This window comes from Rhipicephalus sanguineus, chromosome 9 (genome assembly GCF_013339695.2).
Source record: "Rhipicephalus sanguineus isolate Rsan-2018 chromosome 9, BIME_Rsan_1.4, whole genome shotgun sequence".
NCBI lineage: Eukaryota > Metazoa > Arthropoda > Arachnida > Ixodida > Ixodidae > Rhipicephalus > Rhipicephalus sanguineus.
Window position 1 is genome coordinate 57,588,424 of NC_051184.2, and position 72,089 is coordinate 57,660,512.

General features: G+C 47.9%; 1 long non-coding RNA gene across 1 annotated transcript; it reads left to right on the forward strand.

Moving 5' to 3' along the window:
* Window positions 1-24,735: 24,735 nt before the first annotated feature.
* Window positions 24,736-52,941, forward strand: LOC119405208 (uncharacterized). Its single transcript, XR_005186440.2, has 3 exons — window positions 24,736-24,841; window positions 45,237-45,312; window positions 52,771-52,941. It is a non-coding gene; the product is annotated as an uncharacterized LOC119405208 (long non-coding RNA).
* The last annotated feature ends 19,148 nt before the right edge of the window (window positions 52,942-72,089 follow it).

A 72,089-nucleotide genomic window follows, 5' to 3' on the forward strand; every position in this document is an offset into this window, starting at 1 on the left:
TTGAAGTGTGGAGGGGGCCGGGGAGGTTCTCCATCAGCCCGGCGATGAGATCTTCCTTTACTCCTCGCATGAGTAAACAGGCCGTCCTCTCCTGGGTTATGACAGGATCATCGTGGCGGAATGGTCGGGTCATTTGCTCCGCGAACATGGTTATAATTTTTTCTGGAGTTGCATCCTTGTCTCCAGCAAGGCTTCGGCCCTTTCCTTTCGGACGACGCTCGTGAACGTTCCTAAGAAACTGCTGCGAAAGATGTCCCATGTTCGAATAGTGGACTCCCGATTCGCGAACCAAGTCCTTGCCGTGTCCTCCAGGTAAAAGTAGACGTGGCGCACATTGTCCTCGGAGTTGCAGTTGTTAAATGCGGAGACCTTTTCGATTGTTACCAGCCAGGTTTCGAGGTCATCGTTAGGCGATCCATGGAAGGTTGGTGGCTCTCTAGGCGGCTGCATCATGAGAGCTGCCGGCGAAACTGCGGCTGTAATCGTGACCATTATCTTGTCGGCGTTGTTCTTGGCTTATCCGGTAGGAGTCCAAATTGAGGGGCTAGTCCTTTCAGTCTACGGCTTGGTCGACTGTCCCTGATTGTGTCGGTGTCTTCTTCACGCACGGAGCTGAAATCACGGGTTCACGGATGCGTCCGGAACATGAACGTTCCCAGCACCTCCACGAGATGTCACGGGGTCGTGACGTCAACGAAGGCAGCAGTCGGCGTGTCGAAGACTAAACTCCTTATTTGGCTGAACTTGTGGCCAGGAAACGGAAAGTCAAACTACTGCAATACACGCTGTATACTGATAGCGGCGAACAATACGTCGGCCGTCGATGAACTGAACCGTGAAAAGGCGCGTTGCCATTTATACATACGGCTTCGAACATTCCAGCCTTATCGCTGGTGGCCGCGTTAATTCGAGAATAAACTCAGCTGTTCACGTTAGCGCGCTCAAGCCTAACAGCTGGCCCTTAAATAATATCGAATGTTCCTAGACATTCTTGCGCGATTTGCGCTAGGCAGCAGTTGCGCGTGCAATGGACAGGTAACAAAATCCAAGAAAAAAGAAGCGCGTGCGGCAATACTTTTTGTTTTCTTCAGTGCATGCTTCAGTGTCAGTAATCAGGCGACTAGACTGGAAATAAATAGCGACGAAAATTAACGGAGCATATCTCGACGACATACAGTTTGGAGATGGCACTGTGCTCTTCAGGAATTATTGCGACGAAGTGAAAAAAAAAGCTGGAGCGCAGATGTAAGGCAAAGCAGATTTTTCCAAGACTATGGTAGCCTAAATATTGTGCACGCTCTGAGCGTACGTTTCGTGACCGCCGCAAGCAGAAACACGTCCAGCCTAGCCGCCTGATAATTCAGTGGTATCTGAATAACTCTCGCTCTCTTCCTCATTCACAGATATGGCTGCCAAGAGGGTCACTCACTGAAAGTGTCGCGGACTACTTAAGAACCCGGATGATATATAAATACTTGAAGAACACTAATTCAGCATACAAACGGGCAGCAAAACCGGGTAAAGTATGCGGCGAATCCCTCTAACTCCAGTCATGCTTTAAGGGTGCCAAACAGTTTTGCGACAATCTATTCGTGAGCCAATAAACACGGATAGTGAGTCAATGATTACTTGATAAAATGTTGCGCAGGGCCCGTGGAAGGCTGGAAAGCGATACTGTCATCGGATCCTGTTGCATCGCCTTGTCGTTCGCTTTAGCATGCCGCATTTCTTGGTTCAGACCTCAACCGTTTTATGAAGAAATGAACGTCCGTTCGAGTGACATTGGTCGTTCTGACATTTTCTACGACGCCCGCTGTAAGTTCTCGCGAAGTGCTCGCTGTGTTTCTGTAGGGCAATACTCTCACCTACGTAGCTGGGCAATTTCTAGACGCTGCGGCTGATGATGAGGTTCACGACGAATTACGGCTGCAGCCCTGGTAGTGAATCGAGAGTTTTAACCCATTCACTCCCTAGGCAATTCACATGGTGGGACGCATATGGCGCGATTCCAGGCTTCTGCCGCGTAATTTACATGCCAATCATTTTGAAGCACTCTTGTAGATAAATCTGTCTGTCAAGGTGCTTCAGTGCAGCATTCAGTGGCGCCAGTCTTCATTCGCTTGGTGAGAAAATAAATATTGAAATCAATGTCGCATTTTCAGCGTGACTGCTTGCCCGACATGACGCCTGTATTGGCGCCTTTCCTTTTCCAAAATATTTTAAACACTGCTCTGGCTCTGCCGTAGAATACTCGACTGCCAAACTGAAGTGCGGGATTTGATTCCGGCTCTCTCAATAATGAGATGCTGTCTTAGCCGTTGACGTTGTTGGTGTAACGCTGGTCACGTAACCTGAGGGTTCAGAGAGGCTAAGCCGAGAGGTCTACGCTGCACATATATGCATAAGGCGAAAACATTACACCATATCCCGCTAAAGGGAACCATGTGTGGATGCGAAGCAGCGGAGAGATGGTTAGCTTGAGTGAGAGATGGCGTTATTTGTTCCTTGCGTTCTCGAGCTGTGCCTTCCTCTGGCGTAGAATCGGCACTTTCTTCCAGGCTCCGTGGGACTGCCGTGGGACTGCCGGCGTCCGAGGAATTCGATTCCCGCAAAGTCGCAAGACTATGTGTGTCTGCCTCTCTGCAATCCATGTCATTGGTGTCGTCGGGGGATTCTTTAGCAAGACAAGGATTGCACGAGCGCTCCGTTTCTAGAGCCACAGAAGCAGAGGCGGCCATCGGCCGCTCGTGCCACGTCAAGACGCCGGAGGCGCCGCTGGTGCCTACTCATCGCAGGAGAGAATGAGGCGCGCTAGAGGGGGAGTGGAGAGGAGGAGGGGGAGTAGTGAGGAGGTCTGTGGAGAGGGTATGCGCATGCGTAGTAAGGGTGGTCAGGCCGCACACCACCACCACCACCGGATTGAACTCCGCCATAAGATGCTTCGCACCTAAAAAAGGGAAAGGCTGCGCCTCGCCGAGAGGAGTAGGCCAGTGAAGGGCTCAGTGAAGTATATAAAAAGGGTTCGTGGAACCGGCCGTACCGTTGGCATTACTGTGACATTTACGTCATTGCTGCAGGGACATTATGAAATAAAGTACTGCCAGTTCGACGCCGTGAAAACCGGCGACCCGTAATAACATGTCTGACAAATCACAAAGAAGAAACTTACAAAAAAATTGGCAGTAAAGGCGCAACTGCGACAGTCCGAGTGAAAGAGGCAACGGCTTCTCTTTTCGACGGTTTCCACAGCGTGCAACTGGCAGTACCTTTCTATTCCCTTCATCCATCGGGATTTTCGTCTGAGGGACCAAGCCACCGACATCAGATTTTCAACGACACGAGCTCCCTAACGTTCTCTCACTAAGATGTAATGCTGTGGGTATATATTAATTTCCATCAGTGGTTGGAATCTGATCCTAAATGTGACACATTGCATAAAAACTACGTTCGTGTTTGTTCATTAGAAACGCTCGGCGTTTCGATGGAATGCGACGAGACAGGTGGCAGATACAGAGGTTTCATTTAAGGGGGATGTAAGATCACAAGAACAGCCTATTTTGGTGGAGTAGTTGTCTGCCACCGCCGCCTCTGGTGCTCGTAAGAGCTATCGCACAGAACGAAAATAAAATCCGGCAGATCCCACGCAATGTGGGTATCGCTTTCATGCGAACCACAGCCTATCCATTTTTTTCTCTAGTTGAGCCAAGCAGCACGAAGTGGTGCGACGTTTTTGCGCAAATCGTAGTTGTGCGCATACCGTGGGCTTGCGACGCCCGGTACCTACACTGGCGTGCAAACAGTAGCTCATAGTCGGACATAATATCGGAGCTGTATATCGCGCCGCACAAGGGCATATAACGCCTTACAGACGCGTAGTGGGTACCTTACTTCTGTGGAAAGTGAAGGATAATGGCAAAGTGAGTACTTTTCTACCTCGCAAAATTGTGTGTTTATGGCGCGGTAGGAAACATTGCAACCGTACTTGCAGTATCCGTCTGAAGAGAGTTTACAGCGGGCTCTAGAAAGGCCGCTCGTCCATATTTAGCTATTTCTGCGCTGCGTGTTGCGCACAGGCAAGGTACTTTTTTTTAGAGGGCAGCTTTTAGGCGCCCGTTCCAGCGTTGAGCGGCATCGAGCGGCCCTCTGTGGGAGCTCGTGCGCATATAGGGCTGGCACGTGCAACGCAGCTGGCTTAGGTTGCCGTAACGGGGCTGCCGGCGTTTCGTTTGGTTCGCGACGCCCGCAATCCAAAGAGTGGTGAGCGTAGCTCTCGGGCACTGGCAGTTTATGTGGCAATATGTAACGAATGTTACATTGCTACAACTCTCGATAGCCGAAACTTCAAACACAGTTGGCATTGCCCCAACACGAAGCTGCGCTCAGAACTACCATTAGGCAGTATCGTAACAGTCGTGAAATGTTTTTCGCTTCGACATACAACTATGACGCGTGAGTCTCTTGGAAGCGCAACACCCTGGCCTGATTGCAGTGCACTGCTGTTCGAAAGAATGATTCAAAGCAAACGAACATCGGTTCTGTAGAACCTTGCTTGTGTCTAAGATGCGAATAGTTCCAACTGCCATGGATCACACGAAGCCTTATCAAGGGACTGTCCATTAGTGAAAAAAGAATGGAGCGTCCTGAGACAGATGGTACGGGACAACTCAATGCACAAAGAGGCTGCTGATATAGTGAGAAATAGACAACGACGCTCGCGTCGGCAGCAAAGGACTAGGACTACTGCGGCCAAATCTGGGCACACACCGCGATCTCTTATTCCGACAGACCATCAGACATTTCATAAGCGACAGCTACCTCTACTGCCGCCACCACCGCCGCCCAATGCATCACAGTCGGAAAGCCGAAAAGACGCAGAGGCTTCGAAAGCGGCGGTTGATGTCGCGTGGCCCTCACTACCACCCCAGCGCACTCGCAAACATCCACTGTAGAATAGGGATGGTAAAATTGATGAACGATTAATCGATTAATGAAATAAAAAAGCACCGTTAATCGATTATTCATCATCGATTTCCGCCTTTCAGTTAATCGAAATAATCGATTAAAACTCTTCAATTAATTGATTACGGCAACCACCACGCCCCCAACTCTTGGCCGGTGCGCATGAGTGAGAGGCGAGCGATGCCGAGACGCAGAAGTCGAGCGCAGCTACTATTTTTAACTACAGCGCATATTTTTACGCTAGCGCATATTTGTACACCGGGCCCGTGCCCCCTCCGAATTTTTTCGCCATGGCATACAGAGATTAAAATGACATTCGATCACATCTGCCTGCCCGAGCCCCACTTCAGATCAAGGAGGTGAACCTTCCCCCCTCCCTCGAAAAAAATTTTCTGGCTACGCCCCTGGTAGAAGCCCGCTACTGTGCCATGTAGAGCACGTTAGAAAACGCCAGATTGTCAGCATTTCCGGAGACCTCCACTTCAGCGTCCGTCATAAACATATCGTGGTTCTGGGACGTAAAAGCGCAGATATTATGACTATGTAGATCTCATATTTTATTTCTTGCTTTTTTTGTTTAACTGTACTACACAGCGGTCGAAGAGGTGCCACATTGTAATATGCGTTGTTCATTTCTTGACTGGTCCTTATTGCCGTGGTATTTTACTCCTGAGCAAATAAAAGATTATTGTTCACCAATAAATGAAACAGGAAAATAGAAGGCAGGGAGAGTGGCCTGAGCTAGTACGCCCGGGCCTCCTACACTGTGCTGGGGAAAAGGCAACGGGGAAAAAATAGTGATGAAGTATGATGATGGGGACAGAAAGAAGCGATCCATATATATATATATATATATATATATATATATATATATATATATATATATATATATATATATATATATATATATATGTGTGTGTGTGTGGAACAAGACAAAGGGGCCAAGGAAGCTAATATATTTTTATTATAATATATACCCACTAGCTCAAATGTCCGCCCTATAGCGTATATACAGTAAAACCTCGGTGATACCATCACGGCTCGTACGAATTTCGGGGTGATACGAATTTTTCAGTGGTCCCGAGCAAGGCCCATTAGCCTGTAATGTATTGGAGTACGGTTGTTGCGAACCGATTTGCACCGCGCGACATTTGATACGAACGTACGCTAGCTCACGGGCACGAACAGGTGCTGTCCGTTCTGTCGCGGAAGACGCGGCAGTCACGCACGGGCGCGTTGTTGCCTCCGAGATGGTGCGCGCGAATCTTGGAGGCCTTTAGGCGCCTTCGCGTTCAGATTACAGATGACGTTGACGTAGCGCCTTTTTTTCCCCGACGCGTTGACGCGTGCTCCTGTGCTCGAGGAAGCAGCGTCTTTGTACTGTGTTAACACGTGCCTGCCACGTCGATGCAAGCCATGTCCTCGCGATCAGACGTTCTACGAAACAAGGCTGAAACTTGGGCTGCGGGTCCGTCATGAAGACCCATTAAAGGTGGACGAAGACCCCAAGAGACGAAGCGGACGGTCTTGGCGAAGGAGCTTGGCGTCTATCGTGTACAAAGCGCTTCTTAAGTCACTTTCGCAGCACTACTTTGGTGTCATGCAGAAAAGCGTAGCACAAGTAGGAAGGGGCTACTGGCGGTCACGGGGCACAACACAGCTGGTTCATTAATTACACACACGCGCATGCACCTTATATTTACGAGTACAAGTATGATCGTTGATGTCTAAAAAAATTACTGGCAATCATTCAGAGCTGTTCATGACGTCGCTGCGGCCCTGAGAAACACTAAATCAAAACGTATGCCAACTTTTTTTTATCGCGTACTAATTTTCCATGCTTTCTGGCGATACGAATTTCGGATGATACGAATATTTTTGGTAGCCCCGCGAGATTCGTATCACCGAGGTTTTACTGTATGCACTTTTCAGGAATGTAAGCTAGCTTTCCTGGGATGCAGTTAGCCCAGTTCATAGCAGTTAGTCTAGTCACTTGCGCAAACAGCGTGTTCACGTGCAGTTTGCTTGCGCTATGACGCGGAAATTGTAGACTCAGCAGCTCTCTTGACATAAACAGGCATAATAGACAAACCCCAGCACGTGTAACTACTACCTCGTCACCACTTGAAGCAAAACAGGTGCCGCCGTTAGTTGCGCGAATAGGCAGATCAAGGAAGCGCACCCGCTGGTTACGAAAAGGGTCTAACAGGCCCTGGAGAAATGCAGCTTTCAACTGATGCTTGCACTGGCACGTCAGCAAACCTTTAGAGGCCCCCGTCTTCTGCTGTTGCGCGAAAGGGGGACAGTCGCGAAACACAATGTGTTCTAATGAGAACTAACAGACAAAAAGCCAAGAAAAGTATAGGGAATGTTATTTGTAGTAATTATGATGTAAATGTGAAGAAGGTAAAGTGGACGATAACTTGCCTTAAAAGATAACTTGCCGCTGGGAGGGACCGAACCTGCGACCTTCGAATAACACGTCCGATGCTCTACCAACCGAGCTACACCGGCGGTCATCCCCCGGTCCACTTTATGGAGTACATATGTTTTTCTTTGTGCTTAACAAAGAAAAACGAGCCCTTGAAGTTCACCTTTTTTCGTTTTTGTGTTCTATATCTGATACATTAGGCACGCCCACAGTTCGGACTTCACCGTAGTCTTGTATTTACGGTGCTCGACTGCGGCGGCAGCTTTTTCGGTGAAAGCGAAAATGCTTCAGGGACGTCTACGTAGATTTAAAGGGCCCCTCACCAGGCCACATCGCAAATTGCAGTTAGACGCTGGACGTTGTTGTGTGCCGAATGAAGAGCAGTATGCCGCAAGAATTTTTGAAATCGGTTCTTTGCGAGCTGAGAAAAACAATAATTTGTAGCGGCGCGAAACCACGATGCGAGGAGGCGAGTTTCAAACCCTTGCCACTCGCCCCGTGTAGCCTTCGCAAGCCAAATCCCTTCCTTGCCCTCTTCACTTGACACACACGCATGAACACGTCATGCGCATGCATGGTCACGTGCGCATGACGTGCCTGAGCCAGCCCGAGAACGCGAGTGGCGTTGCACGGCCGCTACCTTTTTAAATGCGATGCATTTCTTAGCGAACTTCTGCGACTTTGAGCGTATCTATCTATCTATCTATCTATCTATCTATCTATCTATCTATCTATCTATCTATCTATCTATCTATCTATCTATCTATCTATCTATCTATCTATCTATCTATCTATCTATCTATCTATCAATCTATCAATCTATCTATCTATCTATCTATCTATCTATCTATCTATCTATCTAGCCGCCTACGACTTTGTGCTCTCCTGGTCGCTTGGTTAATCGAATCTACACCAAAATTGGTATGGCGTAACATGACTGTATGACGAACATAAATGACAAGTCATAACATGAAAATCAGGACACGCATGTCATGTACAGCATGATTTACATGCCACGCTCATGGTGCGCTGGCGGCCGTTTCGCTAGCTTGATATACACCAAAATTGGTATCTTGCGACGTGACTGTGTGAAGAACATAAATGACACGAGTTAACATGAAAATCATGACACGCATGTCATGTACAGCATAACTTACGTGCCACGCTCATGGTGCACTGGCTGCCGTTTCGCTAGCTTGATCTACCCTGAAATTGGTATTGAGTGACGTGACTGTGTGACGAACATAAATAACACATGAGTTAACATGAAAATCATGACACGCATGTCATGTACAGCATGACTTACGTGCCACGCTCATAGCGCGCTGGCGGTCGTTTCGCTAGCTTTATATACACCAAAATTGGTATCTTGCGACGCGACTGTGTAGCGAACATAAATAACACGAGTTAACATGAAAATCATCACATGCATGTCATATACAGCATGATTACGTGCCACGCTCATGGGGCGCTGGCGGCCGTTTCGCTGGCTTGATATACACCAAAATTGGTATTGCGCGACGTGACTGTGTGACGAACATAAATACCACACGAGTTAACATGAAAATCATGACACGCATGTGATGTACAGCATGACTTACGTGCCACGCTCATGGCGCGCTGGCGGCCGTTTCGCTAGCTTGATATACACCAAAATCGGTATCTTGTGACGTGACCTTGTAAAGAACATAAATAACACGAGTTAACATGAAAATCATGACACGCATGTCATGTACAGCATGACTTACGTGCCACGCTCATAGCGCGCTGGCGGTCGTTTCGCTAGCTTTATATACACCAAAATTGGTATCTTGCGACGCGACTGTGTAGCGAACATAAATAACACGAGTTAACATGAAAATCATCACATGCATGTCATATACAGCATGATTACGTGCCACGCTCATGGGGCGCTGGCGGCCGTTTCGCTGGCTTGATATACACCAAAATTGGTATTGCGCGACGTGACTGTGTGACGAACATAAATACCACACGAGTTAACATGAAAATCATGACACGCATGTCATGTACAGCATGACTTACGTGCCACGCTCATGGTGCGCTGGCGGCCGTTTTGCTAGCTTGATCCCCGAAGTTGGTATTGCGCGACGTTACTGTGTGACGAACATAAATATTAGGAGTTAACATGAAAACCATGCCCCGCCACGGTGGTCTAGTGGTTATGGCGCTCGACTGCGGACCCGAAGGTCGCGGGATCGAATCCCGGCCGCGGCGGTTGCATTTTCGATGGAGGAGAAAATGTTTGAGGCCCGTGTACTTAGATTTAGGTGCACGTTAAAGAACCCCAAGTGGTCGAAATTTCCGGAGCCCTCCACTACGGCGTCTCTCGTAATCATATCGTGGTTTTGGGACGTTAAACCCCGGATATTATTATTATAACATGAAAACCATGACACGAATTTTCCTCAATGACATACAAGACGATGTATGCAGCTCCTTGCTGGCTGCTTCGCATTACATCGATTCCCACAAAGCGTGGGATCTGCCGTCTTTTTTTTTTATGTAGCGGCCGTGGGCGTTTTGTCGGCGTTCTCTGTGGTGTACTGCCTGTTTATGCGGCACGGGCATAAAAGATGACACATTTGTACGGGCACGAGAGTGGCGGTACATTGAGCCAGTGCCGCATTAACGTTTACTTGGACGCGGTAGAATAAACGAGCATAATGAATGCTCGAACACGCCAGAACATTACTTTCATTTCCAGGGCTGGCGTCTGCTCGATGCGCTAACCGCGGGGACATGAAAGCATGGGAAAGGGAGGCACATTAGCCCCGCATCTCGCTGCAATTCACGAAAACAAAATGAAAAAGACGCACACATTCTCTTTGTGTGTCTCATTATTTCTCTCAAGTTTTATTAATATATTCAAGCAACAAATTACACAAACTACAGATGTGTCAAATATTTATCGCAGCGTCACGTCTTACTGTTGGCAACGTCAGAGCACAGTCTACGTAGAGGAGCGACGCGGGATTTTGCCATTGCAAGTTTCCGGTGCGTGTTTTAGACCACTGTGGTAGCCGACAACGCCTCCAATTTTGGTGCGCTCGAGGAGGCAGGCTTCGAGGAAATACGACCTGCGGCCGAATCGTCCATGGATGATGGTCACAGATCCTTCAATCCGTGACATCGCCCAATGACGATGGGCCCCCTGTAACCATTGGGCGAAAGTGCGAATTCTCACGAAGGTGCAAATGTGCACATAAGATCTCTAGCGCGTCTGATAGAAAGACTTCGGTCGAGATCAAACACAAGCAATGCCTCTGAAACAACGAGATATCTTTTTAAAGCACCCATCAGAAATGTCGATTAAGCGATTAATCGGTTAAAGCATCACATAGAAAGCAATTATTCGATGAAAGGCTAAATCGACGAATGATTAACCATTAATGAATTAAAAATTTTAGTTGACCATCCCTAATGCAGAATTCCCCTCAAAGTGCTTCATCGTCCACAGACGATTGCCTCGACGGAAATGTACAAGTACTCGCTGTGTTGAGGTCTCTCATGACCACGATGCGCACTCTCCTCTACAGAATGAAAACTCCGTCAGCTCAATGCGCACTGGAAGTTATGGATTCCTTGGTGCGAGTCCTTGCAAGCCTTTCTTAACATCGCTTTTTTATTATCTCTCGGTTCTGACTTTCTGTGTGTGCGCGGTGAATACTGATGTGTGTTCGCGTATTGCTTGTTCCCTCTTTCTTCCTTGCTTTCACTATTATTTTTTTACTATTAACCGTTACCCCACGTAGGGTAGCTAACCTGGCACAGCCTGGTTAAACTCTCTGCCTTTCCTTTGCCTTTATTTCGCTCTCTCCCTGGTGTTCCGCATGTACAGCTCGAATGAAATACAGTATCAGAAAATGGAGAACTCTGGCAATGTATCAGGAGCTAGGATAGATACAGAGAGATAGGTGAAAAAGAAGGTCGTGTAGGTTAACCAGATATTAGCATCTGGTTTCCAATCCTGCAACGATAAACATAAAAAAAGCTTTGGGTTATGGCTAGAATATTGCAGTTACCGACCATGGAATTCGGAAGGTTTAAGTGAATTCGTATTTCGACACAATTGACTGGCATACCTCTAGACACGCTGAGGTGAAGTGGCCACTAATCTTGTCGGCGACAAGGTAAGAAAAATCTCATAGCTTCCAGCGATCGCTGACGCTCCCACCGAGAATATACGTAGATGGTCCATCAATCAGGCTTAGGGTACTTATTTTCTTGAAGTCGATTGACCTCACGCCTTTTTTAGGTAGTAGACTTTTCCATATAGATGGTTTCAAGATTGCGATAGCAGGAGCACGTGGTGTGCCCCAAGGAACTTCCGGTCACCTCATTTATTATTCTGCAACACCGAAGCGTAAAGCGTTTTTTTAAGATTTGTCAGAGTAAGGGAATGCTCTTTCTCTAGTTTCACAAAAGAAAGGTGCTTATAGTTAAATACTAACTCTTTTAGTGTTGTGTGTAGCTTAAAAGAATATTTAATTCAAATATTTTGCTCGACACAGGGAGAAAACTGTTGAAACTCCACGGGCTACTCGCCGAGGCTTTTGTTCCTCGCCAATTCTGCTAGCCTACGCCAGCGCAGGAAACCGGAAGCGGTCCAGGGCCTGTTAGTAAACAGTGAAACCCTCTATTGTTAAGCGTTTGTACATTGATGCTCCATCAAATCACGCTTAGAAGACTTATTTTAATGACGTCAATCAGCTCGCGTTTTCCAGGTAGTTGACTTCTTCATATTTTGAAACTATTGTGTCGCTGGTTTTAGGTCGGAAACTTAAACATCTTCATACTTACTTCTGCGAATCTGATATCTCTACTCAGCTAAACCTAATGTTTTAGGTAGTAACGATGAACCTTTAACTCTTATGCGTAGTGCATATATTAGCGAGAAAAAAACAACAACTACGGTTCGAGCAAAAACGAGCAAGCACGACTGTATTTCTGAGGCTAATGGCAGGTGCGCTTGGAGCAGACATGATTTAAAGACGATAGTCTTTCTTGGGGAACTTAAACGCAGAAATTTTGGTCTGTCTGTCTTTCTGTTTGTCGGCACGTCCCTCGATTCAGCCACTGGGCCAAAGTTGAACCACTTGCCCAAGGGCCAGCCGTCTTGAACTGGTACGGCTGTTCATACTTGTGGACGTTGTCGATCAAAAAGTAAATATCATGCATATCTGAGGTGCAACATCACTAGGTAAGTATTAGGTGGCGTGTTCCTTTAATAGAAAATGCATACATACGTAATTTTAAGGACCCTAGTTTCTTAAGCTGCGCTGAAAATGCATAAGAATGGAAGCTTGAGCGAGTTGGTATGCGTTCATCTTTGTTGAAACAGCGCTCACTAGACGACGACGAAGTAAAAGAAGGCACAGGACAGGCAGCGCCTGTCCTGTGCCTTCTTTTACTTCGTCGTCGTCTAGTGAGCGCTGTTTTAACAAAGCTGAAAATGCGACTGCGCTGAAATTTGCCTTCCTCCGTGCCCTTCGCACGAGCTCATTGTTGTGTTTCGGTTTCGGTTCTGTTGCACTGTACGAATGCCATGGGTTGGTGTTGAAAAACTTTAGTTTTGAGAAGGCCAAGAAGGTGAAAAAAATATTTAAAAAATGAAAAAGCAGCGTTGTGGGCGGCCTTCAGGCTGCCGGTTGTGGGCGCCGCTCTGGCGTTCCTGTTTTACCCAGGCGACGTGTAAATAAAAGAGTGTGTGGAGAGTACTCGTTGAGTGCGGACGTTTCTCTGCTTCAGCGCTTCGCGCCAAACCGCGTTTTCGGGCTGGCTGGCGTCCCCACCGGTCGCGTTGGTCACCGCCGGTCTTCGCCTGCTGCTGCGCCGGGACTACCAGCACGCAACACAGCACTCATGTTTCCCGATGTATTTCCAGATGGCGCCCATATCTCACACAGTGCCTCTTCTATCGTCTTTACACGACATTTGCAGCGAAGCACGCAGATACGCGGCCAATTTTTTTCTTAGGATGCAACCGAGTGCAGTAAAGCCTACTTTCAACCACTCAAAAGGTGTTGTGAGAGCATTGTTCAACGTAACATTAAATGTTTTGGAAGAGCTGAAGCATGCAATAGGTAGAGCACGCGATGAACCTTCCGCGGGCGTACTCTGTGGAAATGACGAGTCAGTTGAAACAGTGACGACACATACCGGTGCTTCTTCGGTAATGCTGGCAACAGTAGTCCCCTCTGGCAGCAGTAGGGCTTCTGGCGTCGTGTTGTAAGCGGTGATGCTTGCATAACCACATGTGAACCGCACTAGACAAGATGCGATGGCGATGCCTCGAGAAATACAGCGCTGGCAAGGTGTAACCACCGCGTCGCCATCTATAACGTCTCGTGACGTGATCGTAAGTACACGTTCTTGCCCTGAAGGCAGGAGAAAATCCGCAGCTGTGACAAGGTTGGGCGGTGAAAAATCGGCAGCAGAAGAAAGCTCAGTGTCCGTAATACGAATGAGAGGTTGACCGCACGAAATGACAGCCGATGAAGCCGATAGGAAGTCCCAGCCTACGATTATCTGATGAGCGCATGAAGAAAACACAGCCAGCTGTACATGATGGCGGACTGCGTCGATGAGAACGCGCGCAGCACACTGTCCGGTCGGGCAAATCGGATTGTCATTAGCGCCGCATAACATGGGACCGACATAAGGAGTTTGCACTTTCCGTAGACGAAAACACAATTCGCGGTTAATGACTGAAATTGCGGCTCCAGTGTCTACAAGGGCGTCAACACAAACACCTTCCACACAAACAGGCAGTAAATTTGCTGGACGAGACGGAGGAGTTGAGACGTTTCGATAACGAGCAGTTTCCCCTCCAAAAACGGCAGCTTCTAGTTTTCCGAGTGGCTGTCCAGAGAAATCGGAGCAGGACGCAAGGGTGATGTCGTACGCCGAAATGGTGACGGAGAACGGCGGCGAGGTGAACGAGAAGGACGAGGCATGGCTTGGGACAGTGGAGGTGAGGGCGACCGACGTGAGGAGGATGGATACGGTGCTAGAGCGCAGGCATCAGATCTTGGGACAAAGTCTCTTTCACAAGCAGAATAGCCACGTCGTTTATCCTACTGACGGCGGCGGCAGAAACGGGATATATGGCCCCGTATGCCACAGTAGAAACAGACGGGGCGCGAAGAACGCCAGGTAGGGTAGTGTGGTTGCACTGGTGCCTGTGCTGCCATCGACGCCAAATGGTCGCACCCAACGTCCGCAGGCGCAGATGAGATTGGTGCAGGGGTCCGTGATACAACTTCTGCGTATGAAGGCATGCGAAAGGGCACAAAAGACGGGGCATGTGCGACGCTTGTCATCGATGCCAGTTCGTCCTTGATAATTTCACGCAGGTTGGGAGGAGGAGAGCGGACAGGCGAAGTGGTTGTGTTGCCCGGAACAAGAGCGTGAAGTCCTTCTCTGACAATGGTGCGGATCAGGGCTTGCAATTCATGTTCCCCAGCAAAACGAGCGTCAGAGGAGGCGTGTGGAAGGCGCTGGAATAGAGCACGTCCTGGCGTTGGCATGTGGTGATTATGTCCTGAACTGCATTTGGGCTCTGAATGACCAGAACATTGAAGCCCACAGAGTTCACGGCTTTTAGTATGTGACGGATGCGATCGGCCTCCGTCATGTCACTTTGGACACGGCGACAGAGAGCCAGAACGTCTTCAATATACGACGTATATGATTCGTCGGGCCCTTGGATGCGGGTTGCGAGCTTTTGTTTCGCTACCTCAGAGCGTCCTGCAGATGTACCAAATATCTGACGGAGTTGCGCCGTGAAGGCTGCCCAATCAGGGAAATCACTTTCATGGTTGTAGAACCAGGTTTTAGCCACTTTCCTGAGGTAAAGAGGAACGTAGCGTAGTTTGTGGGCCTCGTCCCAATAATTACAAACACTGGTTCTGTCATAATTGTCGAGCCACTCCCGCACGTCTTCACCGCGAAGGGCGGTATATACCGGATGGTGTCGTTGCGACGTACTCACTGCGTAGTTAGGCCCAAATGGCTGAGCAGAAGCGGTTGCGGCAGCGGAGGCGTTGTTTTATGCCATCACTGTCGTTTGCGAGCACAACCGTCGACCAGAACGGAGCTCCAGGGGTGGCCGGTAGAGCAAGAGGACGTGGGAACCACAGCACCTCCACCACTTACGAGACGACGCCCAGTTCGGTAATCCAGTTCGGTAATCGAAAGGTTATATTTCAATGTTCAAAGTGGCGCAGCCCACCTGACAAACGAAGATGGTGATTACTAGGGTTTCTGTGCAGATGAAGATGAACTATATATATTCCAGCACGTTTTTTTAGCCAAGTTGACAACCTACTACATTTTACCATCGTAATAATTCTTCCCAGTCAGCATCACATTATTGAGATGCCGGTTGTGTGTGCGCTTTAAGTGTATAGAATATGCACTTACGAGACTCAGCAGCAGAGCCGAAGAGCGTCGCTCTCCAAACGCGATGAACGCCTTTGAAACAATACGAGCACCTCGCAGCTGTTGCAAAGATGGGGCTAATGCTGGCAGTTGCTTAGTTAATGAGGCACCGCCTCGAGCAATAAAAATCATCAGGCAAATTGAGCTACAAAGCACATAGCAGAGAGCTCCGATAGTCACATTCGCAGTCCCCCCCGAGGTGATTCTGTAAGGGCCGCTGCTCATCGGGAGATTTGTTGCGAGTTTCGTGCGCGTGAAATAGAAATTTGAAAAAAAATTTAAACACCTCCAATGGCCTTGAAAAAAATCACCGTTGAGTTTTGGACATGTGGGATAACATGACATAGCCAACAGTTCATGATATTTCAAACGTGGCCAGACAGTCCCTTCAAGATTAACTAGTGCACTCTTACCAGCCTATATCATGGCGCGAGTGAGCGAGCCGCTGCATCCGAAGATGAACATAACGGGTACCAGTATCAAAATGATTTCAAATAAGTTATTTCTTGATACGGCTGAAACTCAACATAAGGAAACTTCATTTTACAATTTCTCAGTCTAACGGAGAAGTATCATTTCCCCGGAAACTGCGCGCAGTGCATCAGATCATTGTTATTTGTCGCTTCCTTCAAGTCCGATACACTCTTAATTATATGATGAATACGCATAGAATATTAATATGGATGCCTTGTTTTGCAAAGACTCAAACGTGCTTTTAAGGTCGACAGTCTCCATTCTAGATTATCGAGGCGTATGTCAATGCTCATCTGATTGTCTTCTTGACCTGTCATTCACCTATCTTTAATTTCATTTCCTCATACGGCCGTCGGCCTTCTCGCACTTTCTTTCAACCTGGCTCCTGATGCCTCGATTTCACCTCCAGCACTTATGCTGACTTTTGTTATTTTTATATATCTTCATTCATGCAATACATCTTGTAGCACAACAAACATCCACTGGCCTTATGCAGCTAGAACTCAAGAAAATGCTACGTCTCAGTAAGCAAGAGGTTCTAAAGAAATTTGCAGGCATTACTTTTCAAATTTAGTGGTTGGTTCCCACGTTTTTATCGCTCTTTTGCGTATACAGACATTCATTCTATAAGTAGAGGAAATTTGCTAAGTTGCTCGGCCTTAAGACATGAGCGCAATCACAACTGTTTTCATTGCATATCAATGCACAAACGCAGGAGAAGCCTCATGACTATAGGCAGTCAATATGTATTGAACAATCAAATTATTAGCATGAGGTAAAAAAATATGAAGTGGTCCTCGATGCTTGCTGAATTAGGGGGTCAGTACTCGGAAGAAATTGGAAGCGTTGTACATAATCTCCTTAGAACTGAACAGTTTCCCGATGGCTGAAAAAATGAAACGATGGAATATTTATAATAAAATCAAAATTACTTCCCGGAGGGAGGAGATCAGACATTAGAGCAGTCACGGCGGACGGCATTCCCATACCGAGCGTAGATCACATAAAGATATTGGGACTACACCTCCAGGCCAACGGTCACAGCGGTGAGATAGTACGAAGACTTAGACGCTCAGTAGACGACGCGATTTGACTACTCCGCCGCATAACGAACAGACGCAGCGGTATGCGAGAAAGTTGCGCGAACCGTCTCGTACAGGCGTACTCGATCAGTTGCTTAACGTTCGTAGCCCCTTATCTAAAGTGGCTGGCGTCTGAACGAAACAAGATCGACTGCATGATACGCAAAGCATTCAAGAGGGCGGTCGGCATCCCTGTCAATGCGAGCGCGGACACGTTCTTCGAGCTGGGCCTGCACAACACCCTGGGCGATCTGATCGAGGCGCACAACATCGCACAATACGAGCGACTGTCCAAGTCCAAGACGGGCATGCGTATCCTCGAGTCACTCGGCATAACATACCACGCACAATGTGGGGAGAAGACGTTGGTTCCGATCACAGTCCGCGACCATCTCACCGTCCCGCCGCTCCACAAGAACATGCACCCGACGCACCACGTCGGGCACCGCAACAAAAGAGCGAGCGCCCTGCAAAGAATGTATGGCAACAGCGAGGAGGCGGTGTACGTGGACGCCGCGCGATACCCGCAGGGAAGGTGTGCTCACACGAGCGCAGTTGTGAATCACACGGGCAAATCCAACGCGTGCGCCATGGTGCGTACGGAACACATGGAGGCGGCCGAAGAGGCGGCTATCGCTCTAGCACTGGTCGCGGCACCGGAAGCTGCGGTCGTGATCAGCGACTCGCAGGCTGCCATCCGTGGCTTCGCGCGCGGCCGCATCTCGTGGCAGGCGGCCCGCATACTCCAAAATTGCTATGGCAGCAGGGACGGTGGCGACCTTCGAGGATCGATGCCCCCGACGTCACCGCCGTCGGATTTCAAATCCGAAAATGTGACGGTCTTCCTCCTGTGGACCCCGGCTCACACCAGCGTCCCGCTTGCAGGCAACCAGGCGGCCCACACCGCGGCTCGAGGTCTTACTCACCGAGCCGCGGCCGACCTGGTGGCCGCCTCCACCTTAGAGAGTGTATGAACACAACAGCAACCGGAATGGTCGAGGGGCGATCGGCTGACCACACTCAGGGACATCACACAACATTGCAGACTAAACAGATGCAAATACCCTCCACCACACGATAAATTAAACAAAAGACAGGCCGTAACTTGGAGATTACTACAAACAGACACTTACCCCAGCTCGGCGATCCTACGCATCTGTTATCCAAGCTTACACCACACGGACGCGTGTCAAGCGTGCGGGGAAAGAGCCACACTGCCGCACATGCTTTGGGAATGACCCGGGAGAGCTAATGTCACTGCCGCCGCTCGCTTCGCGACGCATGTTAGGCAGGGACGAACTGCTATCACCGCGCGAGGGCAGGAGCCGACCGCCGCATCGGCTGTGGGCACTGCTGCGGATCGGCTCTGTCGGCATCGCTGCCGCTGGGAGGCGGCACGTACCAGTGACAAGCTGACCGGCGAATTTTGGGCCGTCCGGCAAGCCGAGAATGCCGCCCTGGGCCAAGGGCTACAAGCCGTCACCTGACGCCATCATCATCGACGGAGAGTGGTACGGGACAGGGCTTAATCCCCGCTTCCCCCCGCCTCGCCCGGACTTTCAATAATGTTTATTCACTCACTCACTTATATAACAGGAAATGTGTCCAAACAGCCGAGCTTCTGCTGTGCAGTTTTGTGTACATTAGGAAATTGAAATTGTTTATTTTGCCAATATGCATAGTGGGAAGTTATATAATCAAGACTATGTTTTCATCCAATTTATGTATTTCTGGTACATAAAGCTGCCCACATTCTTAAGGAAACATTGTTATAGCACCTAATTTCGGCTCGAGATGCCGCGTTACGTCCTTGAAAAACGTTCGATTGAGATGTTTGAAAATCCCACAATTTTGGCTTCGAAACCTGTACGAGCCCTGTTATGTATGCCTGCGCATTTCATCAACGTCACTGTTTTTTTTTCTAAATTCTGATGTCTCTTGTTATGTAGAAATATATTTTGAAATTGGAATATATCTTTCCTCAGTGTTTATCTAATTTTGTCAAATTCCACTACCCCATTCTCTGTTTTGTCAAGCCACTAATACTTTATATTTAAACCAATATTGCTTCTGAAGCTAACCTTTTTTATAGCAGAGCTGTTTACCCTCATAGGCAGTCCGTCGGTCGCCAACAAAATGCATCATCATCATCATGAACAGGCACACGCTTTCCTGGTGCTCTACTTCCTCTTCATCCTCTACATCTTCTGCTTCGCTCCCGTGACACGTGCTCCTATTTCCCGGCATGGAATGCAACAAATCTGTGGGGCGAGAGAACGAGTGCGAAGAGACGGAAAGAAAGAAAGATTGGGAGAAAGAAAGAGAAAGACAGATATAAGAACAAAGAAAGGGAAGAAAGACAGGAAAAGATTGAAACACAGAGAAAAAGTAGACATAAAGAGAAAGAGATAGAGAGAAACATACTGAACACATATAGAAAAACAAACATAAAGATATAGAGAAAATCAATCATAAAAAAAAGAAATGGATAACATAGAGAAAGGAAGCGAAAATAGAGACAGAAAGAGATGAAAGGGGAACAAAGTTAATAAGAGGAAAAGAAATAAATAAATAGATAGACAGAGGGAGAAAGAAATGGAACTAAACAGAGACAAGAAAGACAGCAAAACCAGAGACAAAGAGAAAAAAAAGAAGAGGACGAAAGAAAGATAAAAATAGAGATTCAAGGAAGGCCGCACAGGTCCGCGCTTCCTTCAGGTTTGGCTGCGAAGATGCCTTAACTTTTACATGCGAAGCAGCTTTGGCGCTTGGCTTTGTCCTTAGTTCTATTGAAGACCGTCCGCTTTTTAAAACCAACCATAGCCATCTGTAACATACTGAGCACGCGCTCGCGCCAAGGAGGTCTTCTGCTTCTTGTTCTTCGACCGCCTTGATGATGATACGTGCAGAGCGCTTTAGGGGCCCGGGCTGCCGTATGCTGTCCTAGCTTGGCGTAAAGCAGACAAACCCACGTGTGCTGGTACCAGCTAGCGCGTTGGTGCCTGTATAAGGGGCTGCGTAAGACGCGGTGGCATCTTCCGCTTACACTCTCTCAGCAATCACGTGATGGCGTCGGCGAGCGACATTCTGCAGACGCGCAATGAACCAACGCCTTGTATCCTAGTCAGAACGCGCTGGCACGAGCTAGTGCGTTCGGGCCTGTGTAAGGGGCTGGATAAATCGCGGTGGCCACTCCCCCTTACACTTTCTCAGCATTCGCGTGATGGCGTAGCAGAACGAGATTCTGCAGACGCGCGATGGACCCACGTGGCGCGCACGAACAAGAGTCCGGGACGAATAAGAGCAACAGCAACTACAGTGGATTCATGGTGTGCTCCACATGCATGGACTCGTTAACATCGGGCAATGTTCCCGTTATGAACGGAACTTTAAGTCGACCCATGAACGCCTTCGCATCCCCACATGGTGAGAGATAGTGAAATTTTTCTTAGACAATCGCTTTCGTTGTTTTTAGGGGCGAAGCTCTTTAAAGTGGCACCCGTTCGTCCTCGTCGTAGTGCGCAACCAGTCTTAACGCTAGTACCAGATCTTGACCTCCAAGGTGGTGCCAGTGGGAGATTTCTCCTGTGCGTTGTTGAACAATAAAAAAATCGCAGCGTGCGCGTTAACTAAAAGCCGAATTCTTCTGTCTCTCATTCCCCATTAGCAGCCATTGGCATGTTCCAGTGGGAAACGTTAGTAGAAGTAGAAGTGTAAGTGTTAGCTAAAAGCCGACTTCTTCTGTCTCTCATTCCCATTAGCAGCCATTGTTTGCCTCCAAGGTAGTGCCTGGTGAGATTTCTCCTGTGCGTGATTAACAAATAAATATTTTGTTCAAAACGCCGTTGATTGATGAAATAAACCAACGAAAGACGCCAGATGTTTTGTAAAAGCAAAACGAAAAGACACCAGATGTTTCTAAAGCAAAAAGAAAAGACGCCAGCTGCTTAACGAAAGACGCCAGATGTTTCTCCTCTCCTAGTCCTGTCCTGAAGTACACATGTACTTGCGTTTACATTTGGCCGTTCTCCCAAAGCAAGGCTTCTCTTCGTTTGGCTACAGAACTTCAACCTTGCGCCAATGACGCTATAATTTTACATTCATCATTTTTGGAACAAAAATTAATATTGATGAGCTCGTTGATTCTTCAATGTAAAGTTCCTGGCTATTTTCCAATACTTGTCAACAAGTTCCTGAACGGGGTTTCATTGATGCTTAGCGTACTTTGAATTGACATTTCACTTTCTCTCAACAGCACTTTAATATACATTCACAACTTTTCAACTATGCAATAATCTTGAGCAGCTAAACGGTTTTTCACTGAAAAGTCGAGGACAAATATGCAATAGTGGTTGAAAACTTCCTCAAATAAATTTCAATTGATGCTCTACGTACTTTCAATGTCATTCGTTGACATGCCTCAATAACATATCAATGTCTTTTTATTAAGGGTTTTCGTGAGGGATGTACTGTGTTCAATTCTATTGACAAACTTAACAAATAAAAAAAACGGTTGAAATACCAGCACTGAGGGGAGGTAGGTTCTGCATAAACTTTCTAAGAGCACTGTTTCCTAAGCATAAGAAGTTCCCGCCTGTTGGATAAGCTGCAACTAAATTTATTAGTCTACTCTGCTTATCTTCTATTCTGGTCTATCTTGAAAGATGAATTATTATGCGAAATTTCGTGGAATATATAGAAAATTTTATCAATCCTATATATGTTTTCACACCATTCCTTTAGTCTCAACAAGACCTCGTGGGTGGACTACTCTTATGCACGTGGAATAACCACTGATATTTTACGTCGCGACTACCATAAATCTTTCCGGGTATAAAGGTAATTTTTGTTCTGAGCCATTTTATCTGGACTGCACAGATCTTGGTGCGTGAAGCGGCGGAGAGGCAACGGCTTGACGTCCCGACATGGGAGACCTGAGCCCGGGTCGTTAATCTGCCGGACAAACAATAAAGTTCTTCCATCCATCTGAGCCATTTTACAAACTTTGGCTTCACCTTTGGTTACATCGGCGCTCCTCACAAGCGCCTATAAACATTGATAATTTTTTTCGTACCTGTCGTCGATTCACTGGCCATAGGAAAAAGAATTTCAAAACTTTATTCAGAGGCTAAAAATTACTCTGAATTTTTAAAATACTCTAGGCGACCGGTTTATTCCACATCCTTTGTCTTAAAACATTTTCCCGTTATACTTACTGCCAGTTTCATGACCAATTCCCTGTATTGGTTATAACCCAGGAATCAAGGCACGACTAAGCAAGCAAGCAAGCAAGGTTGGTGTTTTGGAATGCAGTGGCTCAGCTTCCTGTACAGGAACTGCCCGCTTTTGCACACCGGGGCTGCAACGAAGGCGTTGCCCATGACGGTGTTCAAACGGGTCCCGACGTGGCCACGGTATCCCTGTTTCGTTGGGGTTCTTGACAATACCGATGGTGGCAAAGCAGTTACGAGCACCGAGTAGTGTGGCGCATAGGTAGCGGGCTGTTGGAAGGTGCCACAAAGCAATGCGCAGTGTCGCCGCAGTTCTTCGTGCATGATTTGCCGCATAATAGCAGCAAAGTATGTGGGCGGGCACGCATCGATGCTGGTGACAATTGAGAGATGTGCCAGCCGTCCCAATTTCTGCGCAATACTATGAGTTGTCAACGTCTCAAACGCATACGGCAGAGCCGTAAAACTCAGGAGACACATGTTAAGTCTTCTCTACCAATAAAGAAACTGCAAATATTCTGCAGACCTTTGAGAAGATGTCCGAACCTGTCTTCTTCAGACATCTGCCGGTTGAGCTTACAGCGCTTCAGATCTTCCTCTTATAAGGGGAGCACTTGTCTTCCTGAGTTTGAGCACTTTGGGCAGGTGTCCTTTTCGTATATTTCTTTTTGGCTGTTCTGAGAAGGGTAGCACTTGTGAACACCAACTTAAGAAAGGCACACGGACGCAGAGACTGAAGCACTTCTAGCAAGTGATTTTTATTGAAAATCCGTCCTACAAAATACGTCTCTCTTCGGCCACGTGACAACTTAAACGCATTGACGAATATAACAACACCAATTCTTCGACAACACAATCAATGGTGTCCTGACACATTTCGCCTCTTCGTCGATTGCGGTCTTTGCTTCTATGATTTCCCGGGTGTATTTATATTTGTGGCGGCTTAATATGCTACATTTTGTATATAAAGGTGAACAACCACAGTGGTTGGATTGCAAGGACTGGACAGGTACCCATCTCTGTACCAAGCAACGCTTTGCATCCTGTGCTCCGGCAAGCGATCATTGATGCATCGGCCCGTTTGGCCGATGTATCAATGATCGATGTATCAATAAAACTAGTAGCTAGAAGCGCTTGCGTCTGTGTGTCCATGTGCCTTCCTTTAGTCCGTGTTCACAAGCGCTACCCTTTTCAGAATGAATTTTCAACTCGTCCAAGAAACAAGAAACAGCGCTCTTAATTATTGTTCGCGTCAAGGTCACCTAAAGATTTCATAATATCCTCAAGAAAAGCAACCCCACGGTGTGAAGAACTCATCGCGGCTCTCGTACAGCATTAGAGCGGCTGCCGTCAGAAATAATGCCACGTTTTCAAGCTCGTCGATAGTGTTCCAAAGATTTTACTGGCTCTCCCTATTGTAATAAGTTAGCCTGTTGTCTTTATCTGCTTCTCATCCGGCGAGAAGACGTGTACCCCGCACCTCTACCAATCCTTACGTCTACAAAAGGGTTCATAAAAACGAATACGTCAGATGCCTCACCGAACGCGAAGATTGACTCCCATCAAACCCATGCCACTCCATTGAGAATAAAACTATATTTCTCTGTGTGACTCTTTCTTCATTAAAAGCAACAATGAATGAATAAGAACAACATACCGGCCCTTAACTGAAACTTGTGACCCCTAATGACGAATTTCAATGAAACTTCGGCCTCATGCTTCCGCTTTTTTTTTGGTGTGTTGTCTCGATTTTCGGGATTGTACTTTCCCAAACGACGCAATCATTGTGAGGGACGCCACAGTGAATGGCGCCGGAAATTTGTGCAGCTTACTCTAAGTACACAGGCTTCTAGCATTTAGCCTTTGTCGAAGTGCACCCGGCACGGTCGGGTCGTGTATTGTCTCAAGAGGTAGCGAAAGGAGAACGAAGTCCTTGCGACTATTGTTTGTGAATTCAGCGAGAGATAATTAAAGTGCATTAAATCGAGGGTCAATTTTATTGAACCTATGAGCTGGCAGCTTTACAACGAAACGTACAGCATCTGTATTTTGTTCTTTTTTTTCAGGCAATGTAACTGATAGTATATATGGGAGGAACAATCTGTCGGGTAAATCACAGAATCACTGTCTGACTTCCTCAAGGCCACTACCATGAGCAGATATACAGTGATGTTGCTTGTTTGCATGCTCTGCTTTTTTGGGTAGGTGAAATATGTTCCTTTCTTTCTTCATGTTTTGACTTATCCTTAAACTTCGTACATAACATGCATTCTTATAGCAAGTCTGAATTTTTGGCATGTAGTGGTTACAATGCGGTTTGCTTGTTTGTGGCGTTTAACGCCACAAGTGGACTGAGGCTATGAGAGAAACCGAAGTGGAGGGCCCCGAATAATTTTCATCAGAAGATTCTGACACAACCGAATATGAACCAAAACCCGTTACTGTATTCCTTGTTCCGCCAGGCATTTTTGTGTGCCCAGACATGCCACTAATATGCTAACAAGTAAATTTGGTTGAAAAACTTGGACCATCTCCCCGAAGGGAACCCTGATGAGATGCGAAGCAGCAGCGGTGCGCACGGCGTTGACCCGGTTGAAACGGGCGTCGACGCGGGTGCTGGAAGAACGGTTTGAAGCGAAACTCGGTGTAGCGTTTACTCGAGAAAATGTTTGTTTGAAATGCAAAGACACACACTCTCGAACGCGCTCGACTTCCTTGGCTCGCGTCTCGTCGGTGCTGGTCACTCGCCGTCTCTATTCTCGAACGCGCTCGGCGTTCTTGGCTCGCGCCTCGTCGGTGTCGTTGGTCTTCCGCTGCCGACGCTTGCGTTCGGCTTTCCTGGCTCGCGCCTCGTCGGTGTTGCAGACGCGACGCCGCCATTCGCGAGCGCGCTTGGCTTCGCTAACCCTAAAACGCCGCCGACGGCCGGGTTAGGCCTAAACGCATCGGCGTATGTTTCAGCGGGCGGAGGAGCGTCGTTTTCCGGCGTCCTCTCCATCGCAGATAAATGAGCCGGAAGTGTGTTTCCACTCGACGTGCGGTTGAGTTTTGCGGGCGGTAGAGAGGGTGAAGCGAGAGAGAAGTGACACGTTCAGAGGTGTTGCGAGCGGGCGGAGCAGCCGGCAGCTGAGTGCGCTGCGGCGAGCATGCTGCGGGTGAGGGAGAGAGTGACGTCAGCGCGCACCTGCGAAGGAAGCGTGCGAGGGGAGCGTGACGTCAACGCCGAGCTGTGGTGTGACATACTTGGCAACGCTCGAACACCTACGGCGAGGGGAACGCGTTGCGGCGCGTTCGTACGGACGCCCGTAACGTATGGCGTTACACACGGGAGTCGAAGAGCTGCTTCGCATTTAAAAAAAAGTTTCACCGCAAGGGCGAAGCAATTAAGGTGATAGCAGCGAATCGGAGTGTTAGGGTACGAACACACTCGGGGCGCGGCACATTGTCGCGCGCTGCCCAGCGCTGAGAGACACTGCTTTTCTCTCGTTCTCCCTCGGAGCGTCAACATTCCCCCCTGGAGGACCGAAGCGCTCCCTGAGCTATTTCGCCGATGCCGTAGGGTGCCGCGGAAGCAAAGCACCAATCAGCGCCTGCTATTTCTTATCTGCCTCCTCACGCGGCAGTCGTCATAGCAACCAGACATTCTTCACACCCGCGGCACCCCTCTCCGTCAGCAGGGAAGCAGCCGCGAGCCGGCCAGCACGCACGCCTCGGGAGATTTCCACTCTTGTTACGTTACTCGTGCTGGCAATATGAACGGCGTGCCACGGTCTACCGAGCGGAGGCGCTGACTGGCGGGACGCCATCGAGGCGTGCTTCCTGCCAGTGTACATGCCCCTTCAGTGGTCGATTCAGTCAGCGGGAGGGAAACGTTGACGTTGCGCGGGAGAAACAGAAAAGAGCGGCGATTCGCGAGCAGTCGACTGCGCGGGAAAGTGCCGCGCCACCAGTGTGTTCATATTTTAACACGAAAATGTTTTATGCCGGGGTCCACCAAGACTTTCATGACGTATTTCCGTCCCGGAAGTACGTCAGCAAAATGAATGCCATCAGATGGCAAAGAAAAAGTTCAGTTGACGGGAATCCAACCCATGACCTCTCGGTCCGCGACGATGGCTGGCGGGCGTTTAGCCCACTGAGCTACCGCCGAACACATTACGGAGGCAACATGAACGCGCCTTTTAAAGACGATAGTCTTTCTTGGGGAACCTAAACGCAGAAATTTTGGTCTGCCTTTCTGTCTGTCTGTCTTTCTGTTTGTCGGCACGTCCCTCGATTCAGCCACTCGGCCAAAGTTGAACCACTTGCCCAAGAGCCAGCCGTCTTGAACTGGTACGGCTGTTCATACTTGTGAACGTTGTCGATCAAAAAGTAATATCATGCATATCTGAGGTGCAACATCACTAGGTAAGTATTAGGTGGCGTGTTCCTTTAATAGAAAATGCATACATACGTAATTTTAAGGACCCTAGTTTCTTAAGCTGCGCTGAAAATGCATAAGAATGGAAGCTTGAGCGAGTTGGTATGCGTTCATTTTTGTTGAAACAGCGCTCACTAGACGACGACGAAGTAAAAGAAGGCACAGGACAGGCGCTGCCTGTCGTGTGCCTTCTTTTACTTCGTCGTCGTCTAGTGAGCGCTGTTTCAACAAAGCTGAAAATGCGACTGCGCTGAAATTTGCCTTCCTCCGTGCCCTTCGCACGAGCTCATTGTTGTGTTTCGGTTTCGGTTCTGTATTGCACTGTACGAATGCCATGGGTTGGTGTTGAAAAAATTTAGTTTTGAGAAGGCCAAGAAGGTGAAAAAAAATATTTAAAAAATGAAAAAGCAGCGTTGTGGGCGGCCTTCAGGCTGCCGGTTGTGGGCGCCGCTCTGGCGTTCCTGTTTTACCCAGGCGACGTGTAAATAAAAGAATGTGTGGAGAGTACTCGTTGAGTGCGGACGTTTCTCTGCTTCAGCGCTTCGCGCCAAACCGCGTTTTCGGGCTGGCTGGCGTCCCCGCCGGTCGCGTTGGTCACCGCCGGTCTTCGCCTGCTGCTGCGCCGGGACTACCAGCACGCAACACAGCACTCATGTTTCCCGACGTATTGCCAGATGGCGTCCATATCTCACACAGCGCCCCTTCTATCGTCTTTACACGACATTTGCAGCGAAGCACGCAGATACGCGGCCAATTTTTATCTTTCACACTTGCCTCTCACAGTGACCTTGGATGGATGAACGCTATGAGCGTTTCCTTTTAACGGGGCGGTGACATCGGTGCCACCAGGCTCGAAAAAGAAAAAAAAAACAAAAAAAAACACGCACCGTTGCAACGACCGCCCCATTCGGCGCGTTTCCAATACAAGTTTAATTTCGTCAACGCTTTAACACAACGTGAGGTAGCGGTTTTAGCGCAAGCCTCGCTCATGGCATCCATCCATATCGACAAATAGCTTTCCGACGCTCGCCTCGCTGTCGCACCGCGTTCCCAGCTGGCCCTGTCACAAGTAACGGCGAGGCTAGAGAGAAGACACGACGCGGGCAGTGTCTCTCTTCTTATTTCACGACGCTTTGAAGGAGTGAATATCGAGAAATATTTTTATTATGTGCTTGTTGATGCCACCATTGCGCGCGATTGACCATATGCGGAGTCCACGTATATGTTAACAACTTCAGCTACCGCAAGGGTTAAATCATGATCATGGGCGTTTGTCGTTGGTACGGAGATGTGCCACTAGGCGTCAACGTGAGTGTGATGCGTCCACATCAAGCGGTGCTATATCTGCCAAAGAATAGTAGACATTGTACAAGCTCTCATATACCAATGCACTATAAACAATAAACTACTTCTGTGACGACACGTTTCACTTTCGGGTTATACCGATTCCTATGACGGAGGGATCAACCAACCTTTTTTTCCACAAAGTAAGGCTTTCCACAAAGTAACTCTTTTGGATCCGATCTCTTATAACTCTACGAAACGCTGGTTTAAGCGAACACGGCCGCTCCAGGAGTGAAGGGCTTTTCTTCAAGGAGTAAAGCGGGTCGCTCGAAGGAGTGAAGCGGGTCGCTTAACGCCAAGTAAGCGGTGACAGAAGAGCACGTATACGAGTCGTCTACTGATGTCTCTCCAGATAGTGCACGGGCCAGCTCTCGCGACTGTGCCTTTATGGCCAATGTTCTCGGTTTCTGCTCGAGCGAAGCAACCCCCCTCCCCCCCTTCGGCGCCACTTCATGCTTCCTCCTCCGACGAAAGACGGGTGGAGCGTTTCCTGTCTCCTTGAGGTTCTATCGTTCGCAGGCCTCTCAAGGGCACCGATGTTAGAAGGTTTTCGAACGTGTGGTGCCCCAATCAAAGAGCGCTGAGGCCACTACGATTGCGCGAGACCAAACCAGCGTTTGGGTTTTTCCGCTGGGGACGCTATTTCTGGAGTTTAGCAGCAGCCCTATAGCCCGCCTCAGAAGCTTTGTGTAAACAAGCGTGACGGAGCCCAATGAATCGGTGACTTTTGGGCAAGACGAAACTTACCCGATTTGTCAGGAATGGATGAGATTAAGCATTTAAAAAGGCTGTTGTATTTTATCGCTCCCTTATATCTCACGCATGCAACAACAATTTGCCCAAAAATACCCTGTGTTTTATGATTAGTTGTCAATTTTTGACCTCGTAGGGTTATCACAGCTTGACTGAATAGAAACTGGACTGTCTTGGCTGATGGCATGAAGAATGTGAACTTACCGAACCGGTGGAGTTTACTAGCGAACTCTTTACCACTACACCTCGCAAAGTCAAATTTTAGACTATGCGCGCACCGAAAGTAATTTTTGTACCAGCTTTTAATTATATTTCTTCGTAGGTTCCCTTTCGAGCCGTCGTGGCACTCCAAGTGCACGGTGCAAACACTTAGTGTAAAACCTTATTCGGAGGTACTTACTTCCTCCTTGATTGAAAGCCAGCACACGTAATGCATTTTGGGGCCCAAAACATTAGGGCGCCTTTTCGAAAATTCTATTTTATCGCATGCACCCTTCCTGCGACGATACCAGTTGTTAGGGGACGAAATTCTAAAAGAACCGACTACACAGAGATGTCAGAAGGAATATACAGATACGTCAAAAGGTTACAGACATTTAACATTCGCGCGAACTAGAAAACAAGTTCTGGAGACGCCTGTCCGTCTATATAGCGGCGTGCCTAGCACTCATTCTTCCCGAAACTCACAGGTGTATTCGTTGTAGTAGTGATCGTGTCGTTTGTCAGAATGGCTATGTAGCTGCGCGTTCCGGCACTTCAGGACAACTGGTGCGGTTGCCTGTGATCCTCTAAAAGGTTAGACACGCAAGAAAAAAAAATACTCAGAATATATTTAGGAAGCTGTTTGGGATGTGTAAGCGAAGAGTTTTATTGTGAGTTGCATTCTTTCCTATAAATGTAGAACGCTGCTTCCTGACGACATCGCCATGGCGTCTTTAATCTTTTTTTCTAGCGCTTTTGAGAGTCCCAAACGGGTCCCTTGTGCGTGTTTACCGCGACCTCAAACCAACTTCCGGAAAGCTGTAATTTTCTTGTTCTTCAGAAATATCCCGTGCCGAGTGTACATGAATTACTGCAGAGGGCTTTTATTGCGCTACTGCGAAATTCTCGCTTTACATTTGCTTTGCACCGCGGCTCCAACGCATTAGTGTGGTATCCACAATCTGAAAGGAAAGGCGTTAGACCGTTTTAATCATGGGGCGACTCGCCTCAGTGTAAATGGTCACCTTGGAGGACGTTTTTTTGATTTTCTCTTCTCTAAAGCAGAGCTAAGAAATACGACCATCTGCGATTTTCTTTACTGCATTCTTCACTGCAAGTATTGAGGCGTCTGGATGGGGAACAAGCCCAAAATGAAGATAATGGAGTATATCTCAACGACATACGGTTTGGAAGTGACATTGTGCTCTTCAGCAACGATTGCAACTTTTGAAAAAAAAAGAAAGCCTGGCTCTCCCGTGAACGAGAGTTCGTGAAAGCATGAAATGCCTACCGGTAAAGCAGATTGGTTGGACATTACAGTAGCCACGGTGTTGTGCACCTACTTGCGCGTAGCATTCCTGACCAAATCGACCAGAAAAAAAAACCACATCCGACGGCCAAGCCGTCTGATAATGGCGCTGATTTCTGACTAACTTGCGCTACCTACCTCATTAACAAATGTGGTTGTCGGAGTCATTCACTGGAACTGTCGAGAGCTGTTTGAGAACGTGGAAGACAAATATGAAATACTTGCAGAGCACCAGCCCAACATTTGAAAGGAGAGAGGACGCGCTTAAAGCATGCGACAAATCTCCGTAACTCCAGTCATACTTGCCACATTCGAAAACTATTTACGGCAATTAATTTGTGAGGCGGTGAACACCGATAGTGAGGTCAATCGATGGTTACATGTAAACGTGTTGCGCAGGGTTCCTGGAAGGGTGGAACGCGATAATGTTATTGGGTCCCGTGACATCGCCTTGGTATTAGCTTTGGCATACTTAAGTTATTAGTAGAAACCTGAACCGTGCTGTGAAGAAGGAACGTCGGTGTGATTGACATTGCCCGGTCTATGATCTCTTAGGATGTACACTGTAAGTAAGGTCGTGATGTGCCCGCTACGGCCTTCATTCACAAAGCAACTTTAATGCTATTGCCCCTTAAGGGCTTATGACGACCTGAGCAGTAGCCACATTTTTGCTTATGACGACCTGTGGTCGTCATGGGTCTTTCGCAATGTTCCTAGAGGCTTTTGACGAGCACCGCTCGTCAAATGGTGTGTTTCTATTTACTACACAGATGGCAGCACAGGTTCCGTCATTGGTGCTTTTGTTGAATGAGCGTTTGCCCACTTGTTGGTGGGATGCGCGCCTTGTGTTTCCTTCGCGTCATAGGGATTTTTGACGAGCCCAGCTCGAGAAATGGTGCTTTTCTATTTACACCATAGATGGCAGCATGGGTTCTGTCATTGGCGCTTTTGTTGAATTAGCGTTTGCGCAACAGTTGGCGGAATGCGCGCGTTGTGTTTGCCGTGCGTTTTATAAACAGACATGGCCACATGTTGACGGAAATGGCAAAAACATCCGCAAGGAAACAAGGGTCTGGTGCAGGTGGTGCGAGAAGGCTCTCTGCGCAGTGCCGTGCTTCGAACGCTATCACACTAAGTGACCTATCAAGGAATAGTGCATTTTGTGCGTGGCAATTAAATTCTAACCTTTACTTTCTAGATTTGCAGAAATTTTTGGAAGAATACACCTGAAATGCCCCATGTATTATAGACTAATACATGATGGAGCGAAGAATGGCCAATAAAACATTATTATCTGCCAAAAAAACTTTTTGCAAATATTTTTTTTTTGTTTTGAACACAGTACTGAAGCATTTCGCATGATAAAAAATTATTTTTTTGTTAAATGAGCCCTTAAGGGGTTAGAGACGCCTTTAAAAGGAGGGCAAAAGTTTAATGAAAAGAAAAGCTCGCAATGCGTTTCCTAAACTCGTCTTATTCGGTTTTAAGGGAGCCGTATGGAACGCGGCCATATCGCCAGGACGAACGAGTATGGATGCCACTCTCTCAACGTTAGACGACTCATTGTTTTATTATCAAGAAGAACTCGCTGCATGCTCCTCGAAACAATAAAATAAGTAGAGGAACACATTTCCGTGCACGTTGCGGAAAGAACACGTCTCGTCTGGCCACGCAGCCTACTACGTTTCTTTGTTTACGCTTTACCATTGTCATCGCAACCTGCTCATTGTGGAGATGTGCCGCTGAAGCAGCGCACTGAGAGAAGGGCCGATCCACGAAGCGCTGGTTTCTGCAAGAGCACTGACAGAGGCGTCCGGTGGCGAGCGTTTAATCTGTCTGCGGAACGCCGCTTGCTAGAGGCGAGCAAGACGCACTCGCATCAGCTCCTGCTTTTTAAATGATTTTGGGCGAAAATTTTGCCGATCGATCTCGGCTTTTGGACCGATGGAATCGAGTTTATTTCAAGGATCAAGCGGATAACTGATTATTGCAGGTACATCAAATTTCGACCTTATATTGGGGCTTTTCACCCCGAGCCATGTTGGCGCTGATCTCGGCCTGCCGAGCGAGACGCTTCGAGGATACCGCTCGAGGAGATGGTCTTTGTTGAAGAAATCTTCAGGCAGGAGGATGACGCCTCCGGGTGGATTGTTGCCCACTCTCAGAAGAAGCGGCGTCAGGTTTTTGCGCTCGGTGAGTGGTGACAGCCCTGGCCCCAGTGCCGATAATTCCTTTCCAGCCCACCCGAAGGGGCCGGTAAACGAGCTCATTGCCGCGTCGCGCCATCCGCGACTACCAGAGATCACTGACGGGTTGTCGTACGACCCAAGAGAGGAACGTACGTGCATAAAGTCAGTCGAATCAACGTCACCCAAACTCTGTGATGGCTGCTTGTCTCGTCCCGTTGCAGACTGACAAGGATATTGTTTGTGCCAACGCTAGGAACGCGGAAGCCTACGCTTAACTGAAGCAAATTTGGGCGGTAGCAACGCTCCATGGTGTCACTACTTGCCTGGCGCCACCCGGGGATACGTGCAGAGAAGTTTTTCGGGGTATTGACCTTGAGCTCTGAAGACTGACTTGGCGAGCTCTTCGTGCACGCAAGAAATCCAAAGGTTCTTGGAGTGCGGTGCATCAAGCAAATGCCCAAGGTGATTGTCACGTTCGACGGTATGAAAGTTCCAAACTACGTTATGTGTGGGACGAACATGACCCGGTGAACCCTCTACCGACGACAAATCGACGCCTGTCGTACCTGCGGAAAGCTGGGGCGTCGCTCGGACGTTTGTCCTTCTCCTACAATCATCACCTGCCTGGACTAGGGGATGTCATCGAGCCCTGAGAATCACACGTGCCAGCCGAAGTGTTCCATCTGTCGAGGAGCGCATGTAATAGTGGATCTGGCCGTTCGGCGTTGAAGGCGACGACGCAGAAAAGCAAACAAGCAGCGCACGGACTTCGTGCCACAGTAAGCTGCCGGGCCGGGGCTCAATCCTGGGAGTGGTACGGGTCACTGCTCTCGCTCAAGAGATAGGTCTGCCTCCTGTACCTGGATGCAACAGGAACCTACCTGGGCTGAACGAGTGGGCCCAAAACGTGAGTCATCCACTATTGTGCAGAGTCACTTACCAGGGCAAGCTACGGCTAGAATACAGCAGCTAGAGCGTGAGACTGCAACTCAAAGTAGTGAGCTTCAGGGGAATAAAGCAATAGTTCAATTTATGCAGCGCGCGCGAACGCACGCCGGAGGCAGCGGTGAAAGGGCAGCAGGTCGAGGCACAACCTAGAGGCGGTAAGCGAAAAGCCGCTGACCTCCCCAGTAGATATCGAAAATGAATTCAGTGACTTTAAACAGGAAATTACCGGGGGCGGGGCACGGGTGGCTTGTTAAATTAAGGAGGCCATTGCTGGTGTCATTTCTCATCCAGTCTCTTTATGTAAGGGTGAAGGTGGTGGATAGAGTGTACTAGAACAATTTCCTAGTGACGCGTCCGGGAAGGAGCGCGCGTGCCCGTTTGTGTAGACGCCACCAGGTGCCGCCGCTGCGCCTTTTTCTAGTAGACCGGCCGCTGTCTCCCGGTGCGTTTGACGTTGTCCGAGTTTGTAGGTGTTCCTTATGCAACGGATTCTTTTATTACAGCACAAAAAGACTGCATTTATTGTAGTATAGCGTATAGAAAGTTTCTGAAAACCACGCCAACACACTGGTATCGACAACGTCGTCTGCTAGCGTAAAGGCTGCAGACCGGCGGATTCATTGCAGTTCAAGACATCGCCTCAGCAGTATGTATTCGCAACTTTTATCATACATTGCACAAACCCAGCATGTATGGACCTGTTTTTCTTCTATGGCGCAATATCTATCACATTTAAATCGCGTGCTGGTCACAAACTACATAAAAGTGCACAGCAACGTCTGCGCTGCGTTCCTATGCCAGAAGGCGTACAAATAAATAAAGGCCTCGACAGACGCACATTGATTGTGATAAAATTTTTGTACTTTGTTATCGGTTACAGAACCGCATCTAAACAAAATTATTCCGGCATTTCCTTGCACCATTTCACGGCGTACAACGAGACTCTCTTTTTTCTTTTTAGCATCGTACATAGAAGCGTCAGAGAAAAAAAAGAAAACAAAAACAAGTACTCCACCGTTTTTTTCACAAGTGCTACCACGTTTAAAGTATAGCGTCGCACTACAGACGAACGAAGTAAGCAGTCGCAAAGCGCGTCCGAACCGGCCCAAACCAGCCCGAACCGGCTCGGCGACTAGAAAAAGGCGCAACAACGCCACCAGTGGCGTCTACTGGCGTTTGCTTCAACCGGCCTATTGTCCCTCCCTCGTGGACGCGCCACTAGGAGGAGAATATTCTAGTACACTATAGTGGTGGAGCAAAACTTAGGTAGCAATCATGTCAACCTGTCAATTGGCAGTGGAATTGCGCGAGCTTCCACCGCAAGAAGGCAGTCTTGAGCAGTTCGTTAGCTCACAGGTAAGTAAGCCAGCCAACCCTAAAAGGAGATGTGGCTCTTCGGGGTCGCTCTGTGGCCTGCTGGGGAGAAGGAAAACTCGGGGTCGCTCTTTACGCAGGACCAAATGGAAATGGTTAAATATAAATTCTGACATAGACACCAGGTATGTTAGAGGCATTCTTGCATTCGATCGGGGGAAAGCTTTGGATAATATCTCACATGCTCACATACTGTATTCAATATATGAGTTGGGATTTGGTGCTCACTTTTACAGATTCGTCCGCTCTTTTCTCAGGGATCGCTATGCCACCAATCCGCTCGGGGACCTCTGCTCCAAGGGATTTCACCTTGGACCTAGAGGAACCATTAAGGGATCGCTCATTTTGCCGCAAATTTTTAACATCGCGATGCGGAAACTCTCGCTCGAACTCACCCGTAGTGACCGCATCGAACATGCGGTGTATGCGGACGATATTACTGCGCTGTATGCGCTGCATGCGGACAGTGCACTGGGGTAAGGGTGGAGACATTGACGATTCCCTCCAGCAGGCTCTCAGCTGCACGGAAAAATTTTTGGACAGCACGGGGCTGCATTTGTCGACCTCAAGTCAAACTTATACTTCCTGTGTCGAACAGGCGTGGAGGACATTGTGAGGGCAACATAATTAGGCTTTTGCAAGCCTCATGAGTCCAATAAATTACATTGCCGCGGTGCATAGGTGGGAAAGGAAATAATGAGGGAAGCTGGATACAACTATTTGAAAGTGCATTAAAAAGGTCGAATGCCTTCCAAACAACGCTAATGAGGAAAAGCTCAACACTCGTAGTATGCATATTACATTTTATGAGATTGTAGAAGCGCAACAAACAACACAAGCTGCACGGCCGTCTTTGTGCAAAGCTGGAAAGCGCATCCTTGAGTTTCTGCGCTCTAAACGAACTATGGTAGCAGTCAAATAGATACAACTTCCCCCTCAAATTGAGGCGCAGATGACGGTCTTACAAATTACTAGAAACGTTCACCCACACTTTAATGCCGGCCGCCGGGCCGCTAGGGCTACGTTGCTCCTCACTTCCGCCCCTGAACATGTGGCGTTCGTTGACGCAGCACAGCATCCCGCCACAGTAAATTTCGTGGCTGTGGTCACAGACCTTCATGGTAAACTACTGACAGCAGCATCTCTTCAAGATCACACACCGCCCATAGCAGAGCAGGCTGCTGTAGCACTAGCCGCAGCGATTCCCATGCGCACGCGCATTTTCACTGACTCTGTCGGCTGCACGAGCGTTGATGACCGGGTCAGACTGGGAGCAGTGGTCGAAATTTCAATGAAGACCCACTGCTGGCGATCGACTAACAAAGATCACACTGCGATAGAAAAACCGCGACCACTGGGAGGAAACGCACGCGGTAAGGCCTGCCACGCGCTCTGCAACTGGCGTGACAGGGTTAGTTTGTCGGGTCACCGACGTGGCACCACCAGAGGATGACGGGTTTCGCGAGCGCCCGCGGGATCACATGCACAGCGCGCTTGCGGAAGTTAAGCTTGAGTGCGTGCGTATTCATGTGACGTGCGCAGTGTTATTTTAAAATCCATCTACCGTGTACATATCGCTTCGTTACCAATATTGCTTGTAGATCCTTCCAGCTGTTGCGCAAAATTTGTGCTTGCCTTGCCCAAGATGAAACTTCGTGCACCGATCGCTTTTCGCTAAAAAAGTAATCCGTGTGCATACTTTGCTGGTATCCCAGAAGATCACAAGTAACGGATCTGGAGGTGCCACACCTTTTCCAATGCGCCAAAATTCTTCATTTTGCCTACCAGTCTGTCGCTTGAGATTTAGTCATTTTATTCAGAAAAAGCGACCTCAAAAATTGCAGCTCCCGCTGTTTAAGTATGCATGAAATAAGATAACTTTTCAACAGCGGAGCTGTTTAAGCGGACCATCAGTCCGTGCCCTTAATCCGTGACGGTGGTGCAGAACTGGCACTCATGAACTGGCACGGGCTCTCTTCGTCCTATTCTTCATTTTCTGCTGCGCGCTCAGAACACGTGTGCCGATTTTTCCGGCGTGCAATTCAATAAATTTATGGGAGAGAGAACGAGTACGGATGGAGAGAAAGAGAATAAAACATTTATTTCAAACAAGTTAGTTTGATTCTCTAGTGGTTGGACCTCATGGCCTGGAAGACCATTGGCTCTTGCCGCCATCCGGGCTTGGTCGACCAGGGCTTGTTGCTGCCCTGGGTCCGAGCTGGACAAGGTCGCCTGCCACTCGACTAATGCAGGATTATGTTTGTCTGACATATTGGGATTGCCTTGGCACTCCCAGACAATATGGAATAAAGTGGCCGCTTGGGGACAGAATTTACATTGTTGATTGTACGCCGAAGGGTCTAATTTGGACAATATATAAGGATTTGGAAAATATAATAATTGTAATCGTCGTTAGAAAAAGAAATAGAAACATAGATAAAGAAAAGGAAGAAGTACAGAAAAAAAAGACAAAGAAAGAAATAGACAGAGAGAGAAATATATACAAAGAAACAGATATCAAAGAAAGAGGTAGAAAACAGAGAGCAAGACAGAATTAGAAAGAAACAGAGAGAAAAAAAACAGGAAGCGAGAAATAGAGAGAGATATAGAGAAAGGAAGATAGAAAAAGCGAGAGAGAGAAATAAATGGAGTAGAAAGAGGAAGACAGATATGCAATAAACAGAAACAAAAAGACTGACAATTCTCCAGTAATCGGCTTGATACATACATATATCCATATACTTCCGCTGCCTTTCCAAGATTGTTACGTGGAATATGCCATTATATTTGTAGAATCAGCTAGTAGGAAGCATCCGAAACTGAAGTACTTTTCGGCAGAGCATCCGGTATCAGACTACCTCAGCAATTTTCAAAGTATGTTTTTCCATAAACTTTGTGCGTATAAACAATATGCACGTGTATTGGTAGATGTTTCAAATGAATACTTATCAATCATTTTCAGCTGAGATACCTCCAAGGTACTGGAGCAATGCCACAGGAATTGAAGTACTTAGCATTGCAAATGATGGGTTGAAGGTTTATGAATATAAGAACATCTTTTATCATGTGCAGATCGATATAACGTTGCTAGCACATTATTTCAGCCACAAGGGAAGGAGTCATTCCTATAAAAAAATAAGGAGCTCGGAACCTGGAATTAAATTTTAGTGGCTATTCAGCTTGCGCGAATAGACTCTACTGAATGCATGATATGTCATGACTGTGACAGATATAATCGAAAAAAAATGGCGAAGCTCGCAATAAGTCGCGCAAGGCTTGAAACAGCGAAAATGGAGGATTCTGAAGTCTACTGTGCTTGTTTATAGGTTGTTGCTAAGCTTTAGCTAGATTAATTATGAGGCTGATGTCCCAGCTCCAGAATTGTGCGTTCGTACCTCTCATCGATGTAAGTGTACGCCGTCGTTGGCGTGAGGCTTCCATAGCTTCGAGCTCTTCTCGCAGCCGTCGTTGCCTTTCCCGCTTCCTAATATGGCAGCTTCGCCCTAGTCCTGCCAAGCCTGAAGGATGTGAGCAGCTTCGTGGCCTTGTTTGTTTTGTATTATTTTTTTTCTTTTTATCCTCTCTTTCCCTTTGTTCCTTAGCATGCGGCTGCCCCAAGGTGGGAAGCGGTTTTCGTTCTGTCGGTCGTTTCAGTGCGAAGTATAAACCTTATACGAGCAGTTTGCTAATTTGTGTCAGATGGCGCACGCGCGAGCTCTCGTGACCGCACCCTTATAATCAAAGTGCACGGGTGCTGCTTAAGCGACGCAATCCCGCTCGCTCCTCCCCCACCAAACGTTTCGGGGCCCCTATGAAATAGCGTCGGGGCCACTGCGCATGTGCGAGGCCAATACAGAGTTAGGTTTTTGCACGGGGATGCTATTTCTCGAATTTAGCGCGAGCCCCAAAGCCTGTTTCAAAAGCATTGCGTCAAACAAATATGGCAGCACCCGATGAAGCGATGGTTTTTAGGCAACACCAAACCTACCTGATTTCTGAGCAATGGATGAGATCCTGAAATGGAAAATGGTGGCAAATTCTACCGCTCCCTCATATCTCACGTATACAACAAAGATGTTTTAAAGCTCAGTTGTCCATTTTAGAGTTTGAGAGCTTAACGAAGCCTGAGTGCTTGAATGTTGGATTGTCTTTGCTGATGATTGTGAACTCACGGAATTGATGGAGATGAACAGCGAATTCATTGTCATTCAAACAAACTGAGATCAAAAAGACTGCAATCGCCACCTGCTACAGAAATAAAAAAGTATAAATTGTACAGTACACTTGTTTCCATTTAGGTGAATCCGCCTGTCAAGTTCACGGGGGTGACAGACGCGTAGCAAAGCAATTATGTAGTGCGCTCTGTCACCATTGGCTAAGGGCGTTCATACCTTTCACATTGCTGGCAACAGCTATGAAAACAGAGTACAGAAGTTGAACTGTCTTGGCTAATGACGGAAAGAAGATGGACTTGCAGGATGAATGGAGATAAGCAGTGAATTCATTACCACTGCACTTTGCAAACTCAAATTTTATAGAACACGTCTGCCAAAGGAAATTTTGTGTGCTGGCTTTTATCTATAATTCTTCAATGTTCGTTTTTCAGGCCCTCTTCACGCTGTAAGCGCAAGACGCAAGCAATGAGAGTAAAACCTTATCTGAAAACTGTTACCTCTTCCTTCACAAAAATCCGGCAGACGCATAGCGCTTTGGAGCCCCAACTTCTAGGGGCTCGAAAGCGCCCCCTCTTGCTACGAAGATTCCTGGGCTCGTTTCACCTATGCTTCAGCCCCATTCGTCCGAAGCACTGAACATCTTTTTACTAGCGTGTATAACATACGATGCGCGGGGCTATGTTATTGATTTGGATTTATACGGAACATGACGGCGACGGCAACGGCAGAAATCACCTGCTGCATCCCTAGAGTAACTATAGCAATAAAAAATTGCTTCAGCAGCATGTTCGCTGCCACGGTCGTATTTCAGAATGGTCGGATAAGTAAGGAAAAAAACATACAGGGTCCCTTATGTATTGCCCTAACAGGACCCCAAGCCGCAAACCATCTTCTTTTCCTTCTAAGTCGATTTATTGATCTAGCTCCGCCACCAAGCGTTCTGCACCTAACGTGGTTCTGCACAGCGTCCAGGATCGGATACACCTCACCTAGTATTGAACTGCGTCCGTGATCGGCCCACATTTGACCAAGCCACGGTGTGATGTCATGACGAAATTATAGGACGGTACGTCCCGTGACATCACAGTGACATGAAGATGATGTCATAAATATCGGCGATCTGTGCCGTCGTGATAACGTCAAATGGTGGCGTCATCTGTCATCACGATTTATTACATCACTTTTTCCCGACGCCGCAGGACGCCGACACCCACGGTCAGTTTTAGCGTTTGATGAACCATATCAGGCTTTCGTTTTAATTCCGTCTTAATATCTTATAAAAACACTAAGCTAAATGGAACTTCTTACCCTGTACCTTACCATGGCGCCATAGATACTGACGTCGTGTGGTTGGTTCGTATTTGCTAAATGTTAACAATAAATACTGATACTTATAGGACGAAATTCTATTCCGCAAGAACCGAAGTTACAGTATAACAATTTGCGCACATCTTTAAAGCACGAAAGGAGCCCACAAATTAAAAAAAAAATATGGATGATCTTTCTGTCAGGAATCGATGTACACGAAAGTGAAACGTGTCATCACGGAAGTAGTTGATTGTTTATAGTGCATTGGAATATGAGAGCTTGTACAGTGTCTACTGTTGTTTGGCAGATATAGCACCGCTTGATCTGGACGCACTCACGTTGATGCCAAGTGGCACATCTCCATACGGACGACTAACGCCAATGATCTTTATTTAACCCTTGCTGAAGTTCTTAACATATACATGGACACGACATATGGTGAATCCCTCGAAAAGATTGCATCAACATGCACATAATAGACACTGATACTCAATATTCACTCCTTCAAAACGTCGTGAAACGCGAGGAGAAACGCTACACGTGTCGTGTCTTCCCTCTAGCCTGGCTGTTAATTCTCACAGGGCGAGCGGGCAATGCGGTCGAGCCAGTCGAGCATAGGAGAGCTATTTTTCGATATGGATGGATGCTATTAGTGAGGCTTGGGCTAAAGCCACAACCTCGCTGTGTGTTAAAGCGTTGACAAAATCAGGCGCCGTTGACAAACGCGCCGAATAGCATGGTTGTAGCAACGGCGCGTTCTTATAATAATAATATAATATCTGGGGTTTAACGTCCCAAAACCACGATATGATTATGAGAGACGCCGTAGTGGAGGGCTCCGGAAATTTCGACCACCTGGGGTTCTTTAACGTGCACCTAAATCTAAGTACACGGGCCTCAGACATTTTCGCCTCCATCGAAAATGCAGCCGCCGCGGCCGGGATTCGATCCCGCGACCTTCGGGTCAGCAGTCGAGCGCCATAACCACTAGACCACCGTGGCGGGGCAACGGCGCGTTCTTCTTTTTCTTTTTTCGAGCCTGGTTGCACACTTGTCGCCACCCCGTTTTAAAAGGGACGCTCATAGCATCCATCCATCCATGCAAGAGCCCTGTGAACGGAAAGTGTGAAATATAAAAGGCGCTTTCATGCAGCATCCGTTATGTGTTTGGCGGTATCTCAGTCGGCTAAAGGCCACCAGACATCGTCGTGGACCAAGAGGTCATGGGTTCGACTCCTGTCAACAAAACTTTTTCTTAGTTTTTTTTTCTTTGCCATCTAAATGGCGTTTCTTTTGCTGACGTATTTCCGTGACGGAAATGCGTCATGAAAGTCTTGGTGGACCCCGAAAAAAGGCACTTTCGCGTTAAAATTTTTTTGTTGGTGCTGTTGCACGTTACAATAGAGTTAATTCCCAATGATGCCGTGGCAGGGCTGCGTCAAATCAGCAGTAACTGGGAAGTTTCATATAAAGGACGCGGTCACGAGCTCTGGCGCACGTGCTGTCCCGGCAGACGTCAGTAGTCGGCTCGTATAGTCTTGCATAGGTTGTGCTCTCATCGTTTATTGCTCGTTCGGACGACAGACAGCGTGAAAGCCATTTTGTCTCCCTGAGCAGCCGCATTCCTTCGCACCAGCGTTTTTAAGTTACGCGAGATGATCTGATCCAAAATAGTTAGATGCTAAACTTGCTTTGTAAAACATCATAATTTGTTGCTATCCCATTCATTGCTTAGCCCTTGCAACGAAACTGTCATATCTTTAATAACATCGTGTTTTCTTTTGAAATCCCAACAAGCTGTGATTAACATGGTCAGTAACCCACTGAGTGTTATTGCACAATCGTTTCTTGATAATAAATGTCTGTGTGGTCCTTTCCCTCCTTTCCAGCTGTCTTGGGAAAAACGCTGCTCGCCTTGTTCAGTGCTTACTATGTAATAGCGTGAACGTATACTACCATGGTATTGCATGATATCTCCTTTCCCTGTACAGTGCACTGTCAGTGAACGTTAAGTACACGAGATTATCAACATTTCCGGAGCCCTCCACTACAGCACAGCCTCACAATGAAAGCATGGTTTTAGCACGTAAAACCGCAGATGTTATTATTAAATTGAAGCATTTCTTAGAGAGCACATGCCAATTTGAGCATTTCTATCTACGTATCTATTTATCTATCAATTAGGCATTATACCACAGAGCCACGTCCGGCGTAGAATTGCTTACAAAAACGCAATATGCAGCGTAATCTCGGTGCAACGTCAATTGTGGTTGTGGTGCTAGCTATCAAACATTGTAACAAAGCAATAAACAACATATGTACTCCCATGATGCATGTGTCATGTCAGGTGAACGGTTCCAGCGTTGGCTCCGCTTACATAGCAGACTAACAAATATTCAATCTCTATTTCTGTGGTTAAACAAGCTATATTCAAGCGCTCCTCGGCACTAGATGAATAATCTAAGGAATGTTTCGTGTGATATTGTCGTCGCACCATATGGAGCACTTCGTTTCGATAATACTGACGTATATGCGCTAAAGTGAGTGCTGACGTTGCGTCAGACCATAAGATACTCTTTTCAACGCCAGTGTTGTCGACGTGCCTCGTAAGCCCACGATGTGCACACAACTACAAAAACTTAGAAAAACACGTCGGTCCACCTTGTAACGTTTGGCTCAAAGCCAAAAAAGTGGAACAGCTTCGCATGAAACCAATTCCAACAGGGCGCGGGATCTGCCGAATTTTATTTCCTTATACTGCTGCGTTCTAAATAAAAAGGAGAATGAGTGAAGTGAAGTCAATGAGTAAAAAAATTAGGCAGATCCCACGTACCGTGGGAATCGATGTTATGCGAAGCATGCAGGGGATGGTGACTGTGGCGTAATTTTTCACATTGAGCGAAACGTTACGGAATGACGCTAGGGAAATGTGGTAGTGGTATACGCACACTCATGTGTTGAAGAGTTGCATACGTATTGGATAACCAGTAGTTTACAGCTGCGTAACGGTGTCAACAGCAACATGGGTGTTACAAACACCAGACGCGGTAAGCTGTTATGTAGTGATTATATTAACCAATACTAGATAGCGCGAATCCGAACAAGACAAAGAAGGAACACAGATGCGCAGGACAGGCGTTACTCGCAACTAAGCTTCATTCAGGAAAGTTTCCCTAGATATATACACAACTGAGTGGCACGCGCAGGCGCACTGCACGCTCGTTACAGTCACAGTTGCAGTTGTTACAGTTGTTATGCCTATACTTGTCTGTTATGACGGAGAACGTACGCATGCACGCACGAAACCGTGTGCATATGTGGAAGGGGTTCTTGACAGTTCTTGAACAAGGTCATCATCACCGTGATCAGTGAGCCGCAGCAGCTGGACCGGACTTGGCATTCGTATCCGTTCATGATCGCGGCTACGATGGGACTAAATGCAGTGAACTGCGAGGTACAGCACAGCTGGTGGAAATCCTGGATGCCTCTCACGTAGAAATGATCTATGATGCCTCCTGTCCTGGACGTGGCAGCGAGGTCTTTTGCTGCCCTGTCCACATCCAAGTCGTCTTTCACGCAGTATAAGGACCAGGCGTTGTTGGGTCTTGATAAAGCAATGTTGAAGTCACCGGTAATGATGGGAGGCCTGGTTCACTCGGCAGATTTATTGTAGGAGGCATTGATCCCGGTTTTTGCGCAATCCACGTGGTCCACGTTGCGGGCCACGTGGACGAAAGGATGGTAGTTGAGCGTCTTCCAGGACTGTTCTGTCTACGCCTTCCTCACTTTCCTTGCATTCGCCGCGGTGGTGTAGCGGTTACGGTGCTCGGCTGCTGACCCAAATGTCGCGGGTTCGATCCCGGCCGCGGCGGTCGAATTTCGATGGAGGCTAGATGCCCGTGTACTGTGCGATCTCTGTACACGTTAAAGAATACCTGATGGTATGTCCGGAGCCCTTCGCTACGGCGTCTCTCATAATCATGTCGTGGTTTTGGGACACAAAACCCAAACAGTTATTATTATCACTTTTCTTGCGTGTCAGTGTGCGTTCGTTCGCGGTTACTGTGTTGGGTGAACTCTATCACCTGTGGCGCATACCCGCAAAACATGAACTCTGGTATGCAGGTATGTGCCACACGTGACTGAGAGAAAGTGTTTCATGACGTACGCGACAGGTATTTTGCGTTATTCATGCCATGACCAGTGGATCGTGTTCGTCATACACTGATCCCCTGCTATGCCAATTTTGGTATACTACAAGTTATGAAGACGACCTGGAGAGGGCCCAGATGTAGGCGGCTAGATAGATAGATAGATAGATAGATAGATAGATAGATAGATAGATAGATAGATACGTAGATAGAAACGGCCAAAGTGCCTGAGGTTCGCTAAGAAATGCTTCGCATTTAATAATTGCAAAGCACCGTTCTTTCGCTGGGAGACCAATAGCTAAAATAGACTAAATTTTTCGCCATAGCTTATCTTTAGGAATGCCACGTGAACGCAACTGCGTAGAAATGCACATAATGTCATTTTTGCCTGCACTAGCTCAGAAATATGTTGTTACGCTTCCAGTTACCGCTGCAACGCTAAGCCCATGGATCATCAAGAAGTAGAAGAAAGAGCTGGCAAGGTTTATTGTGGTCAATATGTGAGTATTTTGCTGTGAATTCTTGAATATCTTGCTCGTAAATATCACGTTTACTTACGTGGTATTAAGGAAACCTGGTAAGAATGGTCGACGGTTGCATGAAAAAATGAGGAGCTCTTCCCCTATCGGGAAAAGGGGGGAAAGGGAAGCTTGACGCGTTTGTACCTGACACACAAGTTTTCAGTCTTTTTTGCTGTGACATCGAGCAATGCTTACCTCCCATGTTTTTCCTTCCTCGATGCTGGTCATTGGACCTTCCCCGAGATGCTTTCCAGCGCGGTACTTCTGTTGCTACGGACAACAGCAATGGTCATGCGTCAAACATTGAAAACCAACTATGAAATGCGCCAATCAAATGTGGCAACGTGAAATGGCACGTGAAATCGATAAAAGTTCAATCATATCAGAAAAGGCCGATCGCCGAGAAGCCCACGATCTAGGAAGCGTGAATTTATGCCACCGCCGCATCAACTATGCCACCGCCGCCGGCACCAAAATCTGTAACTCACAGAAAACTCGTTTATAAAGTCAAACTTTTCGAGCAAGTGCAAAACAATGAACGCGATAGCAACAAGTTAGCATGTTATAAGAATTAAGGCTAACGGCTAAAGCTCTAAGAGAACTCGGCTGCTGGAGCGAGCGAAGCAACCGCCGTGTTCTTTATGGGTTCAACGTAGTGCAAATCCTTGTGATCAAAAGGATGCGAACGCACACTTTTGTTCAAATTCGCCGTTCATGTCGGAGTGATGAAGGCCACCTCCCGCATCTCTCTATGCCCCATGGTGCGCAGTAGACGGCCGGCGCGTTCCTTCTATGCTTGCGCCACAGCCGGCAGCAACCTACCACGCTTTCACTCGCGCTTAGAACATGCGACTCACGGGACGATGTTATCAATTTGGGCTTAATACTTAACATGACGAGCACCACGATGCCGACAGAAAAAATGCTACTCGAGTGTCTATATTATTGCTATCACATTAAAAATTGCACAATAAGCCGGGAATAGGTCGAAATTACCTCATCGTTTTGGAGGACGTAGTGAAAGTGCGTTGCAATCTAAATGCTGGTGCAAAACGCATAACTACCAAAGGCGAGTTTATGCAACGGCGCTGTGCCACAAGAATCTACTTATGAACGCCGTCATCTTTGTAGTATTGTCGTTGGAAGCGGAGAGTCATTCAGTTTAGAGGTAGCGTAACTTTTGCGTTGTTTTTATTTCAATACTTAGCATTGTTTGACTCTATGTTGGGGGCTATTCTCTTTCATGCACCTTGCCTTTGACGTTTTTCCTTTAGACAAAACAATTTACTCATATATGTGCAAATACTGGATGATGATGGGTTACGATCCTTCTTAGCACCGCTTCTGAAGCACGCCAGCGACAAACAGTGGCTTAGCCTGCTCTAGCTAAGTTTTATTACATTGTACGGCAATTTAACTTTATGTGCAGGCCTTGCCATCTTCTGCGGGCTTACCGTCGCCGAATGGCCTGCGCACGAAGCTGTGCTGCACTAATAAAGCGCAGGGTTTCGTTGGGGCGCTATAATTCCTCTAAGATGCGAGCGTTTGTGAAAATAACTGGCGGCAGGCTTTACTGTTGAAGTGGACGCAAATCGGTGACGGATTGTGATGCAGGAAAAGAAGAGCGTGGTGATTGGTCTGTTGGTATATAGTGTGAAAGAGCGACGATACGTAGAGGCAAGTACACAAGGAAAAACAGATTGCATGAATGAACAGATAGATTCAGACACATAATAGATTCAAAGTTCAACGTACGCGCTGAACACAGTGCCAACACAAAAATTCAGAAGCCTTTCCCATCTTTGCAAAATTGGGGCAAGTGAAGCTTGACGTCGGCGTGCCTCACCTACTGCTTTAATTTCCTTGTTTCTTTCGTATTGTGCGATGCTCCCTCCTAACGTGAGCGTTCAGTTTTATTATGCATATTGGCCGTCTCTGTCTTCAGGCTGAACCGTCGTGGCGTCTTCGATGTTCTTTCCAGTGTTCGTGAGCCTGTAGAACTGCCCAATGAAAGGACCGTCACGCGATCTTGGAAACGTGGGTCAGGAATTGAATTTTATTGATGTCGAAATGTTTCTGAAATGTGCACTTACCCAGGTCGACCTTACGCGTTGTCAAGTAGATCGCTTTGAGTCCGCCAACACAAAGTATTTCAAAGGCACCCGCAGAAATTATAATGCGTTCCAATTGTTTTTTTAAATGCGAAGCATTTCTTAGCGAACCTCTCGCACTTTGAGCGTTTCTATCTACGCATCTATCTATCTATCTATCTAGCCGCCTACGTCTAGGTGCTCTCATGGTCGCCTCCTTAACTTTGTGTAGACCAAAATTTGCATGGAAGGGTAAGAGGTTTTGACGAATATGACTGCCGGGTCATGACATGAATAACGTTAAAATCCTGTCGCGTACGTCGTCAAACCCTTTCTACTAGACACGTGTGGCACATACCCGTTTACAATGGGCCACGGTGTACGGGTATGCGCCACAGGTGATTGACAGTTAATATCTACCCAGGAACGGCGAGAACAGACATTGGTAACTTAAATGCTAGAGCGTTAAGGAAAACCAACATACGCAGCGTTGACTCAACGAATTGAAAGAATGAAAATTAGGATCCCAGCAGGAATCGAACCCAAGTATTCTGCGTGGCAATCAGGTATTCTACCACTGAGCCACGCCAGGTCTATAAACTGGTTTGGAAAAACAGCCTACGCAGGCGTAATGTCGATGCAACGTCAACTGGGGTTGTGGTGCTGGCTATCTAATTTTACAAGAAAGCAATAAACACTACATGATACTCCTACGATGTGTACTCCTACGATACAGGCGTCATATCAGATTAACGCCTGTAGTTCCAGTGTTGGCTCCGCTTTTATAGCAGTCTAATAAACGTTACGTTTTATTCCTATGGTTCAGCAAGGTATATTGAAGCATTGCTCGACCCCGGAGGAATACGTTAACGAAAGTTACAAATGATATCCACATTACCGCACTGTAAAGTGCACTTCGTCCACCAGAACGACGCAGTGTCCTCTTCATTTCTTACGAGGCTGGGCGATGGCCTCATGCGGACCGAGGATGATGACAGATTGACTGACAGCCGCTTTGTAGACTAGGCTACGTAGGTCATATACGCCGAGGTAGTCTAGGAATAGGACAAACACCATCCGCTGATGTTGGTCTACGTAGCACTATCCAGGCCTACCAGCCTCGACGGCCTATACCTCACCAACGCGAAGAGTGGCTTCAGGTTCCGACATGTCGCCGGCTCTGTCGACAGACAATTTTTCGACGTAATGACCGAGGCATCCACGAATTCCAACAGCTCTACTATACCACATACTTCACTAGACATGGACCCCTCGTCGCCACGATCACGACCGCATCCTATAACAAGTCATTTCCAGCTGCTGCTGCTCACTGATCACGGTGATGATGCCCTTGTTCAAGAACTATCGAGAACTTCTTGCAAACATGCACACGGGATCGTGAAACGTGCGTGCGTTCTCGGGACACGTATAAGCACTGCATATCAGCTTTCCGCTTCTGGTGTTGGTAATACCGACCTTGCTATTGGCAGCGTTACCCAACCGTGAACAACTGGTTATATAACACATATGCGGCTCTTCAACATAGATATGTGTGCGTATAATATTTATACAAATCTTTAGCGTCATTTTGTAACGTGTCCCTCAGTAAAAAGCGTTACGCCAGTCATCTACCCGCCGCATGCTTCGCAAACATCGACTCCCACGGTACGTGGGATCTGCCGAATTTTTTTTCTCACCATCGGTAGAACGCAGTCGTATGCTTCAGTTCAGTTCAAAGTGGGCAAGCATGTGCTTGAGGCCTGGTGGTCTAGGCGCGCGCTTCGGACCGAGGGGACCGGGCTTCGGACTTTATCCTCGGAAAGAGAGTGTATTTAGTTTGATTTATTATTTCTTTGGTGCGCGGCAGCTCTGGGTGAAGAGGGATTTTGGTGAGCGCGTCAGGTTTCTTTTTTTTTCATGATGGTTGGTTTATTGGAACCCCAGTATCGCTAGCTTCACAGGGTAATCAGAACGAACCTCGCTTGAAAAGACTGATGGACGCAGAGCGAGGGATATATTTTGACCACCACATTCGTCCTTCGCTAAATGGATGTAGCCATTGTCATTCGCGCTGTTTAAGCGTGAACTCGTTGGAACTACATTGAAAGGCCTTTATTACCAAGCCACTGGTACCACAATAAATTTCCCTTATACATGTCACTTCGTTATATGCATTGCGCAGTTTTTTTACCCCAATAAAGCAGATAAACATACTTAGAGATTGAAATGTTTATTCACAGCAGGCTCAAATGGCCGTGGCGAAAAAAAATGCATTTTTCTACTTCACATATAGGACTAACCCAATGCTCGACCTGATGCGCTGGATTTACTCGCTGCGCGTTAAGTCTGCGACTAAGTGTATTCATTGCGAAGTAGCAATTCAGTAATTGGAACACTTATTCCCTTCGTTAAACAGGCGAATTTGCTATAGTGGTCTTCGCTGTAGCGGCGTTCAAAATACATAAGAAACGTAGTAATGCGGCCAGGCCATGCGGCATGCTTCGTTGTACAGGCTATCTTGTAGCAAAAGCGTTCGTTTTAGCGGCGTTTGAATGTCTCTATCTTCGCCCCATACAGTAGGAGAAATAAATACGCAGCTGTCCTAGCGGCTAGCGCTTGCACTTGGCATGGGAACGTGCTTGTGCAATGTTCAGCGCATCGCTTGCATACCCGAGAGATATCTTTACCGCAGCTGTCGAGTGCTCTTTTACCTGTAAAGTTTTTTTGCTGATTCGTTACTCTGTCGGTCCGTTCAGGTCGTCATGATATTTAACCATTTCACTTATATATGCTGTTTTATATCATGCAAAAGAAGGTTATGTGGGCCTCCAATGTTTCTGAGTTTAGCCCTTAGGGGGAACATGATTACAACTAAGATGATGTAACGAGCATTATTATAACTACTTTAGTATATATTGAAAAACTTAATCAGGTGTACGCATATTAGCTTGAAACTGGATGCAATGAATCCCGATTTTACGAAGTTCCACATCTACCAAAAACGTTTCATTCCCCGAGAAGTAACCTAAGGGTTCAGTGTTGTCATCAACATGTATTAACTAACCGATTTGGCCACCAAAGCCTAGTTAATGAAGCTTTTCCTGAAGTTACTTAGTGAAAAGACGGCTATTTTCTTGTAATTATAAAAGGTAGAGGCGTCTCTTTGACTGTGCGCTGTAACGCTATCACGCCGAAAATTTAGGTGCCCTATCTTTGTAGGAAGCGCACAACTTTTGCAAAGGACACGAAAGAAGAGACACGCTTCCTACCAAGATGAATCCATACCAACTGGCCCGATATTATTGTTTATTAGGTGCCCTAGTTAAAGCAACAGCTGTACTTAAACGAGGCTGCGCGCTGCGTCCATGCACGGAAGAACTGACTCAACAGTCGGTAGCACTCATACGTAGCGGATGGTTCTGCGGGTGCAGGTGATCGCTTTGGTTATTTCATCGTCTATGCAACGCATGGCACTGATAATCTCCTCGCAAAACTTTGCTCGGCCTGCTAGCACAATGACACCGAATTCGTTGTTCACGTAATGGTATATCGGCAGCATGTCATTATATCGTTATGCGGCCGTTTATCTGGCCTACATTGCGTGGACGTGATTTGCTCTACGTCTGGGCGGCCCTCACGCCGCCCTCGTGAACTTTGAGAGGCGCAAGTGTGGGTTGCTGGTAAAAACAATGCTGTGGTAGCTCTCGGGTATCGCTAAAAAGAATTTTAATTTCGAAAGACTGAATAACCACTTTCTCGATTTTCCGAAATTCCCGATGTGAATAAAAAATTAGAGCGCGGTTGTGGCTTCCTTGAATGCGGTCTCAACTTTAGGGTAAACATCTATTAGTTTTCAACGTAAGCGTTTAATTCGTCAACAGACACCTGCATGCGCCAAGCGGCGGTGTATTGCGCATTGTTGACGTTTCCCAGCACAAAATCACACAGCAATGAAATTAAATGAAAATTTATAGTTTTAGTACAGCACATATCAATCAAGGCAATGAAATATCTCAAAACTACAACGATTACATGTCGATGTCATGTTTTGCATTACAATAATGAGGTGGCATAAATTTAAGCGCTGCCAGAACCACGGTATTGGAAACGTTCCTTATTCAATCGGCCGCCAAAAACGGTAGGAAGGCTAAAAGTTGTTACATTTTTACCGCAATAAACGGTGTCACGAACGTGATAGCCAGCACTTAATGAACGCGGGCCTTCAACCAATGTTTAGGTACGACAACACGACGCCAGATCTGCCCAACGTGTTATACAGGAAAAATAAATCCTAAGGTAGTTATATTTAGTGGAGGTGCATAGGAAAGCATACTCACTCACGATTCGACTCACTCAGACTCACTGAGGCTCAGATAGAACCGTGAGTCTGAGCGAGTCAGGCTGAGTAATATTTTCATGAGTCTGAGTCCGAGTGAGCCCGGTTGACAAAAATATCACTGAGTCTGAGTCCGAGTGAGTCCGAATGAGAAAAATTTTGGTGAGTCTGAGTCCGAGTGCGCCCTAAGGGCAAAATATATTTCATGAGTGAGTCTGAGTGAGCTCCACATTTTTTTGCCGACCTATGGTTCTATCTACTCAATTTCATCATTACTATCAGCTTTATCATGACTAACGTGTATACTGACGTCAACTCCCACATACCTCAAAGCACTAGCGTTCATATGCCATCTCAATATTATTGATGAGAGGCGTGAGTTACGGAGGGGCGTGAGGGGAGGGATGTTTGACCTACCTCTGGCAAAATATTTCACGGGAAGTTCTTGATAAAAGAGCCCGTGTGAGTCATATCTTTCGATATAAATGCCATTACTACATTGTGACGATTGATAACTCATATTTGAAGGTATGATATCAAAACGTGCAAAGTAGAACTCCAGTTATATGAGATATTGATGTTAAAGCGCATTGACAATATTGCCGAAAAAGCTAATTATACGCTTATGGACTCATGAGTCGACTCACTCAGACTCAGATCGAGCCGTGAGCCTAAGTCTGAGTGAGTGCGAGCGAGCAATATTTTGGCGAGTATGAGTCCGAGTGATTCCGGTTGAGAAAATTTTCAATGAGTCTGAGTCCGAGTGAGTCCGAATAAGAAAAATTTTGGTGAGTCTTAGTCCGACTGAGTCCTAAAGGCAAACTATATTTCATGAGTGGGCCTGAGTGAGCTCCACATTTTTGCCGACCTATGTGGAGCCGTAAGCGGAACACTTGCTCGCTTTGTGGCGTCTCCTTTGAAAAGGCCGTTGTACAGTTAAAGTAGGCGAGAAATATATTAGCGTTTCTGGTTAATGGATGGTCGTTGATGTATGCTGTAACGTCTTTTCAGAGCTGCAAGGATGGCACCTGCCCGCCTGTCTGCTATTGTCAATCCTCCTGGCAAAATTGGTTTTACAGTTATAAAAGTTGTGTCTGCGGTGTGGCCGGATCATGCTAGTTAAGAAATTAGTTGTTAAATAAACAATCAAATATCATTATTTGTTGACTGGCAGATTTATTTCTCTTGCTAGAAGCACTGTTCATTGACTACGGTAGATGTGCGACCCTCAGCACAGGCCAACAGTCGGGCATCACGTATGTATACACGAAATATGCATTGCTGTACAAAGTTGCAGTGATCCGTAAAATGGGTGTCTGTCGTGTTGCTAGATAAATATCATTTACAGGTATTACGACGAATACTGTTGCCCAATAGGGAAATGGACTCCTCAAGCGCGTAATGTGACCATAGACGTCAGCGTAAACAGGAGCGATGTAAAAAATCATCACGTAATGACGTGATCATGACACAACAGCACACAAGAATTTGTGGCATCATGATTTCAAACAACGCGACGTCATTGCACGCCATCATCGCTTGGTAAAAAGTGGACCGATGTCTAATTAGCGGCAAAACCGCGTTGAGTGCAGAAAGCTTTCGGGAATGGGATTAATACCATCGACTGAGGAGTAACAAAAACAAAAAAAACAAACAGTTGCGCCGTAAGGGCGAAGCAATGAATGCGATAGCAAGAAAAGCGGCCCGTGATGGACGCCCTGCTACGCTGCAGAAATATCTGCCCCCCAGCAGCAACTATCGCGCGAGCAGACAACGGAAGGGCAAGGTTCTCCCTGCGCAAATATTCGAAGAAGCGAGCGAGCTGGCCGACGACTTTTAAATGTGCCTGTTGCGCTCCTCGCGCCATCTTGCTGGTATGGAAGTAAGGCTTAAAGTGCCTGCCATCTCCGAGTCCTGCCAGCGGTAAAAGGTGTGTATATAACGCTCGCCGTTACCTACCTAAAGGATCTGCGTTTGTGGCGCAGTGGTTATCGCAACGCGCTGCGGTGCGAGAGTTCGCTGGTTCGATTCCATGCTTCGGAAGCATTTTTCTGAATTATTTTTTGGGGGGAATTATATATATATATATATATATATATATATATATATATATATATATATGTATATATATATAGGCAGATACTTATACATATACGGTGCATGACGGCGGGGACGGGGCCGGTAAAAACCTGCCGAGACTGTCCATATATATGCTATTGCAATAATAATTTCAGCCAGCGAGTCGTGTTCGGCAAGTCTACATAGGGCCATGTTGATGCACTCCACTCTTGTTGCGACTTAGTGGGATGACCATTTCTCGCTTTCACGTCCTGCCCCCTCAGTGAGTTTGCCAATTCCAATTGTTTTATGACCTCTATACGCTGTGGGGTCACTACCGCCCAGCCTACTCTTACGTGTTCTCCACTCTCACTGGGAGGACTACCTGCTCACACGTCTTTTACTGCGAGTGGGAAGATACCCACCTCACAAGAAAGGGTTCCTGAGCCATGCTTTGTGTTTGATGAAACACATACGCCCGAAAAACAGATTCTGCTCTGGACGCATCAGCGAAGTATTATAGCCATGCGGGGCAAGGAAAGTTTGCAAGCGCAGCTAAAACTTGACACTGTATCAGACGCCCTCTTTTCATAGAGGCTTGTCCGCACCGTCTGATGATGTGAATATCATACGCAACTTTCGTTAACGTATTATTCTGGGGTCGAGCAAAGCTTGAATATAATTTTCTAAATCATAAACATACAACTTTAATGTATATTACATTTCCATGAAAGCAGAGCCAACACTAGAACCCCAATTGACGTTAGCCCGGCATGACGCCTGTATCACAGAACATATGTAATGTTTATCGCTGTTATAAAGTTAGACATCCAGCACTACCACTACAATTGTCGTTGCATCGACATTACACTTGCATAGGGCCTTTTTCCAAAGCAGTTTACAGAGCTGGCGTGGCTCTGCGGTAAAATCCCTGACTGCCACGCAGAATACTTGGGCTCGATTCCTGTTGGGATCCTATTTTCATTATAATGCCGGCTTTTCCTTACGCTCTCGCATTTAGATTATCAATGCCTGTTCTCGCCGTTCCTTTGCTCGTTATCTGGATTGAGAAGGCTCAATCTGGTTCTAGGTTTACACGATACGAACAGCTGGGCCGGCGTCTCTTCAGTAACACCAGTTGGTGTGTTTCTATAATTGAATAAGTACTGGTCGATCCGGTGCATGAGAGACTTCATCTGCCCATTCCTCTGCTCGTCCATGGCCTGCTTAAGATTTTTTTCAACGTCTGTACACAACGCTCCGCGCTGCCGTTCGATGCCGCGCGATAAGGCGGCGATGTGTTGTGCCTCCGTCTAGAAAAGTTGCGAGGTAAATTGCCAACCATTGTCTGCTACCGCTTCTTGCAGTAATCCGTACGCTGCAAATACTGTGCGCAGTTTTTCTATTGTCTTTGCGCTACAAGTTTACCTCATCGGAACCACTTCAACCCACGTGGAGTAGGAATCAGCAAGCACTAGAAACCAATGCTGATCTCGACGCGCAAAATCAAAGTGCACACGCTCCCACCGGCGCTCCGCCACTCCCCATGACATCATCGGAATTTTGGGCGCCGCATTTTGCGTCAACGGGCATGTCGCACACTATTTACCTCTTTGCTCAAGATCCTGCGTAAGGCGAGGCCAACACACGTGGTTTCTAGACAGCGTTTTCATACAGGCGATTGCAGGAGGGTCTTCGTGCAACAGTGATAGCACTTTTTCGCGAAGACAATGGCACTATCACCCTGTTTCCCCACGTCACACGTTCGCTGTCAACAGAAAGCTTGCTGCGTCGCACAAAATAGGGCGCGAGTGCGTCGTCAGACATCTTTAAAGGCCAACCATTCTGCATGCAAAACAACACTTTTGATAGCAGGCTGTCTTTTCTCGTTTTACCTCTGACATGTTCTGCAGAGAGTGGGAGCTCATGTAGCATAGCAAAACATATGTACTCCGACACGTCATCCGAGTTCCGAAGCGGCAGGCGTGAAAGTGCATCTGCATTGCCGATATCCTGTCATTTGCTATAAAACCATTTGGAGTAATAAGCAGCAATCTGCAGGACACATCGCTGCAAACGTGCCGCCGACATAGCAGGAATTGGCCTATCCTGTGCCAAATATCCTGCCAAGGGTTCATAATCTGAGTTTATGCCGAATTTTTGCCCAAAAAGATACTCATGAAACTTATTTAGCCCGTACACCACAGCCAGTGCTTCTTTTTCGACGTGGGCATATGCCTGCTCTGTTTAAGTGAGACTTTAGAGGCAGAAGCGATTGGCCTTTCTTTTGAGCCTACCTTGTGAAACAGCAGTGCGCCTAAACCATACGGAGATGCGTCGCAAACGTGCCCTAGCTCCTTTGAAGTTTCATAGTAGGTGAATAGAGACGTACTCAGCAAGCAGCTATTGGATGCTTTGAAGGCTTTTTCGGCGACCTCCATCCATTTGCACTTGGTACTCTCAGGTAGCAAGTCATGAAACGGTTTTAGCCGTGCCGACATGTTCGGTACGTACTTTCCATAGCAATCTGAGAAGCCGAAGTAAGCCCTCAGCTCATTCTTGTTTTTTGGAGTTGGTGCTTTTTTGATAGTATGCACCTTGTCCTCTGCAGGGGGGATTCCGCTTTCATCAATCGCGTGATCCAGATACGTCACCGACTTCTCAAAAACTTGCATTTTTCTTTCCGCAATTTCACCCCCTCCCGTTCCTTGAGCCTTGTCAACAGAGTTTGCAAATATCATAACATTCTTCCATCGTTTCCCCTGCTATTAACATATCAAGATAACATGACACTGTCCAAGCCGTTTAGCATGTCATCCAGTACCGCTTGGAAAATGAACGGAGTACTTGTTATGCCATGCGGCACACGCGTGTATTGAAAAATGCCTAGCTGAGTGTTCACAGTGACTAAGGGTTGCGACTCAGGGTGCAGCTGCAACTGTTGGTACGCTGTCGACAGGTGAAGGACAGTAAAACACTTGCATTCATGCAACGCTACAAAAGTATCTTCCAATGTTGGGAGAAGGTAATAATCCGTTCTCAGACAATGGTTTATAGTCACTTTGTAGTCTCCGCATATTTACACTTTGATGTTGGCCTTGGAGACTACTACTAGAGGCGCTGCCTATTCACTGTCTTTTACTGGAACCAGTACTCCAGATTCCACTAGTGAATGTAACTCTGATGCTACTTCGTTCCTGAGTGGGAATGGCACCGGGCGATGCTTGCAGAGAACATGCGTACAGCTTTCTTTTAGCACCAGTTTGACCGACGTGTCAGATATCAGTCTTAGTGACGGATTAAACAATATTTCGATGAGTGCGGCAGATCTATCAAGTGTGTTCACTCTATCAATGTCGATATTACACACGGTAGGCCTTCAAAGCCTCTAGACAGTTGCGGCCCAACAACAAAGTGCACAATGTTTTTCTGTTTGGACTACAACTAACGGCAAGGTCGTGGTTCGCCATCGTGCTCTGCACGCACCGTCAACTTTCCGGCAATTGCTTGTGCTGAACCTCCATAACTTTTTAACCGTAAAGTATATCTTTATAGGGGTACCTCCGGCCAGCACTGTCTGCAGATTTTTTTCCCGGTACAATAGACACAGATACACCGGTATCAGCCTGCATAGTGATAATTCCGTCTGCTATCTTAAATTTCACAGAGTAACCACCGTAGCTACTCAGACATGAAAAAAACATGGCTAAGCAAAACATACTTCTCACCACTTTTATCGTCCCAGTCAAAAGAGTCTTCTAAGTCAGTGCTCTCTGCAAGATAGTGCACCGCACGTGGCGTTGTTCTGCAGACCCTTGCCAGGTGTCCCATCTTTTAGATGTGAAGCATCTTATAGCGGAGTTCAATCCGGTGGCGGTGGTGGTGTGCGGCGTGACCACCCTTACTGCGCATGTGCAAACCCTCTCTACTTCCCCCTGCCCCTCTCCACTTCCTCTTTCCCCCTCCCTCTTCTCCCTCTCTCCTCTTCGCCCCCTCTCCACTTCGTTTGGAGAACGCCGTTGCGTAAGAAAGACGACGCCAGTGCTCGCTTGAACACTTTCGGAACGACGGCGTTCTTGCCCTCGAGATATTCCATAAGACCTCTGAGTTCCGGGTCGGATCGCTGTTGTTCAGCAAAGTCGTCGGGGTTTATGGTTCCCAAGAAGTAGCCATCATCCTGGTCGTCTTGCGGCGGCGGGTCCACGGGGGCACGAGACAGGTAGTCGGCGTCAGAGTGTTTTCTTCCGGACATGTAAACGACGGTAATGTCGAATTCTTGAAGTCTCAAGCTCCATCATGCGAGACGGCCTGAAGGGTCCTTCAAGTTAGCTAGCCAACACAGGGCATGGTGTTCGCTCACAACTTTGAAGGGCCTGCACTAAAGGTGGGGGCGAAACTTTGATGTTGCACAGATTATGGCAAGGCACTCATTTTCTGTCGTAGAATAGTTGGCTTCCGCCTTTGATTGCGACCGGCTAGCATAGCTGATTACCCTTTCCAGTCCGTCAGTCCTCTGCACAAGAACGGCGCCGAGTCCTACGTTGCTTGCGTCGGTGTGCGCTTCTGTTTAGGCGTATTCGTCGAAATACGCGAGAAACGGAGGCGTCTGCAGGTGTCGTTTTAGTTCTTGCAATACTTGATGGTCCGCGATGATGGTCACGTTTTCGTTCTGGAGTTGAAACCGTGTCTCCAGCAAGATTGCGGCCCTTTCCTTTTGGACGACGCTCGTGAACGTCTCCAAAAAGGCACTCGGAAAGAGATCCCAGGTTCGAAGTGTGGACTTCAGGTTGTCGAGCCATGTCCTTGCTGCTTCTTCCAGGTAGAAGTACGCGTGGCGCAGCTTGTTGTTGGCGTTCCAGTTGTTAAATGTTGCGACCCTTTCAAACGTCTTAGCCAGGTTTCGGGGTGTTCACATGTAGAACCACGGAATGTTGGCGGCTCCCTCGGCGGTCGCATCACTATTGCGGCAGGCTTCGCTGCGGCCGTCATCGTGCCTGTTGTCTTTGTCGCCGTGGCTTTTGTTTTGTCAGGTATGCGTCCGTATTGGAGGGGTACTCCTTTCAGTCTGCGGCTAGGTCGCTGTTGAACGAGGTCTTTCACATCAAGGAAGCATCACGGAACATCAAGGAAGCAGCACCTCCACCAGATGTCAAGTGGTCGTGACGTCGATGAAGACAGCAGTCGGCGCGTCCAGATGAAACTGTTTAATTGGCCGAACTTGTGGCCGGGAAGCAAAAACTCAAACTAGAGTAATAGACGCTGTACACTGATAGCGGCGAACTGGGCGTCGGCCGTAGATCAACTGCTCATGGCTGGGACGCGCCGTCTTTTATACATCACGCATCGAACTTTCCAGTCTTATCACTGGTGGTCGCGCAAGCTCCGGAATAATCTAGACTATTCGAGTCCTGCGCGCAATCTTACCAAAATGATCTACTACGATCGCGGAGCTTCTCGAACACTGCGGCACGGCCAGCGCTGAGCATTGCTAACTGTCCCTTGCTGGTCAAACGCGGATACATCGAAATAAAACATGAAGCGGGCGTGGCGCTACGGTCAACCATTTGTCAACCCGGAGGAATACGGCGACAAACCGCTTCCTATGACGTGCACATCATCGCACAGTAGCATGCAGTTCATTTCGATAAAACTGACATCTCTGCTCTAACGTGAGTGCCAACGTTATTTTGTGCATAATATACCCTTTGGGCGACAGTGTAGTCGAGGTACCTGGTAAGCGCACGATCAATCCCATAGCTCGGGGTGTGATGGTGCTGGGGGACTGGGAGGTCTTTTTCACTCATGTTGTTGGCTTCTGAGAGAGGTAACCACTTTGAAATAGCCCAAGGATTCCACGTCATTTTATTTGAAACAAGTGCTCACAAGTTTTACGAAAGGCTACATTTACCTAACGAAAAACAATATTACAATTGTGCAAACTGAGGCAAACACAGCACAGCAGCAACAAGAGGCTGAAATTTTTGCGTAACTGCAGATTGATTTACAGCAGTCACCACAGTATCCTAGGTGTCACTTTGTCAACAGCTTTTATATGAAATTATCTCTAAATATTAAACAATATTATTGAGTCAACATGGCCATGAATGTCACGATGAAATCGTGGACTGTCGAAAGAGAGAGGAAGCGCGCAGTTGTGGCCCTCTAGCAGTCTCCTATCAAACTAGAGCACGCGCGGGAGTGCAGCGAGCGCCGCATGCTACAGTTGGCTGCACTATATGTGGTTTTGCCTGCCGTTAATGTCATCATCAAAGCGCTCGAAGAACAAGAGGAAGAAGACATCTCTTTCATGCGAGCGTGCGCTGAGATGCTTATACTTTACCTGTGTTACGCCAAGCTAGCGGCAGTAATGAGAACTAGCTGCTACGGCGATGGACAAGCCCCGAGCATAAGGAGCAAGCCCCAAAGTCAACGCATCTCCACGAAGTCTATCATGACGAGTGGGCGAAGCTCTGTGTATCGTATGTGTGAGTAACCACACGTTACCCCAGCCTTGCCTCATATAATGTAAAATGAGTGACATAAAGTGACATAAAGAGTCGATGACAAAGCTAGGTCCTAAGGTCCATAATGCCTACGTTGAAGTCGCCGACTAGTGTAAAGGGTTTGTGCAGGTAGGTATTTCACATTGTTTTGTCACAATTATGATAGACGTTCGTCCATTCTAAATCTTTTTTATTCACATACACACATATATTTCAACTATAGCAAAGGTTTTCTATGTACCGTGACAGCAGACAGTGAGAGTCGACAACAAAGCGATGTCCTAACGTCCATAACGTGTACGTTGAAGTCGCCGACCAGTATAAAGGGTTTGGGCTTGTCGGTGTTTTATAATGTTTTGTCAGAAATATCAGTGATATTAGTCTATTGTTAAACCCATTGTTAAAACAACGCATCTCCATGAAGTGAATCATGACGAGTGGGCGAGTAGGTGTGTAAGCACGGACATGGGCGCCAAATGGACGGACATGCCTAGGCCTTAAGGTGCTTCGCCCCTAAAAGGGACGTAAGTTTTTAGGTATCATCCTCGATCATAGCACAGCTTCAATGTGTACATAAAGTGCGTTAAAGACACATGCATGAACACCATAAATATGTTAAAGGTGCTGTCATACACAACCTACGGCAGCGACAGAAAGTCTCTCATGAGCTTGTATAAAAGCCTTGTACGATCACGTTTTGACTATGAGGGTATATTTTATCAATCAGCCGCACCAAGCGTTCTGAATGTGCGGGACACCATCTAGGTATCCGCAACTCTACAGTGGCCTTTAGAACTAGCACGGTGGAAAGCATTTACGTTTACTCGGACGAGCGGTCGCTACACTTACATAGATTGTGTTTATTGTACATTATTTGTTTAAAGTAAACATAAATAAGGAACGCCCCATGAGCTTTAACATAAAAATATGTCCAGCTCTCTCCTGTATCATGACCATCCCCCAATGATAAAACCCTACGCTCTGCGTGTGATAGGTACGGCAGAGGCAATGGCTGTCCTACTCCTTGAACACCAACTCATGGCTCCCACAAAGGAGCCCCAACTATGGCAACAGTGGCTCATAAATTGCAATGTATCTCTTGTAGAGGAAAGAAAGCACGTGTCTGTGGCGCATATGCACACAAATTGTTTGGAACTACTGCAAAAATAGTGTCCTAAATTTTTTACATGAGAGGCCTGTTGAAGAATTCTTCTATTGTGCAAGAGCGCTAGCGCGACTGGACAAAGGGAAGAAAAGGAAGATCAGCTGTAGCGTTCAAAATGCACACTATGTCATTGCTGTTGTCTCCTTTGATGTACTTATATTCATCTCTCAACTGGTGTGGGTTATTCTACAAGTGGTGTCGAAGACCCTCCGGGAGGTTTAGACGCCAGGACCCTTCCTACCGGAAGACAGCTTCTCAGAAAGCCAGCGGAGGACATTTTCAACCAGGCCGGTGACAGAGATGTCAACGGTGCAACGCAAAGCCACAGTGGGACTGCAATTTCAAGCAGGTCGATCAACGAAAGTGAAAGCAAGCTCCGTTTTACGAATGTGAAGGTGAGCGACAGCAATCACAACCGTGAGAGAGAGAATGCACCGTTCTAATGAAAAGCGCACGTCGCGTGCCTCCTCAATAAAGCTAAGAGCGTTTTAAAAAGGGACGACATCGGCACTATAGGGTCACTGACCGACAGACTGGAAACGAACAACGCGGAATTAGACAAGTTGAACGAGATCATAGATGAGCACATTACCGACAAGGAGTTCGCTGCAGAATTTGAGGCGGTCATGAGATACCAAGATGCTGCTAGAGGAACGATCGGAGAATTTAAGCAAGACAGGCACTATTGCGACTTAGCCAGCCATCGTCCGTGACAGCGCCACTGACAGCAACGCCTATTGTTCAACTGCGTGACGAGAATTGTGCCCAACGATTCAAAAGGCTACCAACGCTTCAGTTGCAGAATTTTCTGGAGAAATTTGTAAGTGGCCTGGATTCCGGGAACAATTTAAGGCGTTAGTCCACCAGAATGAAGGACTCACGAAGGTAGAGAAGTTTCATTACTTAAACATGCTGCGTGGTGTAGCGGCAAAAGCGATAGAAGGCCATCAGGCGACGGGAGAGTGTTATGCTGATGTCATCCGCATCGTCAAAAGTCGCTTCGGGGACATTCTGAAAAGTCGCTTCGGGGGCAGGCACGTGTTAATTCGGGAGCACCTGCGACGTTTACGAGAGCGGCTGAACGTCAAGCCCTCTAATGACGTCCAGGGCTTAGAGGGACCGACAACTGATTTTTCTCGACCCAGTTTTTTACGGCGCGACAGGAAGCTCACCCTTGGTAGCGTTTGTAGCTGCAGTGGTTTATCCGAAAAGGACGTAGTTATTTTATAAGAAGTATTTTTCGATCTGAAAGGCTCCAAACACGCATGGAGGCTTGCTCCAGCAACGCTGAAAATTGATAGCGATGCCGCTAGCCCTTGTGAAAGCTGTCGTTGTTCTGCTTTCGCAGGAGTTACTGTAACTACGCTTAACCACCTTTATTTTGAGCTTTCCAACCATTTTTGAAAATAGCAAGCTGTTACAATGAGATGTGTGGCTTTATACGCCTTCCCGGTATTTGTACAGCGTTGTGTGCGCCTGCGCCCAAGGTTGCCTGCGCATGTGTCATGGATGGCTTGTCCCGGCGTCGTTACTCTCTCGATACACGAGCCAAGCCAAGTAATCGAAAACGTAACTGTGCATATGCACGGCCGCACCGAGTAGCAGAGCGCGTCATTTCTGAGACGAAGTGTTGGTAGCAAAACTATGTCGCTCTAAAATCTTAGCGACCTGGAAACTACGTGCATGGTTGCATGAGCATGCTGAAAAGTTGCTCAAGATGCGCTGACGAGCATGGGATCATTACGTCACGCGAAGGCAGCGCCACTTTAATGCATACTACCAACGCAGGCCTATATGTACATTATTATGGAGTAATACCTTTTAGTATAGAGAAACGAACGATATTTCAATACTAACAAAAAAAATCGTCGACCGCATACAGCAATCAACGGTCACGTGGCCGTCTTCATCGGATCATTCATGTTCTTGCCGCCAGAGGCGCCACATGTCATTTTTCGCGACTTTCAATTAAGAAATAAAAATATAAATCCATCTCTCACGAAAAAAACAGGGTTGGTTTGAGTCAGTGCAGCGGACAATCTTTACATCAGTGGAGTCAACTCATTTCATATTCTGGGCAGTTGTCGGTCCCTTTAAGAACTTTGTACGATTTCGTCCAATGCCACATACGCGGATTCAAAGGCCTCAACATTAGTTCGGCTACTTACGCCACGATGATGACCAACATAATGCTCAGGGCTTTACCGACAGACGTCGTTGTTGAATACCACCGGGATCAAGCCAGCGAGACACCTGGTAGCAGCCGCGACATTCGCGAAGAGGATGACTAGCAAGGTTTGCTCAAGGACCTCGAATAGAAGTAGGAAGCCGCGAACGAAGCCGAAGCAATGGAAGTATGAAAAAGAGATACTCCCGACCTGGAGTGAAAAGTGCTTCGTCTTCTCAGCCACCGACAACAGCAGCAGCCACCGACAACAGCAGACAAAGACAACAAGGCATTTGTTTTCTGTGGTTCAGCAGACCATATTACTGAAGAGTTTACCTGCAATATCAGCAGAGAAGGAATACTAAAGAAGGTGACTTGTGAAAACCGCTGCTTTCATTGTACCAAGGTGGTTCACCGAGCCAGAACCTGCCGACGAAAGGTAAATTGCGAGAAATGCCAAGGAAGACATGTGTCCAATTAGAGACCCAACATAGAAGGCCAAGAAAGCTGCAATTCTAAATAACGCAAGTGCAGTCGCAATGAACTGCCTTCATACAAGCTCATACGCAATTCTCGGCGCAGATGTTTTGCTGCCAACCTTTCGACTGTGGGATAGGAGACAGTGGTAGCCAACGCACCTTTATACGAGAAGACGTTTGCAAGACGCTCGGATTCAAAGAGCTTGGAAAAATTAGCCGTAGTATCAACATTTTTGGACAGGCAGAATCTCTTTCAAGGCTGCATCGCGTCGTAGAACTTCGACTGCGTAGTCAGTACAACATAGATAACTTGATTCAAGCTACTGAAATTCCCTTCATTTTCAACGACGTACTGCGGGTACCAGTGAACCATGAGTTCATAAGAGACATTCAAGACAGGGGGTGCCCTATTGCTGACAAGCTATTTTCACTTGGAATGGCCGCTGTACATGGAATAATTTTCCTACTTGGAGCGGATCACTTGTAGAAATTCATGACAGGAGAGATTCGACGTTGCTCTGGCAAGAAGAACTTGGCTTCTCATGGTTTTACATTCGGATGGATGTTTCAAGGGCCACTACCTAGACACGTAAATGAGAGTTCTACGTGTGAACACCTCAAGCGAAACGACCTACAAGGATCTACGAAAGTTATGGGAAGTTGAGAGCCTTGTAATATTACCATAGGATGACAGCGTAGCCAAACTGAATGCGTCGGTCCTGGAAGAGTTTCAGAAAAAACTCTCATTGGTCGATGGTCGCTGTAGGTCGCCCTTGCATGGAAAGAACATGGCGTAAAACTTGACAGCAATCGAGCGGAAGCTTTAAAATAATTGTTGTCACTCGGACAGAAAATGAAGCGTAACCGTGATTTCGCAGTAGAATATGAGCCGACCATAAGCAATTATATGAAAATGGGGCACGCTGAACGGGTGCCCAGAGAACCTGATGAAAGTGACAAGGTACCATCTAGCATTTATGACATGCCGCATCATGCCGTCATACGAAGCGAGTCTACGACTGCAAGAGTACGTGTGGTCTTCGACGCGTCAGCCCATGGACCTGACTACTCTTCCCTGAACGAATGCTTAGAAAAAGGTCCCAATTTGCTGACTGACTTGGTGGCTTTTTCATACTATTTAGGATGAATCAACTGGCTTTAACGGCCGATATAGAGAAGGCATTTCTACAGATCTGTATTACAAAGGAACACCGAGACGCCCTGCGGTTTCTCTGGTTCAAAGACGTTCCAACTACATCTAATGTGGAACCTGAAATTGAAGAGTGGAGGATAACGAGAGTTCCCATTTTTTATTTTATTAATACCTCAAATACGCCAGCTTGGGTTTTTACATGAGGGATGAGCTGTTATGTAGTGACAATGATTCGGTGAACAACTTGAAGGCTTGCGGTTTGGATTGGAGCACAGCATCTCTGGGTAGTGCGTTCCAGTCACTTGCTGGTGCTTATAAAGAAGGAGCGTAGGTGCACAGCAGTCTGTGCGGGTGGTGGGTAGTCCGCTTTGGTGTGATTTGTGCGGCAGGACGGACGATGACCAGGCAAGAGTAATGAAGTGCTAGGAGAGGAACGGTAAAACATGTGAAAAAGGCACAACCTAGATCTAAGGCGTCTTAGTTCCAAGTTATCAAGATGTGCTTCGAATTTTAGTTTTGTAACACTAGTGTGGAAAGAATAATCTGAATAGATGTAGTGAACTGCGCGGTTTTGTACTGCTTCATGTGCTTTAGTAAGGTTAGTTTGATGTGGGTCCCAAGCAGAGCATCCGTATTCTAACTTTGGCCGGACGCATGTTTGATAAGCTAACAGCTTCACCGATGGGGGAGCAAGGCGCAAGTGCCTTCAAAATTATCCTAATGTGCGGTTAGTTTCGTTAATGATGCTGGTGATGTGAGAGGACCAGGAAAGATCACTGGAGATAGTGATGCCAAGGTACTTGCATGAATTGACAGGAGAAATCGCAGCGTTGCCCAGGACATACTGTGGTGGAGGGAGATTCCTTCTGTTGGTAAAAGAAACTAGTAGTGTTTTAGTAGTGTTTAGCGACATGAGCCATTTATTACACCAAGCGGTGATCTTATCCAGCTCCTCTTGAAGTGATCGGGTTTCATGATTGCTATGAAGAGGATGATAAACGACGCAATCGTCTGCGAACAGACGTATGTTAGATGAAATGTTCGCGGGAAGATCATTAATATATATTAGAAAAACGAGTGGGCCCAAGATGGTTCCTTGGGGTACTCCAGACCGAACCGGGCTTGTGCTTGAAGAATGATTGTTAGCATGAACAAACTGCTCCCGATTAGTCAAAAAAGCACGAATCCAGTCTAAAAAAACGGTTAAGGTTTAAGCGAGAAAGTTTCAAAAGAAGTCGCTGATGTGGCACCTTGTCAAACGCCTTTTCAAAATCTAGAAACAGAGCGTCAACTGGGATGTTTAGATCAAGGTTAGAGCTAATGTCAATAACGAACAACGTTAGTTGTGTGTCACAAGAAAAACCTTTGCGAAATCCATGTTGATTGGAAGTGAAAAAGTTAACCGACAACAAATCTTAACTGTATGTGAGTATATTATGTGTTCCATTAGTTTAGAACAAACACTGGATAGTGAGATAGGGCGGTAACTGCGGCATGAAGAGGGTGGACCTTTTTTCGGGACTGGCACAATCTTGCTCATTTTCCAGTCATCCGGTATCTCACCTATAAAGAGGTTTATTAGCGGCGACGATACTCAACAGCGACAGTCAAGGCGGGGCCGACTCTCAGCGCGAGTTGCGTTCTCTTCGAAAAGAGCCGAAGAGGGTGACTCACTAGAAGGTGTTCGAGCGAGAGGGCGACCCACTAGAAGGTGTTCGAGAGGACGACCCATTACCAAGTTCGATCGCTTCACTAGAATTACCCCGGGTACGAAAAGGGAGCCGCCTGGCGACCTAGCAACTTGTCACTATGAGGGGATCGTGGTAGGGCTTCAGGCGCTCCACGTTGACAATGTCGCGCCCTCGACGGCGCATGTCCGAAGATGGTTCTATGGGTTCGATCAGGTAGTTGACCGGGGATGTGCGTTCGACGATACGGTAGGGGCCTGCGTATTTGGGCAGTAGTTTGGAAGAGAGGCCAGTTGCAGTAATAGGGACAGAGAGCCAAACGAGCGCTCCAGGGAGGAACGGGGGCGTAGAAGTGGTGGTGTCACCGCGAATGCTCTTCTGCCGCTCTTGGTTATGCGTAGTGAAGGTCTTGGAGAGCTCACGACACTCCTCAGCAAGTCTGGCTGTGACAGAAATAGGCGCACATTCAGAGCTATCCGGCTTGTAGGGAAGGATTGTGTCGATTGTGTGCGACGGGTGCCTGCCATACAATAAGAAAAAGGGTGAGAAACCAGTAGTGCTCTGAGGGGCGGTATTGTAGGCGTACGTAACGAAGGGCAGAATGGCATCCCAATTTGTGTGGTCGGCGGCGACGTACATCGAGAGAATGTCGCCGAGCGTGCGGTTAAAGCGTTCGGTGAGGCCATTCGTCTGCGGATGGTAAGCAGTAGTTTTGCGGTGAACAACGTTGCACTCTTTGAGAATGGCTTCGACGACTTCCGACAAGAAGACACGGCCTCGATCACTGAGCAGCTCCTGGGGTGGACCGTGACGCAGCATGAATCGATGGAGCAAGAAGGAGGCCACATCGCGCGCTGTAGCCGCAGGGAGGGCGGCAGTTTCCGCGTATCGCGTGAGGTAGTCTACAGCGACGATGGCCCAGCGGTTACCAGCGGACGTCAGAGGAAGTGGCCCGTACAAATCGATGCCAACGCGCCCAAACGGCCGGTCAGGGCAAGGTAGAGGTTGCAGACCTGCCGGCGACAGGTGCGTTGAAGTTTTGCGGCGCTGACAATCGATGCAGGAGCGAACAAACTTCTGCACGTAGCGGTACATTCCTCGCCAAAAGTACCGTTGGCGAATGCGGTGGTAGGTTTTCGATACCCCAGAGTGTGCACACTGCGGATCAGAGTGGAACGACTCGCATATGTGAGAACGCAGACTGCGGGGTATTACTAGTAGCCACTGGCGACCGTCGCCGTCGTAATTGCGTCGGTGGAGGAGGTCGTCGCGAATGGCGAAATGGTGGGCTTGACGACGCAATGCGCGAGAGGATGGTGTGGCCGATGGATCGGTCAGCAAGTCTATCAGTGAGGCAATCCATTGATCCTTGCGCTGTTCGGTAGCGACGGTGTGAACGTCAATTGAAGCTACAGCTATGTGAGACACTGAGCTGTGGGCATTGTCGTCAGGCAAGGGAGAGCGGGACAGGGCGTCGGCGTCAGCATGCTGGCGTCCGTTGCGGTACAGCACACGGATGTCGTAGTCTTGCAGGCGAAGTGCCCACCGGGCGAGACGGCCTGAGGGATCCTTCAAGGACGACAACCAGCACAGTGCATGATGGTCGGTGACGACATCAAATGGGCGACCATACAAATAAGGTCGGAACTTCGTAAGGGCCCAAATGATTGCCAGGCATTCTTTCTCCGTAACGGTATAGTTGGTCTCAGCTTTAGTAAGCGTACGACTTGCATATGCCACGACGTATTCCGGGAACCCAGGTTTGCGCTGCGCAAGGACAGCACCGAGGCCAACACCGCTGGCGTCCGTGTGTACCTCTGTAGGGGCCGTAGGGTCGTAGTGGCGTAGTATTGGAGGAGACGTCAACAAACTACGGAGCTTTGCGAAAGCGTCATCGCACTCTGACGACCACGAATTGAGGGGCCCGTTGCTGCCAAGGAGCTTCGTCAGCGGCGATATAATAGTCGCGAAGTTGCGGATGAAGCGCCGAAAGTAGGAGCATAGTCCTACGAAACTGCGCAGTTCTCTGACCGACGTAGGTTTGGGGAACTCTGACACGGCCCGAAGCTTGGCTGGATCGGGGAGAATTCCGTCCTTGGACACCACGTATCCTAGTATCGTCAGCTGCCGTGCTGCAAATCGGCACTTCTTGAAATTCAGTTGTAGCCCGGCGTCGCTCAAGCGCGTCAAAACCTGCCGCAGGTGTTGAAGGTGTGTTGAGAAGTCCGGGGCGAAAACGACGACGTCGTCGAGGTAGCATAGGCACGTTTGCCATATCAAGTTGCGCAGAACGGTATCCATCATGCGCTCAAAGGTCGCGGGCGCATTGCACAGCCCAAGCGGCATGACGTTGAATTCGTACAAGCCATCCGGCGTGACAAAGGCTGTCGTCGGTGGAGCGTCATCAGCCATGGGGACTTGCCAGTACCCTGAGCGCAAATCAAGCGATGAAAAGAATTCTGCTCCTTGCAGGCTGTCAATGGCATCGTCTATTCGAGGTAGGGGATAAACGTCCTTACGGGTGATCTTATTTAGTCGTCGGTAGTCCACACAGAACCGCACAGAGCCGTCCTTCTTCGCAACAAGAACGACAGGAGACGCCCACGGACTATTTGAGGGTCGAATAACATCGTGGCGAACCATGTCGTCGACTTGCTCGTTAATTACACGACGCTCTGCTGGAGATACGCGATATGGACGTTGCCGTAGTGGTGGTTGAGCGCCAGTGTCGATGCAATGGGTGACAGCAGACGTGCGGTCGAGAGGAGTTTGCGCGACATCGAACGAAGAACGAAATTCTTCCAACAGGCATAGAAGCTGGGAACGCTCGACCGACGTGAGGTTGTCAGCAATCGAGGAACGAAATACATCAGCGGATTACGAATCAGATGTGGAAACAGCACTGAGCTTACGGGAGCTGGCGCAGTGCGTGTCACCCGGTGCGTCCATAAGTTGTGCGTCTTCGAGGGTTTCCGCTCTGCCGAGACATTTCCCTCGCACCAACGTAACCATGAACGGGGATGGGTTGGTCACAAAAATATCCGTGTCGCCCTGAGTGATTTCCACGGTCGCAAATGGCACCAGCAAGCCTTTCCTAGTGAAAACGCGGTCACATGGAGAAAGAAGTGCAACGGCGTCGCAGAGACCGGTGCAATAGACTGACACAGCCGTTGACGAGTTTGCAGGAAGTGTGATGTCGTCTTTGACGAATACCTTGGTCGCAGCCGATGAACTGTCTGCCGGCGTCAAATGTGAGAATGGTGAGAGCTCTAATTCGGCTGGTGCGCAATGAATGACGGCGTCGTGGCGGGCGAGAAAATCCCATCCCAGGATGACGTCGTGAGAGCATGAAGAAATTATGATGAATTAGACGGCGTACAGAGCGTCCTGAATGAAGACACGTGCTGTGGATACCGCCGTCGGGTGAATACTTTGGGCGCTGGCTGTACGGAGGGAGAGCCCGGAAAGCGGCGTCGTCACTTTTCGTAGCAGGCGGCTTAGTTTAGCGTCTATAACGGATACGGCGGCTCCAGTATCGATAAGGGCAGATGCGCGAACACCGTCAACAAAAACGTGTATCACGTTCGATGGTCTTCGCTGAGGGCTTTCGCAGTTCGATAGTGTCGCAGCCCTTGCCTCGTGGACTGCGACGACTAGTTTTCCTGGTCGCGTGGGACCGGACGTGGCCGCATCGGTGACAGCGAGCGGCGTCGTGGTGACGGTGAACGGCGGGTAGATGCAGCTGGGCGAGACGGCGGCGACGGAGGCGTAGGTGTGTCGTAATACGGCCGGTTCGACTGGATGGTGGCAGGCGACACGTCTCTAGGCGGCTGCACGCGATTGCACTAGCGCGCCACGTGGCCGGCGTAACCGCATGCGAAGCATATGGGGCGGTTGTCAGGTGTGCGCCGTCGGTTCGCTGGGGCAGGGACGGCCATGGTGCCGGACGGGATTGACGTGCGGCAACTGATAGGACTGCATGGTGGGCTGTAGTCGTGGTCTGTGCGTGACGTCGGCGTAGGCTACCGGTACATCAGCTTCGAAAGAGTGAGGTCGAGTGGAGGCTTCGGCGTAAATGTGTGGGGCAGCCGTAGCGATTGATGGGGGCGGTCTTGCGACAACTTGGGCGTAACTCAAAGGTGCAGGAGCCGGATGGTGCTGGTGGTACTCGGGCATGACCTCCGCGATTTCCTGCTCAATTGCTCTACGGAGGGGAGGCAGAAGGGTGGTCGGCGGCTGTTGAGCGTACCGAGGGCGAGCAAAGTCCAGCAGAGAGAACTGGCGCGCGATTTCCTCGCGCACGAAGGTCTTGATCTCTGCGAGCAACGCGGAGTGGTCGGGTACGGTCGACAAGCCAGCAAGCGCGGCGTCGCGTGATGGAGAGCCACGGGTCATCGATCGCTGCCGGCGCAGCTCCTCATAGCTTTGGCAGAGCGTTATGACCTCTGCCACTGTGCTGGGGTTCTTGGCGAGCAGCATGGTGAAGGTGTCGTCGTCGATGCCTTTCATGATGTGCCTGATCTTGTCAGAATCGGACATGGTGGCGTCGGCTTTCTTGCAGAAATCGAGGACGTATTCAATGTAACTGGTGAATGATTCACCGGCCTGCTGAGCGCGTTCACGTAAGCGCTGTTCGGCCTGGAGCTTACGAACGGCAGGTCGGCCGAACACGTTGATAATGGCGGTCTTGAAGTCGGACCACGTCGTAAAATCGGATGCGTGCTTGTTGTACCACAGGCCCGCCACACCCGCGACGTAGAAAACCAGGTTAGTCAATTTTCCGGCCTCGTCCCATTTATTGGGGACACTCACGAGCTCGTAAATGGCGAGCCAGTCCTCCACGTCGGTACCATCGGCGCCAGTGAAGACTGGAGGGTCGCGAATACGAGGGACACCGGGACATGTCGGTGCGGGCGGGGTCGTTTGCTGGGAGGCGTCTTGAGACATGGTAGGCGGCAGGGTACGGGATCGAAGAGCCAGGGGCATCGAATGAGGGCCGAAGTTGTTGTGAAGGCTCAGCGCTCTCCACCAAATTATAAAGAGGTTTATTAGCGGCGACGATACTCAACAGCGACAGTCAAGGCGGGGCCGACTCTCAGCGCGAGTTGCGTTCTCTT